Here is a 71,611-nt window from a genome sequence, read left to right as displayed (position 1 = left end):
AGCAAAGAGTACAATATGTGAATGGGGGTGGGGATGGAGGTGATAGGTCGGAGGGGAGGGTGGACCGGATAGGTGGGAAGGGAGATTGGTAGGTAGGACAGTCACGAGGATAGTGCTGAACTAGAAGTTTGCAACTTGGGTAGGGTGGGAGGAGGGGAAATGAGGAAACTGGTGAACTCCACATTCATGCCATGGAGTTGAAGTGTTCCGAGGCCATTATTCAATTTACCAATTCACCATTATTCTAGTAAACCTTCAATGAACCTGTTTTTAATGTATATATATCCTTCCTTGAGATGACTAAGACTGTGCACAGTAATCCAGATATGGTCTCAAGAATGCCAACTGTCACTGAAGAATAACCTCCCAACTTTTGTGTTTAATTTCCCTTGCAATATCTGGTGCTGTTTTATTTGCTTTGATAATTACTTGTTGTACCTGCATAGAAGCCTTTTGCGATTCATACCTGAGAGCACCCACATTTCTACACCTCAGAGCTCTGCAATCTGATACTATAGAAATAACATGCGTCATTTTTATTCTTCCTGCCAATATGAACAATTTCACATTTTGCCACTTTAAATTCAGTTTGCCAGGCCTTATCCATTTATTAATGTAACCCTGTGACTCATCTCTTGTTGCATCTTGCCAATCTGAAAAAGACCCATGTACACCTACTCTGTTTCCTGTTGGCTAGTCATTCTTCTAACCATACCAATATGCTACCCACTACAACATGTGCTTCTATTTTCCACATTAATTTTAGATGTGGCACTTTATCAAATGTCTTCTGGAAATTAAAATACAACACGTGACTGGTTCCCCTTTATCCATGATTCATTGTTCCCTCAAATAACTCCAGTAGAGGATTCACCTTTGACAAATGCTTGATTTTCTTGAACTTATCCAAATATCTTGCCATAACTTTAGTAAGAGCTTGTAACCTTTTTCCAGCGACAGATATTAGGTTGACTTGCCTGTAGTTTCCAAATTTCTATCATCCTCCCTTTTTTAATAAAGGAGTTAAATTTGTTGTCTTTAAATCTTTTAGGACCTTCCTCAAATTTCAGGGGGTTTTGAAAAATTAAAACTGACCCATCAGCTATTTTACTGACCATTTCTTTTATGGCGTTGGGATGGAGTCCATCAGGACCTTTGCACTTGTCAGCCCAGAGATTCAACAATTTACTCAGTACAACTTCTCTGGAGAATATGATTTTCTTGAGGGTGCCCATCCCTTCCATTTCCTCATTTATTGCTGCTTTAGGGTTGTTGTCTTTATCCGAGTCCCCAGGATGTGAACAGGCTCTCTTCTGGAGTCTGTTTGCAAGTAGATTTGTATGCAAGTTGGACCACAATTTTTTAAAAATATATTCACTCACAGATATGGGTGTCTCTGTAATGACCAGCACTTATTGTCCACCCCAAATTGCCCAGAGGGCAGTTAAGAGTCACATGTCGGCTAGACCAGGTAAGGATGACAGATTTTTTTGCAGCAGAGAGCGGCGGGAGCTGGGCGGAAGTGAAGTCGGAGCGCAGAGCCGGTTGGGAAGGTAAGTGATTGTTATTTGAGTGGGTGTGTGCACGTTCAGCTACTGACCGAGCATATCGCAACACTGAAGAAAGAACTCGAGGACCTTCGGCTCATCCGAGAGAACGAGATCTTTCTGGACAGGACCTTCAGCGAGGTTATTACACCGACCATACCAGAAGAGAGCAGAAGAGAGCAGACGGTGAGGAAGGCAGAGAGGAGACAGGTGCAAGAGACCCCGGGGAACGTACCTGTCGGGAACAAGTTGAATCTTTTGGAAACAGTAGAGACAGATGACATTGTCAGTCCGTGAGGCGGTCAGGTCTGTCAATCAAAAGTTGGTGTGGAGGCAGAGCCGAGGAGTCAGACATCGCACAGGACCGTGGTAATAGGGGACTCCATAGTGAGAGGAACTGAACGGGATTTCTGTGGCAACAGACGGTACTTAAGGATGGTGTGTTGCCTTCCTGGTGCCAGGGTGAAAGACATCGTGGACAGAGTGCAGGAAATCCTCAAGGACAAAGGTGAAGACCAGAGGTGGTGGTACATGTCGGCACAAATGATGTCGGGAAGAAGAGGAGGAACATACTACAGCGGGACTTCGGAGAATTAGGAAGAAGGCTGAAAAGCAGGACGTCCAGAGTGGTTATCTCCGGTTTGCTTCCAGTTCCCCTGGGCTGGAGAGGCCAGGAACAGGGAGATAATGGACTTGAATGTGTGGCTGGGGAACTGGTGCAGGAAGCAAGGACTTAAATTCTTGGATCACTGGGGTATGTTTTGTGGTAAGCATAAATTACACAAAAGAGGCGGTTTGTACCTTAATAGGTTGGGGACCAGCATTCTGGCAGGCAGGTTTGCTACTGCAACACAGCTACTTTTAAACTAAATAGCGGCGGGGAGGGGACAAACTGGAAGTTTAGGAAGGAAATTGAAGGGAAAGTTAGAACAAGGGAAGTCAAGAAAGACAACGGTATCAACGAAGCAGAAAACTCAAAAAGGATCATGCCGTAAGGTTGAGTGAAGTAGGGGTTGATAGGAAGGGTGAGGGCAGTAACAAATTAAAAATACTATATATGAATGCACGAAGTATTTGAAATAAGATGGATGAGCTGGAGGCTCTTTTGGAAATTGGCAGCTACGATATTTTGGGGATAACTAGAAGTTGGCTTCAAGTGGACAGGGCCTGGGAAATGAATATTCAAGGCTATACGTGCTATCGTAATGACAGACTGACGGGCAGAGGGGGTGGGGTGGCCTTGTTGGTAAGGGATGATATTCAGTCCCTTGCGCGGGGGGACCTAGAATCAGGGGATGTAGGGTCAGTGTGGATAGAGCTGAGAAATACTAAGGGTAGAAAGACCCTCTTGGGAGTTATCTACAGGCCCCCAAACAGTAGTATAGATGTAGGGTGTAAGTTGAATAAGGAGCTGAAATTGCCCTGTGGCAAAGATGTTACTACAGTTGTTATGGGGGATTTCAACATGCAGGTAGACTGGGAAATCAGGATGGTATTGGACCTCAAGAAAGAGACTTTGTGGAGTGCCTCAGAGATGGATTCTTAGAACAGCTGGTGCTGGAGCTTACCAGGGAGAAGGCAATTCTGGATCTGATATTGCACAATGAACCAGAATTGGTCAGGGACCTCAAAGTGAAGGAGTCATTAGGAGGTACTGACCATAATACAATAAGCTTCAATCTGCAATTTGAGAGGGAGAGGTTACAATCGGTAGTGACAATATTTCAGTTGAATAAAGGGAACAATGGAGCTATGAGGGAGGAGCTGGTCAAAGTTCAATGGTGCAATACCTTAGCAGGGATGACAGTGGAGGAACAATGGCAGATACTTCTGTAGGCTAAGAGAAAGTTTGAGATGTGGAGGAATGATCCAGTTGTCATACGTACCAATGATACATGTAGAAAGAGGAAAGAGATTCTGCTGAGGGAATATGAGTAGCTAGGCTCTAAATTAAAAAGTAGAACCAAAAAGGTAATAACCTCTAGATTACTACAGATTATTCTGGCTATTGAGGGAGTGCAGTGTAGGTTCACGAGGTCAATTCCTGGAATGGCGGGATTACCTTACACTGAAAGACTGGAGCGACTGGGCTTGTGTACCCTTGAGTTTAGAAGACTGAGAGGGGATCTGGTTGAGACATATAAGATGATCAAAGGATTGGACACTCTGGCGGCAGGCAACATGTTTCCGCTGCGGGGTGAGTGCCGAAACAGAGGACACAGCTTAAAAATACGGGGTAGACCATTTAGGACAGAGATGAGGAGAAACTTCTTCACCCAGAGAGTGGTGGCTGTGTGGAATGCTCTGCCCCAGAGGGCAGTGGAGGCCCAGTCTCTGGATTCATTTAAGAAAGAGTTGGGTAGAGCTCTCAAGGATAGTGGAATCAAGGGTTATGGAGATAAGGCACGAACAGGATACTTATTAAGGATGATCAGCCATGATCATATTGAATGGTGGTGCAGGCTGGAAGGGCAGAATGGCCAACTCCTGCACCTATTGTCTATTGTCCGCCTTTCCTGTCTGCCACCCGCAGACAGCGTGCAGCCCCAATCCCTTTCTTTCCGCCTTTCTTGCTGATTTTGGCAGCGCTCCGCTCTCCTCCCCTCCGTGTCTCGTGCCTGCAGGAGACTGATGCCAGGCACAGCAGCAGCAGCAAAAATAACCTGCCGCTCCATTGCCTGGCACAAGACAAGTGCAGAGGGGTGACTTGAGCAGCCACTGCTGGCGGAAAAAGCCTACTGCACCTGGTATTCCCAGGCGGTCTCCCATCCAAGTACTAACCAGGCCTGTGTCTGCTTAGCTTCCGAGATCAGACGTGATCGGGCGTTTTCAGACTAGTATGGCCGTAGGCGCTGGCCCCTGCCTTTTCTCCCTACTTCAAGGCGTGCTGGCCAGCCACATTTTCTTTGTTGCTCTTTCTCTTTATCCCCTTTGGCTTTTTTTTCTCTTTTCTCTTTGCTCTTCCTCCTCCGTGCGTGCTTCCCTCCCTCCGTCCCTCCCGCTGCCTTTCAGCCAGCCCTTGCCCACCAGGCTCCTGTAGTCTCCCACATCCCCACACAGGCCAACTGCAAGCCCTCCCCCTGCTTCATAGGGCCGCAGCCTGCATTCTCTCATCCTTCCACACTCCTCCACCCCTCCATTTCGGAATGCCGGGCACTGACCAGTGGGGTACCGCACGGATCAGTACTGGGACCGCAGCTTTTTACAATCTATCTTCAGGATATACAAGATGGTATTAGCAATAACATTCGCAAATTTCATCAGCTGGGTGGCAGGGTGAAATGTGAGGATGATGTTAGGAGATTACAGGGTGACCTGGACAGGTTAGATGAGTGGTCAGATGCAGTTTAATGTGGATAAATGTGTGGTTATCCACTTTGGTGGCAAGAACAGGACGGCAGATTACTACCTCAATGGAATCGATTTATGTAAAGGGGCAGTACAGAGAGATCTTGGTGTTCTTGTACACCAGTCAATGAAGGTAAGCATGCATGTACAGCAGGTAGTGAAGAAGGCTAATAGCATGCTGGCCTTCATAACAAGAGGGATTGAGTATAGAAGCAAAGAGGTTCTTCTGCAGCTGTACAGGGCCCTGGTGAGACCGCACCTGGAATATTGTGTGCAGTTCTGGTCTCCAAATTTGAGGAAGGACATTCTGGCTATTGAGGGAGTGCAGCATAGGTTCACAAGGTCAATTCCTGGCATGGCGGGACTATCTTATGTTGAAAGATTGGAGTGACTGGGCTTGTATACCCTTGAGTTTAGGGGACTGAGGGGTATCTGATTGAGACGTATAAGATTATTAAAGGATTGGACACTATGGAGTCAGGGAGAAAGTGAGGACTGCCGATGCTGGAGATCAGAGCTGAAAATGTGTTGCTGGAAAAGCGCAGGAGGTCAGGCAGCATCCAAGGAGCAGAAGAATCGATGTTTCGGGCATGAGCCTGATTCCTGAAGAAGGGCTCATGCCCGAAACGTCGATTCTCCTGCTCCTTGGATGCTGTCTGACCTGCTGCGCTTTTCCAGCAACACATTTTCAACACTATGGAGTCAGGAAACATGTTTCCGCTGATGGGTGTGTCCCAAACCAGAGGACACAGCTTAAAAATAAGGGGTAGGCCATTTAGGACAGAGATGAGGAGAAACTTCTTCACCCAGAGAGTGGTGGGTGTGTGGAATGCTCTGCCCCAGAGGGCAGTGGAGGCCCAGTCTCTGGATTCATTTAAGAAAGAGTTGGATCGAGCTCTCAAGGATAGTGGTATCAAGGGTTATGGAGATAAGGCAGGAACAGGATACTGATTGAGGATGATCAGCCATGATCATATTGAATGTCGGTGCAGGCTCGAATGGCAGAATGGCCTACTCCTGCACCTATGTCTATTGTCTATTGTCTATTTCCTTCCCTAAAGGGCATTAGTGAACCAGGCAGTTTTTTCCCAACAATCGATTCATGGTCATCATTAGACTCTTAATTCCAGATTTTTATTGAGTTCAGATCTACCATCTGCCATGGCAAGATTTTGACCCAGGTCCCCAGAGTATTAGCAGAGTTTTTGGATTCATAGTTTAGCGATAATACCACTAGGCCATTGCCTTCCCCTTAAATGCAGGCCAATGTAAAGGAATTGTTCATAAAAACTGGAAATTTTCATATGTCGGGGCTTTAAAATTACACCCCTGTACGGGATTGCACTTGTAAGTACAAGCTTTTGTATATTAGACATTCGTCAATCAGGGACCTTGTGTTTCGTGAAAACTGATGTAAAATACCTGTTCGATTAAATTTGTCAGCTCTTCATATTCCGCTATGAACTCTCCAAGCTCTCCTTTCCATAGGACCATTGATCACTTTGTTCACTCTTGTCACGACACGGGGTAAACTCTCCTGATTAATTTAAAACCAGCAACACAGGAAAGATTTATCCCGTGCAGCAATCTTTAAAAATTTGAGTGGCCAAGAACTATTTAAAGTAAAAATTAACAACCTTATTTCTTAAAGTATAACAGAGGATAATTAACTTACAACTATGCACAAGTCCTTACTCTAACCTATCTTTTACCTTCCCTTCTATAATACTAGTCTGATAAAACTCCCAATTAAGATTACCTAAACAAGATTTATTATCTCAAAACCAGGCAGCTTTCAGTTCTTCTATTTGGATCGTCCTGTGTCTTCTTTTCTTCTTCTTAGGGATTTCTGCTTCGCAGGTTATTGGTCGAAAATGGTACCTTTTAAGAGAGCTATTTTTCAGGCAGTCTGTTTACATACTAGGCTTGACAATTCTCCTCCAACCACAAGGGATGAATGCAGATTTCTCCAGCTTCCTCATTTCCCCTCCCACCTTATCTCAGTCCCAACCCTCGGACTCAGCACCACCTTCTTGACCTGCAATCTTCTTCCCGACCTCTCCGCCCCCACTCTCTCTCCGGCCTATCACCCTCACCTTAACCTCCTTCCACCTATCACATTCTCAATGCCCCTCCCCCAAGTCCCTCCTCCCTACCTTTTATCTTAGCCTGCTTGGCACACCCTCCTCATTCCTGAAGAAGAGCTTATGCCCGAAACGTCGATTCTCCTGTTCCTTTGATGCTGCCTGACCTGCTGCGCTTTTCCAGCAACACATTTTTCAGCTTGGCAATTCTCCTCTCAACTGTTCAATTTTTCTCAGTTTTATGCCCCAGAGCATCGGATTATGTCATTGGCTTTTAAGATTATCAATATACTCAATTCAAACTGGATTGGAAATTGGTATTTTGGGGGGAATAATTTAAACTGATTGGCCTAATTCGAATTTTTTTTGTCGTTTCCAGTCAACTAACTACCCCAGTAGTTGAAACACATGTTACATTGTGTCTTATTGAGAACACTTGGTGCTGTCACTGCTAGCTTTTAACTCTCTTCAAAGATATAGATCACCTACATCTTCACAACACTCTTGTAAGAACATTTACAGAATGTTTAAAAAAACACTTACAATCTTTTTATATTTCTCTAGCTTTCTCTCATGCTCAGCTTTTCAGTTCTTATTAGGCTATGTCATATTTTGTGCTTTTTTTTTAAGTTCTTTCCAATCTTATAAGCTGCTAAATGAAAATGTAAAGAACTGAAGATGCTGGAAATCAGAAACAAAAATAGAGATTGCTTTAAAAGCTTAACAGGTCCGGCAGCATTTGTGGAGAGAAATCAGAGTTAACATTTCAGATCAAGTGACCTTTCCTCAGAACCTCTGTTTTTGTTTCTAACCTACTGCCTGTCTTCATATATTAATGTATTTTTTGTTCGTTTGATATAATTTTTAACATTTCTAATTACATCATGGATGATGGGCATGCCCCTGAAATTTTTCTTACTTGTTGGAATCAATCTATTCAGTGTATTCAAAAATATCCTCTTAAATGTCTGTCACTGTAACTCTGTTAGCCTATCCTTTCACCTGATGTGCCTATTTATTTTCAGTTGAATAAATTTTCTTAAATGTTTTATGAACTTGTCCTGCATCTTCAAGGAATGATGAATCTACATGTCTACATTATTCTGTTTCTGCTTGAATATAACCATGTTTTTCCTTCCACAAAGTATCACTTCAGATTTAATTTTGCTAAAATGCATTTGGCATGCATCTGCCCTTTCACTGGTCTGTGTCAAACTGTCTTGTTCAATATTAACTATTTCACCGAGATTTTATCAGACCACAAATATTCAACTTCAGGCCACATAAATGCAATCAGAAAAACAATAAACTTAATACTCATCGCTGGGAAACTCAACTACATCCTTTCTTGACAATTGGAATGCCATCCAGTCAATGCCACTCTTTGGCACTCAGCACTTCACTCATTCTGTGCCAATATATTTCTATTTTATGAATCGATCTGTTATAGGTTTAATTTATCCAATGCCTTTTGTAAGTTTGTTTATGTACATCGCCTGAATTCACTTCATTAACTCTCTCAGTTCTTTCATTGATTAACTTATTTAGCAAGATCAGACAAGATTGACCTTCTGTAAATCTCCTCTGCCTGTTCTTTACAGATATTGTACTAAGGTGAGAGACTCAGTAAATTGTGTATATACTCTCTCAGGTTTAGAGAATGGAAGCCAATCTCATTGGAATGTACAGGTCCCTTTATAACGTGTGTTTCATCAATGCAAATTTGCTGTAATGCAACTGACAAATTGGGGACACTGTTTTTACAGTGCGAATTGCTAAAATGTGTGTTGGTTTCTCAAGCACAGTTTTTCTATCACGTGGAGTTGCACAAGAACACAACCATTGCATTCTTGAAGAACTGACTGTACGAGAGTTCGTGGTGATGCTGCTCCTTTAACAAGGTTATGTTTTCCTTGTTTTTTTATTCAGGTGATCATAAAGTCAGAGGTTCTAATATGTCTGGGTTTACTCTATGACCTGCTTGTGAATGTTTTTCAGTCCTTCTTTTAAAACACTGGTGCAATGAAAGGGGAGTGGCCAGTTCTCCCAGTTCAGGGTTTGGTTTGGTTTGGTTTTAGCAAGCAGTCAGTTTTTGAGGCTGCTGGTCAAAGAAACAGCTCTGTGCTGATCCTTTCTCTCTCTGGCATCTCTCCGGTAATAACCTGTACTTGGTTTTACCTTTATTTGCCACGGGGGTGTTTAGGGGGATGTTGCAAGTATTTGGAACAGCATCATTGGGTTGCAATAGAGTCAACTGGATTTTCAAATAGTTATTCTAAATTCAGTTTTCTTTTGTTTATTTGTGAAATACATTCTGTTTTGTTTGAAACTGAGTGTTTGCGTCAGCTGCATCACACCTGCTTCAAACAACTTGCAAAGTTCGGGTCTGGATAACTTTCTTGAAATGTTTTGAGGGGGTCTGGTCTGGTCCATAACACAATGAAACACTTTTGTTTGCGAGTGGTACAGGCAGATCATAATAAGCAAGGACCATACAGATCATAGCGTGTTTAGACTGTCTGAGGCATGCAGGTTCCACTACACAGGAGATATGTAAAGCAAGATCAACAGTGTGAGAGACGATTTCGGTACAAACAATTGAGATGTGCATGACCCCAAAGTGTAAGGGGAATAGAGCCATAGGGGTAGGGTAAAACATGCTTCTCTATAATAAAGGACGAGACATCTGCTGCTACGGATTGATAAGACCACTCACATAGACAGAGTAGAAAAACAAGTCCTTGATTGATAAGACCACTAACTCTGACAGAGAAGAATAAGTCCTTGACTGATAAGACTACAGGGTAGAAAAACAACTCGGGAAACTGTTGCAGACTTTGTGAGAATGTGAACCTCGTGACTCTTTAGAGCTATAGAGGGGAGGGACTTGTACTGTATTTAATCAGAAACATTGTTAGCCTGGGGCGCCTTTTTCTCAGAAGGGTGCCCAACTCTGCAGACTTGCTAATAAAACTTTGTTTTCCTGAATTTGTCTAGAGCGATTATTGAGAAGCGATTTTCGTTTCTAACAAACAGTAATGAGATGAACATTACTTGAAGTTAGGATGTCCATTCATTAGTCTAATAATGGCAGGGAAGAAGCTGTTCTTGAACCTTTTAGTTCGTGTGTTCAAGCTTCTGTATCTTCTGCCTAATGGATGCTGTGTGTAGGATGCTGCAGACGGCAAGACCTGAAGAAATGTCATAGGTCTTCAAAAAAATTGTATCTTGTTTTATTTGCTTTGAAATGCATGTATTTATTCGCTCTAAAAATATTGAGGCAAGTGAAAAATTACCATTTGATTGACAGTCAGCAATCATCCAGTCCAGTATCGAGAAGTTTGTTGATCTTCCAGTCAATGATTTGATGTGATTTATTGTAGTCACGTGTACCTAAGTACAATGACAAGCTTTGTTTGCTAGCATTACAGGCAGATTTTAGTATTATGATGTGGAGGTCGAACCCCTCTGTTAATTAAACCAGACACCCAGAAAAGCTCGCCTTACCTCATAATTTGTTAAAATACAGGTGACAGAGAACTCCTAAATTCCACTGTTTAAAGAAAAATTTATTTTCTTAACTCTAATAGTGAACACTAAACAACAACTATTTACAAATTCAAGCCCCACTTTTCTTAACTACTTACTATCTGATTCCAACTCTATAAAGATAATATACTGTTCCAATAACACACTTACTAAACATTACATTTAACAAACCTCAAAACCACACAGTCTCTGGCTTCCTCGCTGTCTTCCGTCTTCCGGCTGCTGATCTCCCTGGGTCATCTTCTTTCTTTTTACTGTGAGTACATTGCACATCAAAAGGTATCTTTGATAGGAGTGTTTTCTCATTTCTTTGAGAGCGAGATGTTCAATGGACAGTTAGCTCACCGACTCTCCAGCAGTTGTTCACTGTTCGATAGCAGTTGCTCTCCCTCTAATGTTCAAAATACCGGGTTTATAATTTGATTGGTTTCTAGGTGTTGAAACAATAAAATTCAAATTCCATTGACTTCTGGTATGCTGGGCATAATATAAACGAATTGGTTAAATTCAAATTGTTGTCAATACAACAACTAAACCTCAGGTATCCATTGAACAGCCAAATGTTATATTTGGAACATCCCAACCTTTAGCTGGCAGCTGTGGCTGTATTTTAAATTCAGAAAAGCACTTTCTATCTTAAAGTGACCAGACATGCACTCAACCTGGCAACAATAGGAAGCAAGGACATAGAGATCAGAGGGTGCTCAGACAGAGTGAGGCATACAGGTTACACTGCACAGGGAGGTCACAATGCAAGATCAACATTAACGAGGTGAACATTATTTAAAATGAAAGAGTCCATTCAGCAGTCTAATAACGGCAGAGAAGAAGCTGTTCCTGAACCTATTGGTGTGGGTTCAAGCTTCTATACCTTTTGCCTGATGGAAGAGGTTGTAGGAGAAATTACTCGGGTGTAATGAGTCTTTGCTGATGTTGGCAGCCTTTCTGCAGCAGTGAGCCGTGTAAATGGAGGCCATGGGTGGAAGGTGGGCTTCCGTGATGGTCTGGGCTGTGCACACCGCCTTCTGTAGTTTCTTACGGTCCTGGGCAGATCAGTTGCTGTAGCAGGCCGTTATGTACATGGACAGTATGCTTTCCACGGTGTGTCTCTGAATGTTGACAGGGGTCCTGATGGACATGCCAAGTTTCCTGAGCCACCTGAGGAAGAAGAGGAAGAAGTTGTGCCTTCTTGACCGTCGTATCGACGTGGAAAGGCCTGGTCAGATTGTTGGTTATCATCACTCCTCGGAACCTGATGCTCTCCACCCCCTGAACCTCCGCTCTGTTGATGTAGATGGGAGCGTGTTCTCATCTTTTCTTTCTGAAGTCAATGATCAGTTCCTTTGTTTTGCCAACATTGAGAGAGAGAGGTTTCCATCATTGCATCACACCAAGCCCTCTATCTGTTTCCTATATTCTGACTCATCATTGTTTGATATCCAATCTACCATGTGGTGTCATCAGCAAACTTGAAGGTGAAGTTTGTTTGGAATTTAGCTGTACAGTTTTGGGAGGACAGTAGGGGGCTGGGAGCACATCCTTGGGGCGGGGGGGCTCCATTGTTGAGGATTATGGATGATAACAATGGATGGAGACAAGGAAGTGTGTGGATTGAGTGTGCACTGTGGGGAATGTGGGATGGTTGCGTGACAGAAAATTATGTACTACAATCTATGGGAATTGGGAATCTGTCAGAGAGGCTGCAAGCAGTCACTAAGGAGATGGTCAAAGAAAGATATGGGTATTGCTTTAAGCTGGATGGGGGCAGGCGATCAACAAGCAAATCATGTGACGAATCTTCTTTCACCATAACAATTTATGATTAACTCGCCAGGTGAAAGTCCACTTCTGTTCCAAGCCTCTATTTAGTTCCAGTGATTCTGAAAGAAACTGAGATTTTGAAGTCTAGGAAAATCAGGCTGATCTTTCATTGGTGAGGTTTGTGCTGGACAATCTGAGTGTTTTATGGCATACATTCTGTCAGCAGGTTCATTTGCAATCTGGTTGTGGTCTCAGCTTCACACTTCTGTCTAACTATAACAAACCTTAACTCTCTTGTCAATGAAAAATCTGCACAACTCAAAATTGGCTTCATGGCAGGAGGCTGAGAGTGCTGGTCAAAGGGTGTTTTACGACTGGAGTTCAATTTAGATAAATGTGAGATGGTGCATTTTCGTAAGGCAAACCAGGGCAGGACTTATTCAGTTAATGAAAGAGCACTGGGGAATGTTGCCGGACAGAGAACCTAGGGATGCAGGTGCATAGTTCCTTAAAAATAGAGTTGCAGGTAGACAGGGTGGTGAAGAAGGCATTTGGCACGCTTACCTTCTTTGGTCAGAACATTGAGTACAGGAGTTGGGATGTCATGTTGTGGCTGTACAGGACATTGATGAAGCCACTTTAGAATACTACATACAATTCTGGTTGCCCTTCTGCAGGAAAAATATTGTCAAACTTGAGAGGGTGCAGAAAAGATTTACAAAGATGTTGCCAGAGTTGGAGAATTTGAGCTATAGGGAGAGGCTGAATGGGCTGGCGCTATTTTCCCTGAAGTATTGGAGGCTGAGGGGTGACCTTATAGAGGTTTATAAAATCATGAGGGGCATGGGTGGAGTGAATAGGCCAGAGTCTTTTTCCCAGGGTAGGGGAGGCCAAAACTAGGAAGCATAGGTTGAAAGTAAGGGCAGGACTTTTGGACGGAATTCAAGGTAAAGAATTTTCACCCAGAGGACAGTGGGTAACTGGATCTCATTGCCTGAAAGACTGGTGAAGGCAGAAACGTTAGAAATGTTTAGATGAATACTTAAAAAGCGAAAACATACAAGGCTATGGACTAAATGCGAGGAAATGGGATTAGAGTAGATTGGTGTTTGATGAACATTGTGGTCATGATGGGCCAAAGGGATCACCTTTTGTGCTGTAAGACTCAGTGACTGTGTCTCAACCTTGACATTATAACACTAAAAGGTAATTATCAACATTCCCTCAAAGGTTCAATGCATATGGCATGCCAACTTATCTGGCATCTTAATTTTGTTGTGTGTGGCCCTGAATGTGCACAGCTTAGCAGAAACATTGGACTTGCGGTGGTAATGTAAGAGCCGAAGCAGTCAACTTATATACTGCAAGGTTGAACACACAACAATTGGGTGAAACCTTGTGAAGTGGTCTCCTGGCAGGTCTTGACCATATGGATCTGATAGCTACAGCAATCACTGGCCAGAGTGAACATGGCCTCCTCTGGCCTCTGTCTGCCACTGTTAACATAATGATCCCCTGTATCTGTTCAGATAACAGCCTGAACTGTCATTTTAGTTCAACACCATTGAATGGGACTCCCTCAACCAAGCTAACAGGACATTCTGGGACTTCAAAACAACAAATGTGAGACAGAATAGAGCTGCGTTTGCCTGGAAAGTGTGGCTGGACTTGGGGTAGATACAAAGTCCTTCCCATCATCCTGTGTCTGTGTCTTTCAGGAAAGTTGGTGAGCAGGAACTTCAGGAGTGGGATCAGACACTGCAATGGCCCACAAGAGGAAATCTCACAGAATTGGAATCATTGGTTTCGGTCACTTAGGTAGGTCGAAAGAAAGAACAGTTTGCATTTTTAGACCATCTTTCACATTCTGAGAACTTCCCAAGGAATTTCACTGTCAATGAAGCTCTCATAGAATCATGTCAGTTAGTTTGAGCACAGCATGCTCCCAAAAACACAGAAGTAATAATGTTCACAAAAGCCTTTTTCTCGTAATGTTAATGAAGGGATAAATATGAGTCAGGCAGGATACCAGGCAAGTTGCTCTTCAAAAGAGTACTGTGGCACCTTTTCTATTTATCCAAGCAGCAGATAGAGTCTCAGTGAAACAACTCATCCAAAATACAGTACTTGTGACAGAGTCTGTGTTTTTTGGTTAGAGGAGGAAGATGCTGCATGTGCAGTGTTTCAGGTTTAGCCACTGCCTGAATATATTAGTTCACTTACTCAGTAGTACCCGTGTCCGCTTCCACTCACATTCAGCCTTCGCTCTGTCGATTCATGAGGTAAGTATTTTATATTGAAACGTCCCTTCCTGGCTGATCCCTGGCTCACACTCTCAATTCCCGCTGCTGAAACAGCAATGTGATAATTCATATCTGCGTATGTAATGATGGTTCAAGGATCAATAAGTCCCCTGATAAATAGAACTACTCAATAGTGACTTTACCGTGAAATCTCTGTTCAGCTGCTATTCAGGTGAAATCCAAAGGAAAAGACAGCAATGTGTCCTGATATTGAAGAGGAGTAGAAAAGGTCGAAATCTTCACTTTTCTTCATTTGCAGGTCAGTACCTGACAGAAATGATTGAGGAAAAGGGGCATCTGTATGGTCTTGAACTAGCTTTTGTGTGGAACAGAAATCAGGAGAAGATGGAAGGGAAAGTTCAAAAGGAAATGCAGCTGGAGGATCTCAGCATGTTTATTGAGCGGTGAGTGAGCTCATTTTCATGTGAAACGAATAATATAGCCCCGGTTGGAGTATTGTGGCCAGTTCTCTGCACATGCTTCCAGTAGGACATCTTAGACATTTACAAAATTTGCAAGAGATTCATGCAAATGAATGGGGGAGAGAGAGAGAAACAGAGGAGTTAAAAACATTGGATTAGCCAGATGGAAATTGATAGAACACTGGGTGAGGGAGAGAAGGAGTTTTCTGTGAGTGGTGCTGGAAAAGCTAAGCATAGGAGCAGTACCTTCGAGCCATAGAGTCATGCAGCATGGCCTACACTTGTATGCACCAATCATGCATCCCAGTTTGATCTAGTTCCCTTTTTCAGAACCATATCCTCTTCATAAACCCTGCATATTCATGACTCCAGCCAGAGGCCTTTCAAATGCTGTAATTCACACCACACTCTGCATGAAAATGTTACCTCTCAGGTCCTTTTTAAATCTTTCCCCTCTCACTTTAAACTGATACCCTCTAGTTTTGGGCTCCCCCACCCTGGGGAAAAGACCTTTGCTATTCACCCTATTCATGCCCCTCATGATTTTATGAACTTCTGTGAGGTTTCTATAAGGTAACTTTCAGGAACTATGAATCTGCACTCCAAGGTCTCTTTGTTCACCAGCACTCTCCAGGGCCTGACCATGAAGTGTAGAAGTCCTACCCTGGTTTACTTTTCCAAAGTGCAGCACCTCACAATTATCAAAATTAAACTCCATCTTCCATTCCTCGGGCCATTTGTCCTTCTGAACAAGGTTCTGCTGTACTCTCAGATAATCTTCTTCACCATACCACCTATATTTGTGTTATCTGCCAATTTACTGACTATACCTCCAATATTCACATCCACTTCAGTTATGTAAATGAAAAAAAGCAATGGATCCAGCACCAATCCTAGTGGCACCCCACTCGTCACAGTCTCCAGTCCAAACATTAACCCTCCACCACCAACCTCTGTCTCATACCTTCAACTCAATTTGTATCTAATTGGCTAGCTCCCCCTGGATCCCATATGATCTGACTTCACTAACGTGTCTATTATGTGGAACCTTGTTAAATGCTTTGTTGAAGTCCATATAGACAATGTCCATCGCTCTGCCTTCATCAATCTTCTTTGTCACCTCTTCAAAAAATTCAGTCAAGTTAGTCAGACACGATTTCCCACAACACAAAGCCATGCTGACTATCCCTAATCAGCCCTTGTGTTTCCAAATGCATATTTCCTGTTCCTCAGAATCTCCTCCAACAACTTACCCACTGCTGACATCAGGCTCACTGGTCTATAGTTCCCTAGCTTTTCCTTACAGGAAGGAGATCAAAATTGTATACAATATTCCAACAGTGGCCTAACCAATGTCCTGTACAGCCGTAACATGACTTTCCAACTCCTGTACTCAACACTCTGGCCAATAAAGGAAAGCATACAAAACGCCTTCTTCACTATCCTATCTACCTGTGACTCCACTTTCAAGGAGCTATGAACCTGCACTCCAAGGTCTCTTTGTTCAGTAACATTCACTCTGACCTTACCATTAAGTGTATAAGTACTTTTCCACATTAAACTCCATTTGCCACCTCTCAGCCCAGCTCTGCAGCTTATCCATGTCCCTCTGTAACCCACATCTTTTGACACTATCCACAACTCTACTGACCTTTGTGTCATCTGCAAATTTACTAACCCATCCTTCTACGCCTTCATCCAGGTCATTTATAAAAATGACAAAACAGCCGTATTACTTGTAACTGAACTCCAAGATGAACATTTCCCATCAACCACCATCTCCTGTCTTGTTTCAGCTTGTCAATTTCTGATCCAAACTGCTAAATCACCCTCAATCCCATGCCTCTGTATTTTGCGCAATAGCCTACCATGGAGAACCTTGTCAAATGCCTTGCTGAAATCCATATGCACCACATCAACTGCTTTACCTTCATCTACCTGTTTTGTCACTTCTTGATGAACTCAATAAGGTTTGTGAGACATGACCTACGCTTCACAAAACTGTGTTGACTATCCCTAACCAACTTATTCATCTCTAGATGATTATAAATCCCATCTCTTATAACCCTTTCCAACACTTTACCCACAACCAAAGTAAAGTCCCCTTCTCTATAATTATCAGGGTTTTCTCTATTCCCCTACTTGAACAACGTTTAAGACTTGATAACGTTTGCTATCCTCCAATCTTCTGGCACTTTTCCTGTTGACGATGACATAAAGATCAAGGTCAAAGACTCTGCAATCTCCTCCTTGACTTCCCAGAGAATCCTAGGATAAATCCCATCTGGCCCAGGGGACTTACCTATTTCCATATTTTCCAGAATTGCCAACACCTCCTCCTTGTGAACCTCAGTCCCATCTAGTCTAGTAGCCTGTATCTCAGTAGTCTCCTCGACAACATTATCTTTTTCCAGTGTGAATACTGACAAAAAAATATTCATTTAGCGCTTCCCCTATCTCCTCTGACTCCCCGCACAACTTCCCACTACTATCCTTGATTGGCCCTAATCTTACCCTCGTCATTCTTTTATTCCTGATACACTGATAGAAAGCTTTAGGGTTTTCCTTGATCCTACCTGCCAAAGACTTCTTCTCATGTCCCCTCATGGCTCTCCTTCACTCTCTCTTTGGGTCTTTCCAGGCTAACTTGTAACTCTCATGTGCCCTAACTGAGCGTTCACGTCTCATCCTAACATAAGCCTTCTTCTTCCTCTTGACAAGAGCTTCAACTTCTTTATTAAACCACGGCTCCCTTGCTCGACAACTTCCTCCCTGCCTGACAGGTACATAATTATCATGGACCCGTAGTAGCTATTCCTTGAAAAAGCTCCATATTTCAATTGTGCCCATCCCCTGCAGTTTCCTTCCCCATCCTGTGCATCCTAAGTCTTACCTAATCGCATCATAATTGCCTTTCTCCCAGCAATAACTCTTGTCCCGCGTTATATACCGATCCCTTTCCCTCACTAAAGTAAACATAACCAAATTGTGGTCACTATCACCAAAGTGCTTATCTACCTCCAAGTCTAACACCTGGCCGGGTTCATTACCCAGTACCAAATCCAATGTGGCTCTGCCCCTTGTTGTCTGTCTACATACTGTGTCAGGAAACCATCCTGCACACATTGGACAAAAACTGACCTATCTAAAGTACTCGAACTATGACAACTACCCCATGTCACTCTTGCTCCTATCAAGAATCATCTTTGCTATCCTTTCCTCTGCATTTCTATTTGGAGGCCTATAGAAAGCTCCCAACAGGGTGACCTCTCCTTTCCTGTTTCTAACCTCAGCTCACACTACCTCAGTGGATGAGTCCTCAAATGTCCTTTCTGCCACCGTAATACTGTCCTTGACTAACAATGCGACACCACCCCCCCCCTCCCTCTTTTGTCTTCTTTCCATTTCTTACTGAAATATCCAAATCCCCGAATCTGCAACAACCATTCCTGTCCCTACTCTCCCCATATCTTTGAAATGGCCCCAACATTGAAATCCCAGGCACCAGCCCATGCTGCACGTTCACCCACCTTTTGCCGGATGCTCCTGGTGTTGAAGTAGAGACACTTTAAACCAACTTCTTGCTTGTCAGTGCCTTCTTTTGACCTTGAAACCTTATTTCTGACCTCACTACTCTAACCTCCTATATACTGGAACTACAAGTTAGGTTCCCATCCCACTGCTGAATTACTTTAAACCCTCCCAAAGAGCATTAGCATATTTCCCACTAAGGATATTGGTATCTTTCTGGTTCAGGTGAAGACCACCTTCCTCAGAAAGAGCCCTAATTATCCAGGAATCTGAAATCCTCCCTCCTGCACTATCCCTGTAGCCCACATATTCAACTCCTCTCTCTCCATATTCCTGGCCTCTCTAGCACATGGCACGGGCAACAAACCAGAGATAACAACTCTGTTTGTTCTCGCTCACAGCTTCCACCCTAGCTCCCTGAATTTAACTTTTTGATCAGTTCTATCTTTTTTCATACTGAATTTAAAACCAGTAGAATTGGACTGAGTGAGGCCCTGAGATGTTGAATGTATCTCCAGGTCAACCAACCAAGAGCATTCTGTTCTCAGTCCCCAGAAAAAGATGGGACATGGGTGTCCCTTGTTCTGATGGGATTTGTGTTGTGACATTATAGACTGTTATTGTTTCCCTCTGCCCTGCTCCAAGGTTCTTCCCTGCACAGTGAATTTTCCCCTGTTAATGGGAAAAGCCAGTGATGAAGCAGTTTGCAGTTTGATGATTTTCCCATTTTTCCCTTGGATGACGGTTATTAGCTGTTTCTTTTCCCCAGACGTGCTGACCTCATTGTGGAAGTAGCTCATCCTCAGATAATAAAGGACTACGGTGAAGAGTTTCTGAAACATGCGGATTGTATGGTATGTTTGCCTTTCCAATTCACCCATATCTGTCACTTGTGCCAATTGGACACAAACCAAAACTAGATCATTCTGTGAGTGAAGGCCAGGCTGGGAAGGGAGATAGAATCATAGAATTTTACAGCACAGAAGGAGACCATTCAATCCATTGTGTCTGTACCAGGGCCCAAAAGAGTAACCCAGCTCATCTAACTCACCAGCCCTGTCTCCATAGCCCTCTAACTTCATCACTTTCAAATATATATTCTTCTCTCTTTTGAAACCTCTGGTAGAGTCCACCTCCACCACTCTCCCCAGCAGTGCATTCCAAATCCTGAGTAAAGAGGTTTCTCCTTATTTCACTCCTAGCTCTCTTGCTGACAGTCTTGAATCTGTGACCCTTAGTTACTGACACAAGATCATAAGACATAGGCGTGGAAGTTAGGCCACTCAGGCCATCAAGTCTGCTCCACCACTCAATCATGGCTGATAATTTTCTCATCCTCGTTCCCCCACCTTCTTCCTGTAACTCTTGATCCCCTTAAAAATCAAGAACCTATCTATCTCTCTCTTAAATACATTCAATGACCTGGCCTCCACAACCTTATGTGGAAGTGAATTCCATAGATTCACCACTCTCTGGCTGAATACGTTTCTCCTTATTTCTGTTTGAAAAGAACTTCCCTTTACTCTAAGGTCATGCCTTTAGGTCCTAGTCTGTCCTACTAATGGAAACATCTTTCCAACATCCACTCTGGCCAGGCCATTCTGTAAGTTTCAATTACATCCCCCCCATCCTTCTAAACTCCATCGGGTGCAGGTCCAGAGCTCTCAAACGTTCCTCATACATTAAGCCTTTCATTCCTGGAACCAATCTCATGAACCTCCTCTCAACATGCTCCAGTGACAGTCCATCTTTGCTGAGATATGGGGCCCAAATCTGTGCACAATACTCCAAATGTGGTCTGACCAGAGCCTTATAGAGCCTCAGAAGTACATCCCTGCTTTAATATTCAGGATATCCTTCTTCACTCTGTCAAAATTGTTCATAATTTTGAACACCTCAATAAATATTTCTTAATTTGTTTACTAAATGCAGTTTACTAGAAAAAAATGTAATTCTTTTTCTGTTTGTATCTCATTGAAAACCTTAGATCCCATTCCATAAAGAACAACTCATGGATAACAACAACAACTTAAAGATCTTTAACAAAGAAACATTGCAAATCACTTAACAAGGGCAGGATCAAGAAAAGACACTGAATTAAAAATGGAGAAGTTCAGCAGGGCAACCCAACATGGTGGGAGTTTCCAAGGAGAAAAATGAGGTGAAGAGAAGAAGAAGCTTTCAGGGAAACAACTCCAGACAGTGCATTCAAAGGTGACATGGCTGTCCATTATACGGGGAGGGGGGAGTAGGCCTCCTGAAGGCAAGAGCCTTTGTTTGAATCCCAGTGACACTGTTAACACCCAGGGATTGGACTGAGGCTCCCTGTTGGATACTTTCAGCCATTACATGGCAATGACCACCCCATCCAAATCAGACCAGTTCAACTTGAGGCCAAAAGGGTGACAGATTTGGCAAGTGATATCTTACTGCAGAGGGTAAATAGCGAATGATCGTTGTCCCAGTTCAGAATCTGTACTGACAGGGTATTTCCTGATTCTACTGGAGCAATGGGAATGCAACTTCGAAAGAACGTTTCCACCCAGGCAGTTATGAGAACTGGGAATGTCACACAACAATTTTATCAGTGAGAAAATAACAACACACAGGAATTAGACAGATAGTGAACTGTGGTACAGGCTCACCAAGCTGAGTGGTCTCATTCTGTACTCTAAATTCTATCTTTCAAGAATAAGACTTCAAAGAAAACAGCTTGCACCTTCCAATCTCACAAACTAAACAGTTAAAAAGACTCTCTTCTCGCCCAGGCACTGAGAAATTTCAACACATGAGAGACTGTAGTTGGGATATTCCCACTTGGTGGGGTGTCCCAGGTGCCGATTGATTGCATTTCCCAATGCTTTCCACACTGGAATAATGCATTATACCCCACAGGTTGGTTCTCCAACTGCATTTGCTGAACTGGGAGTCGAAACTAAATGTCGAGAGGCAGCAAGCAGATATGGACACACCTTATACATACCCAGTGGGGCCCTCTGGGGGGCAGAGGATATCCAGAAAATGGCTTACAGAGGAACCCTGAAGGTGAGAGCACTAGTGGTCTACAGGAACTAGATATTGTTTCTCAGTGGGGTCAAAGAACAGTTGACATTTGCTGATCTTTCTAAAGTGTAACTGACTTAAGTTCCTGAGTCACTCAGAACTCCAGCAGCAGTTCTGATCACAGCAAGTTACAAGGTGTGAAGCATATCAGAGGGAACTGAAGGAACTAATTGGAAGATGGTGACAATCTGAACATAGAGATTCAGAGTAACGTGTGTTACATGTGGAGTGTGTGTGTAGAGGTGGACGTTCAAAGGGACCTCTATGCCTGTTACATCAAGTTGGAAAAGGGTCTGTTTGTACTGCACTGAAGTAAAAGGATGGTTTGGCAGGACGGAATGGGCAAGTCTAACTGGTAGTTGACCTTTGCCCATCCCTACAGGGTCTGAAGGTGACAATGAGCAAACATCCAGACAGCTTCAAACTGCGAGGTCACCTCCAGGAGCTGAAGGAAAGCACGAAGGGCCAGCGGGTTGTGCTGTACGATGGGCCAGTGAGGAACCTGTGTGACCTTGCACCGAACAATGTCAACACCATGGCTGCTGCAGCCATGGCCGGACACACTCTGGGCTTTGACCATGTGCAAGGCAGCCTGGTGGCTGATCCTGAGTAGGTACCTTTTGCATTATCAAACATTCATTCCAAGACATGGGAGCCAAGCTGACCTTTCAGAAAGACTCAGGGTTGTTGCTAATGAAGTAGGTTACACAGAAACAGCCAGAAGTTAGTCCTCAAAATAATAGGATTTGCACCATTACGAGCAGATAGTCAAATCTGAATGAATCTGTGGGATTCTTGACCATGGAAGAGATAATGAAGGTGGGTTGGTAAGTGTGTGCAATGCTGAGGGAGACACATTTTTAATCAATAAGGGTATCGAGGATTATCAGAAAAAGGTGGGAAAGGTGGAGTGGAGGATTATCAGATCAGCTGTGACCTCACTGAATGCAGAGCAGACTTGATGGGCTGATGGCCTAATTCTGCTCCTATGTCTGATGGTATAAGTCTAACCTGGAACCAATACTTTAGGTCCGGAACAGGATACAGTTTTGAATATGATGCCTGACCTGAACTGGTCACTGTATTCAAAAGATTTTCAAATGTCTTTTGAATGAGTTTCTATTATAAGTTGAAATTTGCTGTCTGACTCTGCAGCCTATTGAATTTTCACATTGTGGATATTGAAGTAACTGGTCCAGTAGACAAGTCCTCAGGCCATGAATTTACAGTCAAGACAAGCCGGAGGAACCCAGCCCCTGTGGGGGAAGTGACAGGCATGGCTACTTACACTTCATTCTGGAGCAGTGTGCTTAGTAAGTGCAAGATTGCAAATTACTCTCCGACCTTTGCTCAAACACAGGTCAAGCAGCTTAATGTCTCCTTAATTCTTTTACTAGCTTGTGGAAGACCTGATGTTCTGAGAAAGTGTAAAGTGAGTCACATTTATGCAGTACATGCTCATACATCAAAATATATCAAACTATATAACAGGCAATAAAGAACTTTTTGATTTGTAATGATTGTTTCATATAAGTAAACATCTGATAAATGAACCTTCAGGATGTTAGATTGGAACAAATTCCTTGAAGGACTCAAAGAATCAGATTCTATCTGAACTCTTAAAAATTGGACACTTGGTTTAAGAGAACAAAACTTGCAGAGATCCAAGAAAAGAGCTAGTCAGCGCAGGCGTAGTGGGTCAAAGTGCCTGTTCTTTGTTTTTTCATTGAGCTGGCATGAGAATGACTGACCAAATTGTGTGTTGCAAGGACATAAGAACTAGGAGCAGGAGGAAGCCATCTGGCCCGTCGAGCCTAATCTGCCATTCAATAAGATCATGGCTGATCTTTTTGTGGATTCAACTCCACTTATCCGCACTCTCACTGTAACCCTTAATTCCTTTACTGTTCAAATATCAAGCTTTGTCTTAAAAACATTCAAGAAGGTAGTCTCAACTGCTCCACCGGGCAGGGAATTCCACAGATTCACAACCCTTTGGGTGAAGAAGTTCCTCGACTTTCTGCCAAAGTAATTATGAGTCCAGTCAGGCCTCCTTTCTGAGAATTATTTGTCTGTAAATGACTTGTGTCTCCATGGGATGGTGCACTGTTCTGAGCAGATGCTGCCCTCTCCTGGATTTCTGTTGAGCTTACAACACTCAGGTTTTTAAAAGCCGATTTTGGGAAATATGAAATCAGAAGACATTTCAAAAGAATTGTAGGAGACAGGATTCCGAGGAGATTTACCAGAATGCTTGCTGTGCTGGAGAGGCTGTGCTATGAGGAAAGATTGGAGTGTCTCGGATTGTTTCCCTTGGAGCAGCGGAGGTTGAGAGGGAACCTGATAGATGTAGAAGATTATGAGGGGCAAAGATAGAGTGAATGGGATGGCGCTTTTTCCATCAGGACAGGAGTCAGTAACCAAGGGCATGGATTTAAGGAAAGAGATGGAAGGCTAAGAGGAAAGTTGAGGAGAAATATTTTCACTCAGAGGACAGCAAGAGTCTGGAATTTGCTGCCTGAAAGAGTAGTCATTCAGAAACTCTGTGAAAATGAAGCAGTGTTCAGATTTTCACTTTTTGCTCTGGCAACTATGACAATAGAGGCCAAAACCTGGAAACTAGGATGAACATCATTAGGTCTTTGTTAGACACGATGGGCTAAATGGGAGAAAGTGAGGACTGCAGATGCTGGAGATCAGAGTCAAAAGGTGTGGGTGCTGGAAAAGCACAGCAGATCAGGCAGCATCCCAGGAGCAGGAGAGTCAATATTTCAAGCAGGAAGAATTCACTATTTCATCATTTCTGATGAAGAGGTTATGTTCGAAACATGGACTGTCCTGCTCTTCAGATTCTGCCTGATATGATGGGCTGAATGGCTTCCCTTTTGCTGTAAATGCTCTTTGAGTATTATAACTGGCATGATTTATCGGTTGATGGAGAAAATGAATAGTTCAGAGTCTAAACATAGGCCGAGTGAGAGCTGGCCAGAATTCAGCATCTTAGTTTGTTCCATGTCCATAAACCAAATTGAGGAAAGACTGGGAAGCCTACAGGAATATACTGGTCCAAACATGAATTATTAAAAAGCATTCTTCCTCTTAGCCATTGTCATCTCTGAGCATGAACAGAAACATAGCTTACTTGAAAATTGCACTTGAGTGATTATTTACTTTGATCTGTTGTTGAATCACTAACATTTTCCACCTCCCCCCTCCCCCCCCCCCAATCACCCTTTCCTTAGACTGTAAAGGTCATGGAGGCAAACTCTTTCTTTGTTGAGGAGTCATCCAGTTTGGCTGTGCTGAGGAACAGAGCCATCCATTCAGGTCCTCAGAGGTATAACTGTCTTGCAAAATTATAATAAACTGCATCTGCAAACTATTTTTCACTTTGTGTTTACTTAGATTTGTTGTACAGCAGCATATGTTTCAGAGCCTAAATATGGGCAGGTGGTATCCCTGAGTTTGGTGAAACAATAGGGATTGGTCCTCAACTAGCTGGGAGATACTAGTCACTGTTGCAGGGGCACAGGGATTTGAATTAAAAGCAATTCTCAGTGAGTTAAGCCATGAAACTACCATTGACTGTCATAATTTTGATAATGTCCTTGAGGGATAGAAATCTGCTGTCCTTAAACAATCTAGTTTACATGTCACTCCATACCCACAGTAATGTGTTGCCTTAATCTGTCCTCGGAAGGGATGTGATAGTGAGACTCTCAGGTAACTCGTCGGTGGGCTGGGGTAATGGAGCAACTTACAGGAGGGACAGAAACAGGTTCTAAAGGCTCAGAGGTAATCATTATAACTTTTGAAAACTGGGGCACGCTAGGAACATTATTGTTGATCTGTCATTGGTGACCACAGCTACTTTTCACTTGCATATTTGAGGAGAATCGCACATGTTCCAGCTTCCAGCCTCCTAATAACCAAATAATAATATTTCTTGAGGAATGCATTTTACTTAAGAAGCCAGGGATACCTGTCCAAGAACAGAAAATGGTGCAAAGTCTCTCAGATGTAATAATGCCCTGTCTCGATTAAGTTCTTGTGAGTCAAAGCTGAGATTCACGTCCATTCTGATTCATTAGTTTGGGGAACGGACAGACGGGCAGTTCTGTAGCTGCAGACGTGTCTGTTGAATGCCGTGTTGGCTCCCTGGTACCTGAGTCAGGGATGTCACTGAGCAGCTGCAGGACATTTTGAAGGGGTGGGTGACAAAACAGAAGCCTGGTACACATCAGTGCCAACGATATAGGCAGAATAAATGATGAGATCTTGCATGAAGAGTTTAGGGAGCTAGGCAGTGTATTAAAAATAGTATCTCAAACGGTGGAATCTTTCGATGACTCTGGGTGCCACATATTAGTGAGGACAGAAATGGGGCAATATGGCAAATAAATGCATTGCTCAAGGGTTTGTGCAGGAGAGGGGGTTGCAGATTCTGGGTCACTGGGACTGTTTCTGGGGAAGATGGAACCCAAGCAGGTAGGATGGTCTACACCTGAACCAGAATGTGACCAACATCCTTACGGATGGGTTTCCTACTGCGAGTGGTTTTCAATAGTTTGACGGAGGAAGGGGACACAGAGTGTACATCCAATAGGGACACAGCTTAATTTAGTGAAGGAATCAAGGCAAGGGGAGTTCAGCTCTGTTGAGTTTCAAGGGAGTAAGGTGAGATAGATGGCCTCTACTTTAATGCTATGAGCATTATAGGTAACCATGAGGTGGAGGTGGGTGGACAAAGTCAGAAGACACACGACGCCAGGTTATAGTCCAACAGATTTATTTGCAATCACAAGTTTTCAGAGCACTACTCCTTTGTCAGGTGAAGTGGAGGGAAGTGCAAGGCACAGAATTTATAGGCAGAAAGATCATTGCAAGATAATTCCAGGTAATTCAGAGTGTCAAAAGACAGTACAAGTGGTGTGAGTGGAGTGTTGACAGGCTGAATTAGATTAGATGGGATTGCAGGAAAAAGTGAGGACTGCAGATGCTGGAGATCAGAGCTGAAAATGTGTTGATGGAAAAGCCCATGAAGAAGGGCTTATGCCCGAAACATCGATTCTCCTGTTCCTTGGACGCTGCCTGACCTGCTGCGCTTTTCCAGCAACACATTTTCAGCTAGATGGGATTGCAGTTGACAAAGAGGAGGTTTTAACAATTTTTGAAGATCTGAAAATAGGTAAGACCCCCTCGTCTGGATGGGATTTATCCTTGGATTCTCTGGAAAGCCAGGGAGGAGATTGCAGAGACTTTGGTGTCGATCTTTATGTCATCATTGTCAACAGGAATAGTGCCAGAAGACTGGAGTGTTGTTCCCTTGTTTAAGAAGGGGAGTCAAGACAATCCTGGTAATTGCAGGTCAGTGAGCCTTACTTGGGTTATCAGTAAGGTGTTGGAAAAGGTTATAAGAGATAGGATTTATAATCATCTGGAAATGAATAATTTGATGAGGAATTGTCAACACAGTTTTGTGAAGGGTAGGTCTTGCCTCACAAACCTTGCTGAGTTCAGCAAGAAGGTGACAAAACTGGTGGATGAAGGTAAAGTAGTTGATGTGGTGTATAGGGACTTCAGTAAGGCATTTGACAAGGTTCCACACAGTAGGCTATTGCACAAAATACGGAGTTTCGGGATTGAAGGTGATTTAGCGGTTTGGATCAGAAATTGGCTAGCTGAAAGAAGACAGAGGGTGGTGGTTGTTGGGAAATATTCATCCTGGAGTTCAGTTACTAGTGGTGTGCTGCAAGGATCTGTTTTGGGGCGACTGCTGTTTGCCATTTTTATAAATGATCACGATGAGGGCATAGAAGTACAGGTTAGTAAATTTGCAGACGACACTAAGATAGGCAGAGTTGTGGATAGTGCCGAAAGATGTTGCAGGTTAAAGAGGGACATAGATAAGTTGCAGAGTTGGGCTGAGAAGTGGCAAATGGAGTTTAATGCAGAAAAGTGTGAGGTGGTTCATTTTGGAAGAAGTAACAGGAACGCAGAGTACTGGGCTAATGGTAAGATTCTTGACAGTGTAGATGAACAGAGAGATCTCGGTGTCCAGGTGCATAAATCCCTCAAAGTTGCCACCCAGGTTGATAGGGTTGTTAAGAAGGCATATGGTGTTTTAGCGTTTATTGGTAGGGGGATTGAGTTTCGGAGGCACAAAGTTATGCTCCAGCTGTACAAGACACTGGTAAGGCCACACCTGGAGTGTTGTGTACAATTCTGGTCACCATATTACAAAAAGAGTGTGGAAACTTTGGAAAGGGTGCAGGGAAGATTTATTAGGTATGGAAGGAAGGTCTTAAGGAGAAAGGCTGAGGGAACTGAGGCTGTTTTCATTGAATAGAAGAAGGTTGAGAGGTGACTTAATTGAGAAGAATAGGATAATCAGAGGGTTAGATCGGGTGGACATCGAGAGCCTTTTTCCTCGGATGGTGATGGCTAATACAAGGGGATATAGCTTTAAATTGACAGGTGATAGGTTTAGGACAAACATTAGGGGTAGTTCCTTTACTCAGAGAGAGTAGGGGCGTGGAATGGCCTGCCTGCAACAGTAGTCGACTTGCAGACATTAAGGGCATTTAAATTGGCATTGGGCATACATATGGATAATAATGAAATGGTGTAGGTTAAATGGACATCAGATTAATTTTACGGGTCGGTGCAACATCAAGGGCCGAAGGGCCTGTACTGTGCTGTAACATTCTATGTTCTATGAATAGCAAGTAAAGGGCTGATCTATGATCTGATTAATTGAGGCAGAGAGATAATTACATAAAATCAATAATAAGATGGTGATAGAGACAGACCAAATGGCTGGAATAACATGATATGTATAAGAGTCACATGATGAGGGTCTAACCAAAGTAACAAGTAACCCAAAACTGTACAAATTAATAAAGGTAGAGAGACCATAACAAGTTATCAAGGTGATGGTGTCAAGGAAGATTTTATAATCAAAGGATAGTACGGTGGGGTTAAATGAAGTGCACCATGAACCCAAGATCATAGTTAAAGCCTGAGATTTCAAATAAACCTGGTGGACTATGACCTTGTGACTTCTGACTTTGTTATAGGCAAGACAGTTGAGTTAAGGGTGTGGATTGACACATGGAATAGTGATGTTGCCAACACAGAGACGAGGTTGAGGGTGGGGCAGGACTGGCAACTCAACATTCTAGGATGTAGGATCTTCAGGCAGGACAAGGGAGGATGTGAAAGAGAAGGTAATGTAGAGTCAGTTAGTGTAGAAATGGGGGATAGTATCTTGGAAGGGTCTTCAAATAAGAATTTGTGGGTCAACTTAGGAAGAAAAAGGAAGCAGTCACATTATTGGGAGTGTGTTACAGTCAGGAGCCAATAGAGAAGCAGCTACATCAACATTTCATTGAGGTGTACAGTAGGGGATTTCAACTTCCCTAACATTAATGGGATAAAAGTAATGTAAAGGGTTTAGAAGGTGTTTGTAGTGGTAGTGGGGGAGCTTTTTGTTATAACAACTACAACACAATAAATTGTAAATTTGTTAAGGAAAAATAAAAAATGGTCTGCTTTTCGGGTTAGAGGGAGACAAATTGTATTGAAATAAGGCAAGATCTAGCCAAAGTAGCTACCTGTGGGTAAATCTATACCAGTGGTGAAAATACAGGTCTAACATGTTCCCTTTCGTGTGAAAATGCAACAGTAACACACTCAGAGAACCCTGAATGTCGAGGTTTATTCAGGACTCAATAAGAAGGAAAAGAAAGGCTTTTGATAGGCTCAAAGGAGCAATTCAATGGAGGCCCTAGTGGAGTATAGAAATTGCAGTGGCATTCTTAAGAAAGCAATTAGGAGCATAAAGACAGGGCATAAAAAAAACACTGGTGGGCAAGATTAGGGAGAATCCCAGGAGTTTCTACAAGTATCTCATGGGGACAAAGGATACCAGGGAAAGAATAGGGCCCATGTGGGACCATGGGAACGAGGTGTGCATGGACCTAGAAGACTTAAGCGGGATATTAAATGAGCATTTCACATTTGTCTTCACTTGAGAGAAGGAGCATGTCGGTCCACAATTCAAGAAGATGATTGACTGTGAGGTTCTTGAGCAGTTTGATAGAGGGAGTGAGGAGACATTGCAGATTTTGGCAGGTTTAAAAATGGGCAAAAGCCCAGGTCTGGATGAGTTGTGTCGCAGACTGCTATGGGAGATGAAAGAAGAAATTACAGAACCTTCACTGAAAATTTTAATTTCTCTCTGGCCACAGGATAAGAAGGATGGTTAATGTGGTTCCACTTTTTAAGAAGGGTAGTCGAAATAATACACAAGTGAGTCACACATCAATGCTAGGGAAACATGGAGAAAATTCTGGAGGAAACATCTCTTCTCCATTTAGAGAGGCAAGATTTGATCAGGGATACTCCGCATGGATTTATCAGAGGAAGTCATGCTGAATAATATTGATTGAATGTTTTTGATAAGGTGACCAGGTGTGTCGATGAGGTTAGTGCAATTGGTGTACTTTATGTAGATTTCATTGAGGCCTTTGACAAGGCCCCACATGGAAGACTGATTAAAACAAAAATAAAAGCATATGCGATCCAGGGTATCTTGGCATTGAATCAAAACTTGGCTTCGTGGCAGGAGGCAGAAGGTGGTAGTAGAAGGCTGTTTGTGTGACTGGAACCAGTATCTAGATGATGTACCACAGGGATTAGTGCAAAGTCCATTACTGTTTGTGGGATTTCTAAATAATATAGATGAGAATGTGGAGGGGATGATACGCAAGTTTATGAATGACACAAAGTTTGGCTGGGTGGTTGACAGAGGAAGAAGGTCTCAGGTTACAGGAGGGTATCAATGTGTTTGGTCAGATGGGCAGATGGAATGAACTCTGGGAAATGTGAGAGTACTCCCATGCACTTTGGAAGACTTAACAAAACAAGAGTACTCAATGAATGGCAGTACACTAGAAAGCTCAGAGGAACAGGAATCTTGAGTTACCTGCCCACAGAAGGACTGGCTAACAATTTAGTTAAGAAAGGATGCACGACACTTGACAACCTTTTCAACCGGGGGGGGAGCAACTTTCAGGGATTCAATGGATACTGAGATCTCTCTGCTCATCTACACCACCAAGAATCTTACCATTAGCCCAGTACTCTGTATTCCTGTTGCTCCTTCCAAAGTGAATCACCTCACACTTTTCCTCTAATTAAAGTCCATTTGCTACCTCTGAGCTCAGCTCTGCAGCTTATCTATGTCCCCCAAAACTTACAACATCCTTCGGCACTATCCACAACTCTAATGACCTTAGTGTCATTTGAAATTTACTCCGAGAAGTGAGACATTGCTCTCACCCAATGCACTGACCCTTCTTGGCTTCTACACTTTCCTACTCATTCACTGGGAACACTTCGTCACGTCTCCTGCTCATGTGTCACTCTTCATCATTGTTGTCATACTGAGTCCCTCCCTCATTTCAGGAAAAATTGGCTCATCCCCTAAAATGATGCCTGTACCACAATCTGACCGATGTAGCTGTAATCCTTGGACTGGTTGCACTTGACCTGCAAGACTGACCAAAACCGCATCTCTGACTTTTGACTAGGATGGATGATTTCAAGTCAAGGAGGCATACCTTTAAGGTGAGAGGAAGGAGATTTTTTTAAAAAATGAGAGGTAATTTTTTTTTATACAGTGGTTGGTGTGTGGAATGAACTGCCAGAGGAAGTGGTGGATGCAGGTACAGTCATAACATTTAAGAAACATTTAGAAAAGTCCATGAATAAGAAATGTTGGAGGGATATGGACGAAACACAGGCAGATGTGATTAGTTTAGTTTGTGATTATGGTCAGAATGGAATGGTTAGACCAAAAAGTCTGTTTCCATGCTGAATGACTTTATGATTCAATGACTGTAGATCCTTTTCATTCCACTGAGGACCATTCCCCTTTGAATTTCACTCATGGTCATTCGATTGAAGCACATGCTGCATAAATTGCTGGCACAATCGGTCAGTGTGATATTGACATGGCACAGTGACATACAGCAACCTTTCCAACCTCTTGACTGCTCCAACCCATGAAAAGCTGTGTGCTTCTATCTCTCGCTGCACTGAAAAGCAAAGACAACCACAAAGCATAACAACCTCCCAAGGGCAAAGTAAGCACTAAGACATGAAATGAAGAGTGAGAATTTGCTTCCTGTACAAATCATGCAATGCATACATCTGTCTGTGTGTATGCAGTGACCTGGCAGAATATGCAAGCCACAAGTACCACTGAACCCCACAATGATGTTCTGACAGAGTGAAGAGGTGTGAGAGCTGGTCTGCTGGCAGCCATGGTGAGGCTGCTGGTTTGCTGGTGCCTACTTGCATAGCCAAAGTGTCAAGGAGGACAGTGTCCACAGAGCAGCAGGGTGCTGTGGTGTAGTTATCTAAACCAAGAGGAGTTGCAAGCAGCAAGCTGCTGCCACTGCCACCCTGACGTTCATGTTGGGAATGAGACGGTCTCACTTCTCAGGAAAAGACAGGACAGTTGGGAATGGAGTTGAAACAAGGCGGGAATGATTGGGTTAAGAATTACCTGCCAATACATAGAAGTAAAGTCGACTCTGCTTATCAGGGGACTTGTGAACTTGGCATTTAAACCGAAAGGGGACATTTGGAAATGTTTTTTTGATGTCAAGGTTGTGAATTTTACAATGTTGTCATGTTTTCCCACGTTTCATATTATTGCCAAATGCACATGAGGGAATGGAGAATTCATCTCAGTGTTTTAGTCGCTTGAGCATCTCAGTGGATGGCTCACATAAGTCAGGGGAAGGAATGAGGGAGCACTCAGTTGTATAAATCACAGTGAATACGCAAGAGGTATTCTCAACAGTCCTGCACACTTGGACTGGACATTAATGAGCAGACAGCAGCTCCACTTCTGAGAACACACAAAAACAATACCCTTGTTCCAAATAATTTTATTGTCAAGAGACAGTCTGAGAATAAGATGGACTTGAAGACCCTGCTCCAATTCAGAAACTATAATACAATGAACTTTTACCTCTGAATTTCAAAATCATGAGACAGAGGCAGAGATCAATTTCCGACTAAATGATGTTACAGTCAGAAGGATTTGTGATGAACAAAAATTTTCCACAAATGTGCTCATGAGAGAGAATTTAAGTTGCTTGCGATCATACAGGCCAAACAGCAGGTGGTGCCCACACTGTGAAGATTTGAAAAGCAGGCAACCTTCAGGGCAGTGAAGCACATAGCCACATTCTGGCACATACACACAGGTATATCCCTCTTCCCATGCCGGCAATTTATTCCATCCTCTTCTTATCTATTGCCTGCGCTAGTGCAATTGGTTGGGAGCAAACCGATCGAGAAAGGAAGGGAGAAATCAATAACTTTGGAGAAAGTCTGACATCACTTAACAGCAAATAAGAAGCAATCATTTTTGTGAAATAGGAAACCAATTACAGCCAATTTGTATAAAGGAGGCACCATAAATGGCCAAAGAATAGAAGGGGAGAAGGGAAAAGTAGTGATGACTTCACTGGCCAAGTCAACCAGAGACAAGGCCTGGGGATTTAAGTTCTCATCTCACCATACCAGCTGGTGGATTTTACATTCAGTGAATACATTTGGAAATATAAAGCTGGTCTCAGTCAACTGATGACCATGAACTATCATTGATTGTTCTGAAAATCTATCTAATTCATTAATGTCCTTTAAGGAAGGAAAGCTGCAGTTCTTGGTCTGAACTGTATGTGACTTCAGACCCAGAGCAATCAGTTTGACTCTCATCTGCCTTTCTCAGTTCAAAGTCAATACCACATCCCTTTGAAGAATAAAGAAAGGATATCTGTTCCAATGATGTTAGATTAGGGAATAAATATTAATAAAGATTAGATATGTCTATCAATCATGCATTTAACCAATTGTGAATTATTTTACTCACATCCAAACAAAATGATGTATCATTTGAAGTTTTCATTTTCATATATATATGTGTGTAAAATCTTCAAAAGTTCATGTGTTGTGAACAGTCTGCCTTGGGATTTGGGAATCGTAAATTGTTTCAGAGTAGGGTTCTTTCACGCAGTGTATCAAAATCTTAAACATCACTTTTGTTTGACTCCAGACATTTTTACTTAATATATGCAAGGATTATTTACAGAGGAATTGTCGAATTTGGTTTGGGAGACCCTTTTCTGATTGTGTCGACCCAATGGTCAAAGATCTCAACCTCTCAAGTTGTTGACCAATTAAAATCACTTCAGTCCTTTTGTGTGAAGAAAGCACAGCTTCTTCCAAATTTCACACAGTTCAAAAGTGAGAGGTTTCTTCAACACTGAAGTGAGCTCTCCTCCAACCAAATGTGGCACAATTGGTCCACTTTAAAATTTTCAAAAACTTCCACAAAGTTCTGATGAGCACCAATATTTTGGGATCCTGCCAGACGAGAAACTGTGCATGGCGCATGGGCTGTCACATTGGGGATTACGAGATGCTTCCAGTGCAGCCCTTCAAAGTCTCCATCTGTATGTGCCTGGCTCTAACCCCATTCATCACAAACTCTGCTCTGGCTTAGCATCACAAGTCCTTGTGTCTCTTCGGCTGAAGGAATGACAACAGTTGGGAAGGTGGTGGAGGACAGTTATCATCACACCACAGCTCAAGTGGCTATAGTTTGTGGCCTGCATGGAAAGAGGACAGGGGTGGAGATGGGTACAGTCTGTGACGGAAAAGATTTTCATAGCTCGTGCCCACAGCCAAGTGTTTGTACAGATCTAGAGGATGGCTAGGGGAACTCAGCACATGCTGCTGAATAGCTGGGATCATGAAGGAATTTATAGTTAGCCTGGGGATAAATGGTGAGTACAGGGTCGGGTTCTTCATACGACTCAAGTGATGTGCATAGTTGGCTGGCAAATATGCCCCTGCTCCATCATACAAGGTAGGATCCTGAGGTGTCACTGTTGGCAGCCAAGTAGAAACTTCAGGTAATGAGGACTTCTGCTCGTTGCTCATTACCTTACTATCATTGATCCTCTGGCCCTCCTTGGTATCTAGATGCTTGGTAACGTGTAAAGGAGAGACAATGCGAAGTTTCTTCCCATAAGCTGCATCCAGCTCCTTCTGGCTTCTCTGTGTCGGCTGGGCAAGTTGACAGTTGGAAGGCCCACTCTTGGCATTGGTCAGTAGAACAGCACTCTTTGCTCGTTTGGCTGGAACTCGCCGAGGGAGCGTGACACTCATGGGTGGGACCCAGCAGGCTTTGGGACGGACTTCAGAAGAGGACGGTGAGGTGTGGCCAGCGAATGGGCTCTTACTCAGTGGAAAGGTGCTGTTTTTGTTCTCTGTGACCCAGGAGAGCTGGGTCTGGGACGTGTTGGCTGTACTGGCACGTGGGAGGCTGAGGTCTGTTGGCTGATCATGTGGAACGAGTGTCCTGTCATAGTGCCTTGCTGTCTTGTATGATGCAGTTGGCAGCGTTGGGACCGCAGTGCTGTTCAACTCTCTGAAGCTTCTCTGATTAGAACAGCAACCAAAAGGAGACCCTTTGCTGGGGTAATGGAGAAAGGGCTTCACTAGGCTGTGCATGTATGGGCTGCAACAAAAATTCCCATAGCACTGAAGGGGATGGGAATGCTCAACTGCCCTGCCTTTTCGATCCCGTTCTTCCTGTGGCCCTTGACCATCAGTAGAAGAGGAGATTTGATCTAAGGAGTAAAGCTGGTATTTGGCCAGTTTATTGTTGAAGGACCACTCGGAGTGGTAATCTAGGTGGGCCTGCCTTGGGGGTTGAATGTGATGAATGACAGACGGTCTGTGAATGCTGGCTTCTGGTGGGGAGCCAGACACCGGAGGCTCACTGCCCTGTACTGGCTTGACTCCAGCCGAGGATGATGCCACGCCCACCGCATTAAAGCTGAGGGATGTTCCTTCACTTCCTTGTGCAAGGAATTTCTTCTTCGCCAAAGGTGACATTATCTCCTGATCTCTCTTGAGGCGCAGGATTGCCAGGTGGCTTTTATCTGCTTCAGGTGGCAATGGCGCTGTAAGGCTGTCCTCACTGGCTGACAGTGCTGGAGCCTGGTATGAGCCAGTCCTCTCATCTTTACTAACGGCAGTGTGACCTCGAACTACCTCCTCTGACACATCAGCAGTGACGCAGTGTCCATTATGATCCACAATCTTATTGCTCATCCCTGCCCTGGAAATCGTTTCTGGTGAAGAGTCCTTGGTAACCCAGAGCTCTTCAGAGATCCTATCCTGTGTGGGTTTTTCATTGGCTCTTTTCGCATCTTGATTTGGAGACTTGTGCCCACAGCTATCATGTGGCGTGAGTCTGTTTAGTGGCTGGTTGTTGGAGTCTTCACTCCCAGTTGTAGTGTTTTTCACTTGTGGCGACTGCTTGTCCACAGATGCATGCTTTTTCTTATCCCTTCCTACATCTTCAGAAACTACTTGAGGAACCATCTGTTTGGGAGATATAATGATCAAATCTTTAGGCACAAGGCTAAAGATGAACAGCTCAAAAAAAGTGTTGGTGCAAGTCAAGCAGAAAAACAACTACCCCATGTAGCCCAAGAAATGGAAGAGGCTAATTTATCTCACATAGTATTTACTGTTCAACTGAACAGGCACAGGCTGCTGTTACTGAGATTCCTCCCATCACACAATCTCTCACCCTATTACTTTCTTCCTTATTTCTTTATTGAACTTCTCCATAAATGTGTTTGTACCATTCTCATTGACTACTCCCTGTGACAGTCAGTTTCACATTCTTTGGTTAGGACATTATAATTTCCCATTGGATTTATTTGTGGCCAGTTTATATTTATGGCCTCAATTCCTGGCCTCTCCTGTCAGTGAAAGTCTCCTATCTGTACTGATAACAATCTCCTGTGGGGCAGGCAGCATTGTATCCTCCTGATACCTAGGCTATATGGATAAAATTGTGTTAGGAAAGATTTCACATTCTCTGGATTTTTGGTTAAGGGAGAATTTGATCCAGGGTGAGAGTGTCTGGACTAAGAGATGACGCAGCTGGAAAGAAACGTTTTTTTGCTGAATGACATATCTCGGACGAGGGGAGAACAGCCCTAAGAATTTGAGCCATTCAGGTATGAAATGAGCAAACACTTGTACCTCCAAACGTGTGGCTGAGGTTGGGAGCACCATCATAAGTTGAAAAGTTTTAATAAAGTTGAGGTATGAAGAGACAGGAACCCATGAGTAGGCCATTCAGTCTCTCCTACCTGTTCCACCGTTCAGTGCGATCATGGCTCTCAGTGGGCTCTAACCAGGGTTTTATAAAACTGCAGCATTACTTCTGCATCCTTGTCCTGCAGGCTCTGGGCCAAAGGTGAGTACAAGAAATTCACAGCAGCCAGGATCTCATTGAAGACAAACAACTGATACCTGATCCTATTAATATTCACAAGTCTTGAGTTATTTGTGGTTTCTCTGTCATCATGTCAGATTCAAATTAAAGGCCTTTCAAACCAATTGCTCAACCTTGCACTCTTTGTAGTGTAGTTGCAGCATCACTCTGGCCTCATTGGGTTTTGTGTCTCCAGTCTAGAACTGTTCTGTTATAAATGGTTTGCATCACCGGAAGTCACTGAACCTGATGAGCTTACCCTATCCGGCTCACTGCTCTGCCGCACGTTGTCCTTTGGTCGTTTCCGTTTGCTTCTTTCCTTCTGTTCAGTATTAAGACCTTTGCCTTCCTTGTTCTTCATGACGTTGTATGGTTTCCGAGGCTTGAAGGTTGGCAGTGGCTTGTCCTCTTCTCCTTTCATGTAACGCTCATACGGTAAAACCAGCCTACCAGAGAGAGAAAAGAGGAGGAGGATGAGAGAAGACTTCACATCACACCATAAGCGCATCCATCGTACACTGGCAGTGTCCCGTATCACACTATCTTTGAACACTTCCAATCAAGGTAAAGCAGGCTAGTTGAAAAACATCATGTAGTGATTATAATGAGGTCAGCCAGATGGACGTCATACAATCTGAGTTGCCCAGTTGGGGCTGTTAATCTGGTCCGATCAGGAGGCCCTGGCGAACAAATGCAAACAGGAGTGTCAGGAGGTTCTATTAACTGTGAGAGCTAGCTCTGAGGAAGTTGAATCAATGTCAAGAATTCTCCACGTGGAAATATAGAGTGACTTGGTGACAGGATACTGGCCTCTGGAAACATTTCACTTCAGGAGAGTTCCTCTAGTGTCCTGGCCTACTCCAGTAAGCACCATGAATAAAAATCAGACTCTACATTTGTTCACTTAGAGTTTGAGATCTCGCTAGGTCACCAGGCCTCCCAACTGGATGGAAATAGCCAATCGAATGGCTGTAAAAGCACTCAAGACAGAATGGGAGGAATGATATGTTTGTAACTTCAGTGGTGGAGCAGTGTGGAGAAGGCTTTACATCAAAACAATTCTGCATAAACATAAAAATCTTTCCACACTGTCCCCATCAAATACTCCCAAAGCCTGGGCAGCCTAGGTTTATGTACAGAGTAAAAGGTCTTTCTACACTGTTCCCATCACAAATACTCCCTCCGCAGGGACAGCACCAGTATGCGTACTGAATAAAGCTCCCGCCACAATAAACACTCCCAGGACTGGGACAGCAGCAAGTTAGACACAGAGTAAAGCTCTCTGTACACTATCCTAACTGGACCAAACATCCAAATAGATCTGACTTTGAAATTTGATTGGTTTCTTGATGTGAGTGTGTTTTGGATGCAACCATTTTCAGTTCTGGCATTGTGTAGTTTGACAGCAGAGGAATACTGTGAATTTTCAGTATTATAAGTGGAAAGGACAGTACAACCACATCAATAAGGAACAGTTGCTCATCTGAATTTCCATTAGTACCATTCAAATGAGATCTGAGGGGCAACCTTTTCACAGAGAGAGGTTTGTATGTGGATTGAACTGCCAGAGGAAGTGGTACAACATTTAACAGACATTTGGACAGGTACATAAATAGAGAAGGCTTAGAGGGTTATGGGCTAAACACAGACAAATGGGACTAGTTTAGTTTGGTAAACTTGGTACAGATGGGTTGGACTGAAGAGCCTGTTTCTGTGTTGTATTACTGTATAAACGCTGAGAACGAACAGCCCCTTCAAGTGCTACCCACAAAAAGGACTAGTGCCACCTACCTCTCGTAGTGCCGGCGGGTACACGTGGCAGCACTAGTGCTCCCAGGGTTTCCACCCAGCTCGTCATAGATGTTCTTCCAGAGGCGGCTAGTTGTAACCTGCAAGGACAAACCATACAGGTAGTTAGCTAGTCATTATGGTACAGGAGTAGCATCTCGCAGCCTGTCAATTCAAACACCAGAACTCCAGGTTGATAATAAACAGTAGCTGATAAAGCTGGTGGATTGCTGGCAGAACCAATGCCCTTCTTGTTATGGAAGGGACCTTCTCCTCCCCAGTCCCTGTGCCTACACATAATTCAAGTTTCAGCTGCAGTCCAATGAGTAAGCCTGGATCCATGGGTTCAGGTCCCACTTCAGAGGCCTGAACCTTCATCGACATAGATTCATCCAGTGAGCTGCAGAGTACCACAATAGTGGACTTTGTTATAATGTTCCATAATATATTTTTCTGATAATGATTTGAGAACACAAGTTATATGTTGAAGGAAAAGTTGGTTTCAGTTTTAATTTCTGTGAAAATCTGACCGTTCTAATAATTTTGAGCATTTACTTCAGACAGTATGTACAATAAGTCATATGCTCACAGCAATATAACCAGTCACCTTGGAGACAATTGCTAAGATGTTTGCTAACTTGACTTTCATAATGTCCACAAAGAGAGCGGTCGAGACAGACAAAGAAAAAGACTCGAGAAGAGAAGACGTCTGTAACAGTAGATGCAGAGTCTCTAAGCAGTCCTGAGTTAATTAGAAATCAGTGGAAAGAAATATCCAGGAGCAGATGACTGTGGAGGTGTCAGGAAGAGGAAAACAACGTAAGAGGCTTTTGAAAGCATCAGATAAGTGAGTTCATGTTAAGGAGTAATATAGTGGTTGTTTTGAAGGTACACAGAAACTAAAAAAAAGTATTGAGTGAATGAGAAATTTACTGTAAGGAAACCAATTACAGACATACCAGCTGAACAAGAAGCTTCAGTGGTTTGAGTGTCTGTGAAGTTATTGCTGACGTAAAAGGGATTCTTTCTGATACTTGCAGGAGATTGTTCCCATAGTTCTTGTATAGCATTATATAATTTGTTTTTGTATCATACATGTTCAAGTTCTTTTGCTAAAAGTAAATTGGTAGACCCTCAAGAATATGTTCAGTGACTGACTTCCACTGTAAACATAAAACAATAAAATTTATGGTCTGACAAGCCACGTTTCACTCTGAGATCTAACTTGTCCAGTGTTACAGTCAGCTGGATCATGATATCTTGTTAGCAAACATTTCAGTCAAAGCACATCCCTCTGTATCTACTAACTAAGCTGCCATAATCGATCATCATCAAGGCAGTTCTCAAACAACATTTTGAATAGTGACTACGTAAGAGGCAAAGGTTAGATGTTTCATACAGAAACTTGGATATCAAGAGTTGTGTATCACTTGCCCTCTTGATAAACAAACCAATTTGCGGAAAGTCAACCAAAAGCGGGAAATTCATGATGGCAATATTGGTGGTGGAAGGTGGACCACATTGATACAGATTCTCTGTCGAATATTTTAGCAAGAAACCTGAACGTATCTATTTTTATCAAGCTTCTATACATGCGCACTTCCTGTTACAATGCCTATCTGCAGTCACTATTTCTCAGTAACACTTTCAATTCAAGATCTGACTGTTTGAATGGGAAGTCCCCCACTTGCATAACAACAATGAGATGTCAACATTCAGAACTTTAGCCTGTAGGCGTCAATGTTGCTTCCCCATGATGACTCCCAGTAGACAAAACTCCACCATCCACACCCATGAAGCCTCCTTTGCTCAGTAGTATCCTATTTGTTTCAGCTTCCCGTCAGTTCAACATTGCTATAACCTTCTTTGACCAGCTCTTCGCATCAGATCCACATTTGTCTCCTTCAGTTCATCTCACTTTCAGTTATCTGGAATGCCAGTCTTCACTTGGAACCCTAATTATGTACCATGAGCACTGTCACAAATGCTCTGCATTTTAGAGACTCCAAGGATGGAATCAGTTGTTAGAATGATTGTCTCTCTGTCTTCAATCCAGAAAGGACATCATTAAATTGTACTAGTCCTGATACTGGGAGCTCTGGGAGCAATGTTGACTGTGCTATTTGATAAAGGAGAGTTCTTTCCCACAAAAAAGGCTTTTGGGACCACCTCTCATTTTTTGGTTTGGAATGGAGAGTTGCAATTGAGAATTGAACTTTGAACTGCAGCATGTTTCCAAAAACAAGAGAACAAATGTTTAGCTATTGAGGACTGGCCTGGAAAATAATGCGGGACTGTGCTGGCTATTCAATCACAGAGAATGTTAGAAAAGAATGAGAAAACAAAGAGTGGACTGGGGTTTTGGGCAGGAGGCAGTTTTGATTTAGAAGTTTCCAGACTGGAATGCTGGTTTTGGTTTCTCTCTCTCTCTTGGTATTGTCCAGTTATGGCCTTGTTGAGTGTTCTGAGAAAAGAGCCCCAGTCTGTAAGAAATAAGTTGAAGTCTCCAAAAGTTTGTGGAAACTATTTGCATTGACCAGTGACTTCAGAATTCAAGCAGATTGTACAATCCTATTACCTGTAACACAACACATCATGCAAGGATTTCCTGACGGTCTGGTATTCATCATTGAAATGGCTATCGAGGAGGAAAATTACTGTGCTTATATTTATTTTAAATTATCTCTTAACTTTGTCAGTGTGTGAGTGGGAATGTTTATAATCAAAGAAGATTGGATTTGGATCATAAATATTAATTAGATTGCCTTGTTCTGCTGAAGTTACATTCTTTAACAATAAACTGTTAATTTTTGTTGAAGCCATAAAATCGGTGCCCAGAATCTGTTACTTGTAAACTCTTGTTGGAAACAGTGAAGTAATTTTGAAAGGTCACTGAATGTTTTAATTTCACAGCGACACAAATGCAGTGATAGTGAGGCTGATTTGGTTTGGCTTGCTATCCTTGTGTCATAACAAGGTGCCAATGGAGGCCACATGATTCAGTTCAGGGAAGGAAAGATGTGAAGAGATTGACCATTAAAAGACAAAACAAAAAATCATTCCTTTCATATCCCATATTATGTCAAAGTCTGAGAAGTTTTATAGAATATAGAACGTAGAACATTACAGCACAGTACAGGCCCTTCGGCCTTCGATGTTGCGCCGACCTGAAGCCCATCTAACCTACACTATTCTATTCTCATCCATATGTCTATCCAATGACCATTTAAATGCCCTTAAAGTTGGCAAGTCTACCACTGTTTCAGGCAGTGCGTTCCAATCCCCTACTACTTTGAGTAAAGAAACTAGCCCTGACATTCGTCCTATCTCTATCACCCCTCAAGTTAAAGCCATATCCCCTTGTGCTAGCCATCGCCATCCGAGGAAAAAGGTTCTCATTGCCCACCCTATCTAACTCTCTGATTATCTTATATGTCTCTATTAAGTCACCTCTCAACCTGTTTTCTCAACTAAAACAGCCTCAAGTCCCTCAGCCTTTCCTCATAAGACCTTCCCTCCATACCAGGCAACATCCTGGTAAATCTCCTCTGAACCCTTTCCAAAGCTTCCACATCCTTCCTATAATGCGGTGACCAGAACTGTACACAATACACCAAGTGCGACTGCACCAAAGTTTTGTACAGCTTCAGCATGACCTCATGGCTCCGAAATTCAATCCCTCTACCAATAAAAGCTAACCCACCGTATGCCTTCTTAACAACCCTGTCAACCTGGGTGACAACTTTCAGGGATCTATGTGCATTGACACCGAGATCTCAGCTCATCTGTGCTACCAAGAATCTTACCATTAGCCCAGTACTCTGCATTCCTGTTTCTCCTTCCAAAGTGAATCATCTCACACTTTTCCCCATTAAACTCCATTTGCCACCTCTCAGCCCAGCTGTGCAGCTTATCATGTTCCTCTGCAACCCACATTCTTCGTCACTATCCACAGCTCTACCGACCTTAGCATAATCCGCAAATTTACTCACCCATCCTTCTATGCCCTCATCCAGGTCATTTATAAAAATGACAAATGACAGTGGCCCCAAAACAGATCCTTGCGGTACCCACTAGCAACTGAACTCCAGGATGAATATTTCCCATTAACCACCACCCTCGGTCTTCTTTCAGCTAGTCAATTTGTTTTTGGAAATGTAGTCACTGATAGAACGCAGGAAAAGGGGACAGCAATTTACACATAGTGATGAGATAATAATCAGAGAGTCTGTCTTGGTGATATTTTTGAGGGCTATGATGGAAAGGTTTGAAATTATGAGAAGTTTAAATCAATTGGATTGAAAAAACTTGCATTGTCATGTACAGGTTTTAGGAATTAAGGGCAAGATGAACAATAGCAAGTGGAGGGGGAAATCCTTTCATTGAAAGACACTGATACTTGGCTGAAACAAAGAACGTTAGCAGGTTTAACAAAGCGCTAAAACAGATTCAAGTCACCAAATACTGGACAGGCTGATTAGCAAAGTACTTCAGGATTACAAAGGTTTGGAAGACTAGATTGACCAAAGCTCTTTTGCATGAACACTAAATTTAATAGCTAGCATACCTTCCCAGGTTGCAAGTCCTCAGTGCCCGGACGCCTGAATGGTGGCAGAGCCTTGTTTATGGTGAAATGGTCATCAGACAAACTTAAGAGCAAATGCTCAGATTTTGAATGGGATTCTCAGTGCCCACTATCTGTCACTGGCAATGGATACTTATGCTACAAACAAACATCACCTGAACAGTCAGGATACTCTGAGTCATCCAGGCTCTTCAATGGTCCACGAGGTATTCTGTGTTCCTGCCGAAAGTTGTCCCCTTCAGATTGCATATATACTGACTGTAAGCCCAATGCCACAGCTCCAAAGATCTCGGAGTCACTTGGACACCTGATGACTTAGTTGGGATATTATTTTCTTGATGTAAGCCGGCTAGGATCAGACCCTCTACAGCATCCAAACTTTGTCTTTCCCAACACAACGCAAAGAAAACAAGAAACCTTGACACCATTTAACAGGAGGCATATCACAATATTTTCTAATAGAGCATTGCTTGAGCAACGATTATCAAGTGGATATCAAGGGCACAGAGTTTCAGCATCGAACCCCCTGCTGTACCTGTCCTAGAAGCATTGCAATTCCAAACAAAAAGTACAAAAATACTACCCTCGCTGTTCATGCCAGCACCACAAAGGTGCATATCTGGAAGGAACACTCACATTGTCAGTGTTATCTCAAATCAGAGAGAAAGAGGTAGAGAGAGAGAGAGTTCAAGAGAGGATGAGCCAGTGAGAAAGAGAGAGAGAGAGCGCAAGTTGCAGCCTGGCACTGAACTCCAACTCTCCAAAACTGCCAGCGACAGCAGTTTCTTATTTTAATTCTTCAGCTCCATGCAGATGGTACAGCTGCCACGAATTATGCTTTTTCTGCAAATCTTACAGTGATCAGCTGCCGAGGGAGGGAAAACCAGGAGACAGTAGCGACATTGTCCCCAGCTGCCTACATATAGCTCAGAAGATGCTGTAGCTGCAAAATGTCACCAATGTGCAGAGATTTACAGACTTACTGAATTTTTCTGGGACCCAGAGTTTTCTTCCAGAAACTGAATGGGAACTGGCTTGATCCATGCTGTGCACAAAAAAGACAATATTGCCAAGGGGTCGACAGCGTTGGATCTGAAGAACACTCTTCAGGTCCTCTGAAAGACACAAACCCTCAATCAAAGAGACTACCTCATGCTATCCTCCTGTCGGTGTTTACATCGGTTCGATTGACAATATCAAGACTGCACTTTGCTCCCCAGCAATAGGTTCTGAGGCAGGGCCTGTAGAATCCTGATGAAGCGAAACTCCACAACTTTTCTATTCCTTGAATCTGAACAGTCCGAATGGAGAGAAGACTCAGTCCTGCCAAATCTGAATCTGATTTACAATGAGTTGGATTCTTGTGAGGGTTGCTCTTTGCCATCAGGAGCTATTGCTGCTAGTTCTAGAGCAGGTGATCCCATTTGCAAGCCTAATGCTTCAAGAAAATAACATTGCTCACAATATGCTTTGGACTTGCTAATTCTTGGAAATTCCAAGATAAAGAATCCTGGGAATCAAAGCATGGATATGTACCCATGACCCAGAGGTCAAAGGCCAGGATTCTTGGAGTCCACTGAGTTCCAGGTTATTGAGAGGAATGTGCCAACCAATCAAGAAAGGAGGCATTTATGGCTCATGTTTTTACTGGATGGGAACTCAATCCCAGGAGAGACAGGGCAGCACTTAAAATCCTCACTTCAATCTTTTATTCAAAGAGCTCAGAACATTCTTTCCAGTATGTTGTCACACAGATTAGAGTTGCCAATTGCAGATGAATATATTCCAGGAGGGTTTTGTCACATGACTAAATGCCTTCAGTGGCCAGCCCCCATGCTGTTTGCCTGAAACATCTGTCTGGAGATTTCCATAGCAACCAGAAATGGAGTGACAGTCCCCTACCCAGTTGGATGATTCTTCCCTTCCCCAGCATTTTTATAATGAAAATTAAAAATCGACTGAATGGCCTCCTTCTGTAACAATTACATAATCCAGTGAAACCAAAAAAGCAAGAGGGTTTTTTTTAGAAGCCCTCCCAATAATGTTGTGGAGGTTTATCTTTCGGGAGGATCGATAACATTAAGACAGAGGGTGAGAAGCAAGGTCAACATGAAAGGGCCTCAAGCAAGTGTCTCTGAAGCGACATGGTCTTCTGCGTTTGAAAATGCCCCAAAGATATAAAGAATTGAAAGAGTCAAGAAAAGACAAGATGGTCTATCAACATTATGGAGCATCAATCTTGGACTCTTCATTTCAACTCTCCCTCTCCTTTACAACGGATTGTCTGAGAGATGGAAAAGATACAACAGAAAGATCTGAAGATATCCTCTCTGACCCCTTGGTGATCATAACTTGCCTTTGTTCCCTGGCATTTTATTTCAAGCAATGAATTAAAAAGATGCATCCCATGTGAATGACACTATCGGATAAACTCGAAATCTACTGTGTCTTAATTATTTTCACGTTGGATAAATTAGGGTATAACACATTGCCTTAATTATTTTTCCACTTCCAACTGAATGAACGAATTTCCAAATCCTCCTCCCACTTGTCTCAGCTATTGATATTTACTGTGAACTCAACAATAACATCTCTAATCAGGAAGTTTGTACTTGACCTGGAAAGTTGCAGCTCATGTTCCCTGACTAAGCCACCATGGCAAGGTCAAAGTTCAATGTGACCAGTCAACAACTAGTTAATACCTCTTCAGCCTCTTCCTAAAGGTAGTCCTGACATCACTGTGACCTTGACCACCAATTGACAGGGCAAAGAGGGAGGCTCCAAATCCACCTCAACCAGAATGGGGATCGAACCCCCATCCTGGACACTGCTCACAGCGTCGCAAGAGCTTTACCAACAACTAGTACTTGCATTCACGTAGAGCCCTTAAGCATCCCAAAACACTTCAGAGGAGCATTATTGGATCACGTATGACACCGAGGTCAGGTGAGGTCAGGTGACCAAAAGCTTGAGCAAAGCGTCTTAAGATTGGAGAGAGATATAGTGATGTGGAGATGTTTAAGCAGAGTATTGGACCAAGATAACTGAATGCATAACTGTTATTACTGGAGTGAAGGAAAGCAGGGATCCACCTCATACCATTTCAGTTTTGGGATCAACTCGACAGAGATTTTCTCAGTAAATCTTTCAGGACAATGAAATTCGAGATTTGATTGACATTGATCACACCAGGAGCTGGTTAAACATTAACTGTCCAACAGGTTAACAGAACTAGTGGCGAATAGCTTAATGGAATTGAATATGCGCAATGTCCTCATCTTTTTCCAGGGAACAGATAACCTTTAGTCAGTGCCGACTAGAAAGATTACTCACCGCTTCATAACCACCCAGCTTCTCAACTGCCTTGTAGAGTGTCAACAGGTTAACTGAGGGAAGAAAAACATTCACAATGTTAGCGAGATTTAAAATAAGATCCTATCCAATCAGGTAAAGTGCAAAGCTAGGAAAAGTCCCAGCCAGTTCATGGTCACCTTTGTCAGACAACCAAGTATAGTCCGTGTAAAACTTGGCAGAGCTGAAAGACTCCAGAACTGATAGTTAGACTGGACCTCTCAAATAATGAGAATTTCATGTCCCTCATATCCTGCTGTTCAGGATATATATGCCTATATCGACTAAACATGGAATATTCCCTGGAAATAGGGGTAAAAAAGGATAAGGTAATAAACACGACCATGAAAACAAATGTCATCTTTAGCTCTGTCATTGCAATCTTTCTCTGAGTCAAACAGATGTGGGTTCTCCGGAGACACGTGCCCATTGTCAAGGCATACTCTCCCTGCACGACGCGGAGGGTGGGTCAGGTGCCTTCTTTTTGAGAAGGCTTTGAACGGAGGTCCTGTTTCCCCTCCCCCCCCCCCCCCCGCCCTCCCTCCCCAGAATAGGAGTAAAAGATCCCAAGAAACCATTCAACAAAGAGCACTGGACTTTTCTTCATCCTTTCACCAACACTTAAAGCTGATTACCTGGTGTTATCAGATTTTTGTAAACAGGATTTTATGGTGCACAAGTAAACTGCTGCTTTTCTTATATTAGAATAGTGATTATGCTCAAAAAGTACTTCCTTGGCTCTGAATGCTTACATGAGGAGGAAAATGGTATGGAATGTACACAAGTCTTTGGTTTCATTGGGTTGGTGATGAAAGCATTGTTTATCAAGTGCAAAGGGATCTGATTCCGTCTGTATGCTGCATCTGAATCATCTCCAAATTTCAGCTTTAATGATGATGGTGAAACTCACCTTGCTTAAAGCCCAGGTGTGGAATTCTCTCGATGGGAGTGCCCCTCTCCTTCATAAACTCGTACAGATTGACGAGGAAGTTCTGCTGCCCATTATCACCTTGCACCAGATCCTTCACCTCCAGGATTTCTCCATCCATTTCACTGTTTTCTGCCTGTCCAGTGGGAAGTTCCGTCAATTCACATTGCATCTGGACAGTGGAAAGAGCAAAAAGGGTGAGATCTCACTGCTGTCCTGGCAGAGCCTGCCTGTAGCAAGGAAAGATCACCAATGAAAGAATATCATCATCTCCAATCAGCTGATTTTATGTCGAGGATCCCGGAGCACTGAGTGAGTTCTCGGCTCCAAAGTAATCATACGGTTTCAGCTATATATCAAATCGAAAATCCACCTCACCACTGAGATGATCAGTTCTGGATCTGTGGGCAGTCTGTACACATTCTGATCAACTGTACTTTCGTCATACTCTTCCAATTGAACTGATGAGGGTGTCCAACTACTAGGGATGCTCAATGGAAGAAGGGAGAGAGAAGTCTAGTGGTTGTCAATGGAAGCCAGGAGCAGGATTTTGGAACAACACCCACTTCTACCTCTGACTGTCAACCCAGCATGCCACCCTGGAGTCAAGATGTTCAACCCTGTCACATAGGGGAAGGGAATGAGATTGATCAGTACAGTGTATCAGGCCTTGCAGTCTGACCCACTTGCCTGCTCAAGGAATAAATAATATGCTTTTTATGAAGTCACAGACAACAGGGAAACAAATCTCAAAAGTTTCCATTCACATCTTGCCTGTTACATGTTTGGTTTCTGAACTTTTAAATTGATGCAGCATCAAATATTACCTCAAAAGTCAGGGAGACCACTGAAACTGCCTAGTCTTTCACATTATGCCTTCTTGAATTCCGAAGTTACATTTTGTGGTGAAAAACAAATATCTCTTTCACGTGTGTGATTACAGGAAATGCGATTGCTCTGCAGTAAATACCTCAGTGTGGTGATTTTTCCAAGTCAGCAGTGATAACGTCTGATGCAGCAAGATCTCGCTGTTAAATGAGACAGGCTAACTCTTCGTTTGCAGAGACTTCCCTTTTTGAGAGACGGGGTGAGGGGGGGGAATTGCATTAGAATCGGAAAGATGGTAAGAAGACCGCTTAGCTTTCAGTTCTTGGGAAAATGTTTCTGATTTGCCTTCTTGGCACAAGCAGAATGCCAATCAATGGGTCAGTCAGTCACAGCAACAATCTGGGGTGCCTTTTCCAATTTCAGCCAAATCAAGCAGATCCCAACATTGTAAAACCTGCAGCCATTGACTTACAACTGCACTTCCACAACCCTGTATCAATGCAACACTATCGCAAAGCTCAGCTTTCTCCTCATGATCCCGCATCAATCCCAATCTAATCCCACTGTCTCATTCTCTTCCCGTAACCTCATACCTTTGTCTGCACAAATTGGCGATTGTGCTTGAAATAATTATTAATTAGCCTTCAATCGTGGAAATGGTCCCTACCTGAACATTATGTGTTTCAACATTTAGGAGGAAAGTAATTTTCAAAACCTTTCCTCACTCTCAGTGACAATTACCAATTCCTGCCCCCTGTTCACTGGCTCTCAAACAGAAGAAACCTTCCATTTACTTGACACTGAAACCCCAAACAACTCTAAACCTTTCAGTTAAATCTCATCTCCCTAAAACACCCAGGGCTCAGTCCAAATTGATCATTCGCCTCCACAATCCCCAACCTCACTCAAGCTTTGCTCCATCTCTTCTCAACTTCATCCCTTGATCCCCTTCCAATCTTAATCTTTCTCTGTAACATTTCCACCTCAACACCGTGTCCCCGACCCTGACCTCTTTCCACTTATTCCTATTTTCCCCACACCGCTGAAGGCAGAAAGAGACCAGTTCCTCCGAACCCTCAAAATGGAGGGGAGGAGCATGGCCTATGTTTGGAAGGGTCTCCTCACAGCTCTGAAACTCTTAACACTCAACAGATCTGATTCGCTCACCTACAGTCTCAGTTCAAGATTTTATCTCATTTGGCACAGAGAGAGAAACGGAGTTTGTTAGGTTACAATAGATGGCAAAACAAAAACCCAGGAAAAGAAGATTCACATTTTGGTGGAACTCTTTGCAAAGACAACCAAAGCATTTCACAGCCAGTTATCACAAAGGCTTGTGTCTCATCACCAAATCATCCTTTATTTACACATGGACAGTCCTTAACACTGATCCAGCTCCCTCAGAGCCAGCTCCCAGAGTGAACAGAATCCCTGCCACCCTGTTCTTATCTGTCAGCCAGGGCTCCCTGAATGTACCACATTAACAGCCACAACAGGGAGTTCAGATTCTACAAGGCCAATCTGGCTGACCTCATTCCAATCAATACAAAGGACTTTTATAGCTTTGTCACTGTTGTCATGTCGAGTAATGAAGCAGTCAGCTGAAAGTTGTCTTGTGCAAAACAAAAGTTGGCTCTTTGCAGATATGAGGATGGAGGCAAGGCTGGAGCCTCACATTTATGCAAGCACTTCATGCCCATGCAGAAAGGTTGTAGACCATTGTCACATCACCTCCTACTCAACAAACAAAAACTTAATTCCACCCACTACTTCATTGAAAAAATACCAAATGCCAATCATCCTTCTTCCACTATCCACCACCAGAGAGAAACATAGACAGACATCCCACACACAGAAAAAAAGTCAGAGAAAAAGGCGTGCACACACACATAACACCATCTGTTTACAGATATGATTATCTCAATGTCTCATTGTTAAATACATACTGTAGAATTTCCCTTTATTACTCATTTCCTCTTTGGAAAAAGAGAGATAAAACAACAGAAATACAACTAGTTCTTAAATATATCCTGTTAAATACTGGACATATTCTTCATCTTTCTAAGTCTGAATACACAAGTATTCAGAATCACAACTGTCATATACTCTGCTCGAAAACATAGCTCATTGATTGGAAATCAGAACTTCAGAGCTCACAGCAGAAAGCACCTGATGGCTCTCTGACACTGTAACCAGTCCTACTCAGCTCGAAAGAACTGTCTTCTCTGCATTTCCCTGGTTTGTGCTGCATTTGACCATGATTAATGATTCAGCCGATCTATCTGCTGAGCACAACTATTGAGAAGGTCATGGACTTCCAGCTGGAGCACGGATGCAATTTCTGTCTCTTATTCAGTAACCCTCTCCATTTTTCATCACAGAGTTTTCAGCACAGAAGCAGGGCATTCATTGAAGCTGGTCCATGCTGGGATTTATGCTGCTCACAAGCCTTCTCCTACTCTGCTTCACATCACCAGAGGTTCAGTTCTGCAACTCTTTCCCCATCACTCTGACATTTTGTCCCTTACAGTTATCCATTTCATTTCCTTTTGAAAGGTGCTGGTGAATCTGCTTCAGCTGTCTGTGCAAACTGTGCATTTGTAAAAACAAGTCACATCTCTCTTTCCATTTCTTTTGGCACTGAGCTTCTTTCTGTTTTCTCTGGCTATTCTTCCCACCAGTGGAAACAATTTCTCTTCACTGAATTACTGTGAAGCTCTGTATGATTCTGAACATCTCTGGTAAATATCCCCATAACCTTCTCAGTTTTAAGTACATTACTAATTTCTCCAGGTATCCTTCATTCGTGGTGCTATTCTCGTCAATCTGCTCACAGCCTGTCCAAAATCTTTCAACTGGTTTGAAAGTTGTCATGTTCTGAATTGGACACAATATTTCATCTGAGTCCTAACCAATGACTTATCAGAATGGCTCTCAACCTTCGATATCCCCTCAGCCTAAAGAATGGTCGTCAGACTCAAGATGTTAACTATGTTGTCTGTCCACAGATGCTGCTGATCGGCAGAGTTTCTCCAGCAGTTTCTGTTTCGTTTGTTTAGATCTCAAGCATCTGCAAATCTTTGTTTTAGTTCAGTACTTGAGGTAAGCTTGGTTGGTTGAAAAGAGTACAGCACAGGAACAGACCATTCAGCCCATTCTAATCTAATCCTGTCTGCCTATGAATGGTCCAAGTCCCTCTATTCCCCGCCTGTTCACGTGTCTGTCTGAACGTCTCAAAAATAGTATTTGAACACAGCTGAGAATCCATTTTATCAAAGTTTGTCACATATCTGAGGTTCTGAGGTAGCTTATCAATAGGTCAGCCTAGTGGACAAACATTGAGAAGTATCCCAGATTTTCATAATCTCTTTCTTCACCAAACAAAGCAGCTCAGAAATGTTTGTGCCCACTTCAAAACAGCTAAACAGGTGTCATGATGCTAGTTAGCATGCAGATGGAAGAGGGGGGTCTGCAAGTCAGGGCAATCTCACCAATTTAAAAGCATGCCAGATGTGTCTTGGTGTGCAGGCCCTTGCCTCAGAATCAAAACTTGTGGATTTAATTAATTCCCAGCCCAGAGGCTTGAGTAAAATCTCTAGGTGAATACTCCCAGACAGTATGACAGTACAAAGTTTTAAACCAAAGACCTCCCAGATAACCAGAAAAGATCTCAAGGTGCAATATAAAGGGAGTTGTCCTGGTCAATATTACACATAAACCAGTATGATTGAGTCAAAGTTACAATGTTATTGCTGGGAGCTTGCTGTGCACTACTTGGCTGTAATATTTCCAAATATTACAATGGTGACCAAACTTAAAAGCATACTTTATTTGCTATGTAGCGCTTTGGAATGACATGAGGCATGACAGGCACTGTAGCAATGCAACTCTGTTCTTTCTTGCTTTTTTGGATCTATTCCTTAGTTGGCGATCACACTGTCAACAACAAGCCTCAGTTCAAATTCGATGTACTCTGTGTAATACACTCACACGCTCCAGAATGACTCCTCAGCATGATCTGAAATATTGTGGAAAATCAGTTCTATTCCTGACACAGCAGATCTAAAAATAAATGAAGAGCAACAAGCTTCCTCTGTCATTGACTTTCTCTTAGCTGCTTATGTTGGCACAATTCTGCAATTATTTGAATTTTGCAATTCAGAAAGATTTTCACTGAGGATGGAATCCTGAAAGTCAAGTTTCTGATCAGAGACAGAATGTGTACTCTCCCCATAGTAGGAAGGTCAAGGTCACAGGGTCACCAGGAAGGGACTGTATCGGCTAATGATTACCTCTCTTGCACTTCAGGGATACTTTACCAGAGGAACACAAGGCAATTCAATCAGAGTTTATCTTCATTGATCAATCTCTGCTTCATATACCACGATACCATCACCCAGCAAAAATATCACAGACTCTTAAAAGCTTCAGTTGTTCCCTTGGCATCCAAAGCCTTTTGAAGTAGAGAGATTCAGATTTATATTAAGTCCTTGGGAGTTTACAGGAACAATGAGACAAGAGGTGCCTCAATGTGTGTGAAACAGCGGTTCCACCTTGAGAGCTGACGACTGTAGCTCCTACCTTTTGGATTGGACGTTAAGCCAAGGCCTTGTCTGCCCCCCTGTCAGGTCAGTAGAAGAAACCTCTCACAAACATTATTTAAAAAGGAGGAAAAAGTTCTCTGTGGCCTTTAGCCTCTTATTTATCTTCATCCAACATTCCAAAATACACTTATATATCGTCTATAGCACTGCTGTCTCTGGGATTGTGCTGTGCAACGATTGCCAACAGAGGCAGCACGGTGGCTCAGTGGTTAGCACTGCTGCCTCACAGCAACAGGCACCTGGATTTGATTCCAGCCTCGGACGACTGTCTGTGGAGTTTGCATATTCTCCGTGTTTGCGTGGGTTTTCTCCGGGTGCTCCAGTTTCCTCACATAATCCAAAGATGTGCAGGTGAGGTGAATTGGCCGTGTTAAATTGCCCACAGTGTTCAGGGATGTGTAGGTTAATGCATTAGTCAGGGGAAATGTAGAATATTAGGGTAGGGGAATGGCTTTGGGTGGCATACTCTTCGGAGGGTCGGTGTGGACTTGTTGAGCCAAATGGTCAGTTTCCATACTGTAGGGTCTCTGTGATTATGGCAGTGACAACACTTCAGCAATAATGTGCTCAAAGATGAAGCATTTGGGAAGGCTGAGAAACTGTGAAAGGGGCTCCAAACATGTAAGCTGATAGCCACAAATCAGTGCTCTTGCATTTTCCTTATATTGGTCACTTAAACAGGAGCACAGACTTTCTTTTAATTTGTTTATGCGATGTGGGCATTGCTGGCTGGGCCAGCACTTGTTACCCAACCCAAATTGCCCTTTGAGAAGCGTGCTGCCTTTTTGAAGCACTGCAGTCCATGGGCTGTAGGGACACCCTGAGTGGTGTTGACCCAGCAATAGAGAAGGAACAGCAAAATAGTTACAAGACAGAATGGAGCGTGGCCTCGAGGGGAAGTGGAAACTTGTGGTGGTGTTCCAATGTATCTGATTCTCTTGACCTTCTGGATGATAGATGTCACGGTGCTGTCAAAGGAGCCTCAGTGAGTTGGTGCAGTACATCTTGTCGTTTGTACACAGTGCATCTACCTATAGTTCTTAATCACTCTGTCCATCTCAGTTAAGTCACCCTTCAGCCTTTTCTGTTCTCAGGAAAACAACCCTGGCGTATTTAGTCTGTCCTCATAGCAGCAATTTTCATTCACTGGCAAAGTTTTCTCAGTACTCCCACAAGAGCAGTACTGTTCAGGGCTATGTACCAAAATCCAGCTGTGCCACAACAACTATTTGATAACTTGCAGCATTCTATCCCTGTTCTTGTAGTCAATATCTCATCCAATAAAGAAAAGCCTTCCAAAAAGAAGAAAACGCAGTAAAACATACTAGTCCCACATATATACATCGACATTTGACCGCCATTATACTCATTTCAAAGTATTACTTTCTTTTAAATTGGCCTTTCCCAATGGGATATGCTTGGTTTACCATGTTATCCACCTGCCCTGCCACCTTCAGGAACTTGTGCATGTATTTCAAGGGCTGATGCTTGAAACTCCTGCTCCTCTGAAGCTGCCTGACCGGCTGTGCTTCACCACAGTCTCGACACTGTATTTCAAGGTCTCACTCCCTTTACCTCTCTTAGTGTCCTCCCATTTACTGTATATTCCCAACTTTTGTTGCTTCCCCAAATACACTCCCTCACACTTCTCTGGATTAAGTTCTATTTGTCACTAAACCACCCACTCAGCTAAACCACTGATACTATTCTGCAGTCGTCAGCTATCCTGTTCACTGTTAATGACACAGCCAAGTTTTGTGTTATCTGCAAATTTCCTCTCACATGCAATCATGCCTTTCACATTGGAGTCTAAATCATTAATATAGCCAATATAAGCCCAGTGGAACACCTCTGGAATCACTTTCCATTCATAAAAACATTCATCAACAAACACCCTCTGTTTCCTGTCACTGAGCCAATTCTGGATCTAACTCATCGCAGACCCCTGTATCCCTTGGAATTTAATTTTTCTGCCCAGCTTAGCATTTGAGACCATGTCAAATGCCTTTCTGAAATTTGGGGAGACAACATCTACTACAATATCCTCTTCAGTCTCATTGTTACCTCCTCGACAGATTTGATTGACACTACTTTCCCTGAACAAATCCATTCTGGCTATCAGTGGTTAATATTTGCCTAACTGGCAGTTTATCCTGTCTTTCAGAATTGATTCCAATAACTTGTCCACCACTGAGATCAGAGTCGAGAGTGTGTTGCTGGGAAAGTACAGCAAGTCAGGCAGCATCCAAGGAGCAGGGGAATCAACATTTCAGGCAGAAGCTCTTCATCAGGCTTATGCCCAAAACATCGATTCTCCTGCTCCTCGGATGCTGCCTGACCTGCTGTGCTTTCCCAGCAACACACTTTCGACTTTGACCTCTAGCATCTGCAGTTCTCACTTTCTCCACCTCTGAGGTCAGATTGACCAACTTGTAATTGTTTGGTCTATATACACAGTGGTACCCATGTTTACAGTGATACCCATGTTTACAGTGGTACCTCACCTGTCTCATGCAAGGAATGGAACATGATCCTCAGAGCAGCTTCTGTTTCCTCTAACAGCCTCAGGTCCAACCATATCCAGTTTGAGGTGGTCAGACTCTCCAGACCCTCCTCTCTCACTGCTTATTTCAGGCCTGAACATCTCACAGTTGTCAGGTTTTGGAATGATGGACTGGTGGATCAAAGTGACCTCCCAGATCTCCATGGTGTACCGTTCCCCCTTGCCCATGTGAGGCATGAAAAGAAAAAGCATTAATTCTGCAATGTCTGTACAACCATGCAGCCTAGACCACTCATTTCAGGATCAATACAGGATCAACATGGAAACAAAAACATACAGTAAAACCACCCACAAGTGGTTTGCACTAAGTAGTTGTTTATCATTCTGTAAAACTTACCCCACTTCACAGTATAGCAGGACTTCCCCTATGAATAGCACAAGAGGGTAATGATAATTCTCAAATACTGAAACTGCCTGGGATTTTTTTTCAAAACCTCTGTTCCTGAGAGTGTCTCATGTAAACATTACCAAATTGCTTTCCACTAGAATTTTATTACAGCGAACTGACCACACTTTCTATAAAAACACATAGATGGTGAAACAAAAATTCCCCTGTGGGTACTGAGTCACACGCTGGACCAGCCTGCTTCCTGTATGTGTGTCTTCAGGAACATTGTTGGTGTGGTATAGTGCATTACTGTCTCTTGTTAGAAGATGCAGGGGAGATGTTGAGCAACTGATAGGGTTGCAGGCAGATGCCTCATATTCCCCACTCTTGGCCTGGATGGGTCTCTGACCCCATGAATCAATCCAAGAGAGTAGAGGAGTTGGCCTGGAACCTATTAACTGAATGTATCGCACAAGGTGAAGTGACACAACCTCCCAGATTACACTGGTGGTGGCATTCCCACATTAGTGACATGCGAGAGCTCTGTTACGGTGGTGCTCTCTTTCAGAATCCCTAGTCATTTCAGATGCAAGCAAGCTGACTGGTGACACCACACAGGGACCAACAAGGCAACACCTAAGTAGCTCCACGCCAACACAAAATGACCTCACACAGCACCAAGACCACTCAACTACATCTGGTGGAGATTGAGAACAGTCCTTCTTGATGCCTTCCATCCCTACCTTTTACACACCCTTGCCCTCTTTTCACAACTACAGGTTTCATCTCCACAGCAATTAGAAAAGACACAACTTCCCACCACCGTTTAATAGGTGATACTGGGAACACTGCTCAGACAAATTCCGCTCACAGTCACACGGATACAGTTACACAGATACAGAACCGTCCATAGACCCTCACTTCACAGTACTCCATGAAAACTTTCAACTCAGACAACTCTTAACATTCATTGAAGTTGCACATTTGCATTGATTCTCAGGAAGGCTTGTGCCATGTGCATTTACTCACTTGTGAAAGTTACCAGGCAGTAACCAGGTCCGAGCCCCGGGACACATCGAGACAACTGCAGAAACAGTGACTCACTGGAACAGAGCCGGGTGCTTGAATAGGGAGCTGCCCTGCCGCAGTTGTTGAGGACAGACTGCTGCCGCTTAGACTCGCGGACACTGACCCATTTGCCAAGTGCAGACCCTGGAGGTGGCTTCACTCTTCTCTCCGTTCACTGTCTGCTTCAGACCGTTCACCTGATCGTTGGGTGATCGGAGAGCTGGTCCCGCCCTCTGCATGGCTCATTGGCTCAGGGACATGATGTTTCCGAGCTCTGATGGTTCCCACCCCTTCCTGAGAGCGGCTTGTCCAAATCCTCAGGGTCCACTGCCGCATGTTTCCAAAAGGTTTTGCTGATTTCTGGGCAACTCTGGCCATGAGTCCGGATCAATATTTACCGATCGCCGGCTGAACAAAATAAAATCTGGTCGTTATCACCTTTTTTTCTTTCAGGGATCTTGCTGTGTAAATTGATACATCAGCAGTGTTTCCTACAAAGCACTTTGGAACGTCCTGAGGCTATGAAAGGCGCTGTGGAAATGCAAAATCATTCTTGGTTTGATCAGAGTCGGATTTTGGCTGAACCCAGAATTCAGAGGCAGTTATTTATTTCTGCTAAGATTGTAATCCCAGCTTCTGCAGTCACCAGCCAAAGGAAACATATATACTAACCCTGTCACACACTTTAAGAGCTTTGTACCTTTCAATCAGGTCACTTGTCATTCTTCAAAACTCCAGGGAGAATAACTAAATGGACCTCAATGTCTTCCTCGGAGACAATTCTGCACCGCACTGTTGGTAGGTCAGTACTGAGGCAAAAACTCTGCAGGCACCCAGCCTCTATTCCTGATCAAGGGCTTTTGCCCGAATCGTCAATTTTCCTGCTCCTTAGATACTGCCTGACCTGCTGTGATTTTCCAACACCACACTCTCGACTCTGATCTCCACTCTCCGCAGTCCTCACTTTCTCCCAGTACTGAGGGAGTGCTGCACTGTCTGAGGGTCAGCACTGAGTGTGCATCACATTGTCAGAGGGTCAGTACTGGCATTGCACTGACATGACAGTTTCTGATGCGCTGCTGTGAACCGAAAACAGGAATTGTTTATTTCCACAGATACTGCCAGGCGTGCTGAATACTTCCAGCACCTTTTTTTTTAATTTCTGTTATCTAATATCTGCAGCATTTTGTTTTGGTACATAAATGTAACACTGAGAGCCAACAATTTGGAGGACAATTGGAACGATTTACTTTATTGAAATGGGAGTGGAATACAAGAATAAGAAGACTTTGCTAAGCTACAAGTCATTAGGGCTTTGGATGAGACCATCCCTGGAGCACTGTGTAGAGTTTTTGCATATTCTAAGAATGCACTGGAAACAGTGTATTGGTTCAAATCAGAGGAAAAACAATGCACAGTGCTGGTTCACTTCTTTCGGCCAAGGGATGTCTTTTATCATGTGGTCTGCATTCATTGTATGCTTGGATTCAGGACAGATTACCTGAAGACAAAGCAGTGTCAAAAACTGTCTTCAGGCTTAAATGTCAAAGTAACACTCTTTATACTACATTATTACTCAATACTGTTGTGCATGGGTATCATAGATACACCAGGCTATGAACTTATAGTTCCATTAGGTAAGGACTAACCTATCCTCCTTGTGTCTTCATGCCTTGTATTCCCAAAATTCAGCTCATTTGCAAGTATTTAACTCCATGCACACTATAGCATTTATACTCAGTGATGTGCAGCTCTGTGATATCATTGCAAAATTGCTCCAGTGTCCTAAGGTCCTTACACAACCAAATGAGAGGGTAGCCCCCTATGATTAGAGGCTGAGTAAATTGGACATATTTGTTTTGAAGAATGAATCTTCCAACTGAATTCTCATTGTGGGAGTGCAGTCTCAGGCAGATTGGTTCCAGTGGAAGACACTGAACTGAGGAACTGCACTTTCGTGGACTTCTGACATAATTCTCTGAGCACTTTCCTGAGCAGCTGAGCTTTCTGTTTACACTCGCATCTTCCAATGTCCTTTGAAACAGTCAGTCTCCAGAGGTCACAGCCTGTCACATGGTTGTCAATATTTGCCATCTTCATATCTCCTTTGTACGTGCTCTTGGAGTGAAGGTTTCAATGCCCTCAGGATATGATTCAGTGGCTTGTTGGACTGCCCTCTCCTTCCTTAGTTAGAGACAAAAAAACTGCAAATACTGGAATCCAAGGTAGACAAGCTGGAGGCTGGGAGAACACAGCAAGCCAGGCAGCATCAGAAGGTGCGGAAGTCAAAGTTTCGGGTGTAACCCTTCTTCAGGACTGGTGGTGGACGTAAGGGGAGATGCTAATAAAGTGAGGGGTGCTGGTGGTGAGGCAAGGATAAGTGAAGACAGGTAGGGGATACGACCTGGTTGGTCAATGGGAGGAATGAATCCAGACCAACCAGGTTGAATTCTCTACTTGTGTTCATATATTCCAACCTCACCACCAAACATCCCCCCCTTCCCTGCGCCCAACCATCTGCAGCCACCCTACACCCACCCTCAGTCCTGAAAAAGGGTTACCCCCGAAATGTTGACTTCTCCACCTGCTGTTGCTGCCTGGCTTGCTGTATTCTGCCAGCCTCCCACTTGTCTGCCCTCTCCTTCCAGCAGTAAAGAAGTTTATGCAGATGCTACAGGTGTGCTGGTTTCCCGTGCGAGAAGAGTTCAGGCAGTGCAGCGTCAGCACTTTGAAATTTATCCCTGGCAGGTGAGTCAATAGCCTTGTGAAGCTTCTGCAGAGTACAACTGAGATGAGAGCACACAGAAGAAATCACATGAAGGTGGACTCAAGAAAGAGAAAGAGCACTAGGCACAGTACAGGAGAGGGCATGGAGGAAACTGCAAGACAAAAGGGACAGAGGGCAGGTTGGGGCGGAATGGGGTATATATATATATGTGGAGGTAGGATCTGTATCGTTCAAGATGCTTGAAATGCTATTGCTGCATCTCTGCAGTAGCACGGCAAGAAATCTCAGCATTAGTCTGCTGACAACGTCCCACTTCAACTTTTCGTGACTAATCTCTAAACTTGAAAATTAACAGAATGGGGAATGAGCGACATCATTTCCACCGCAGCAACTTCCTAATATTGCTGCAAGACAAGAAATTATTTTTAAAAACAGGAACCATTTCAATTTAGCTTCACCCTTCTGGTCATTCTGCTTGCTTTTACCGGAAACCCCTGACGTGAAATGTGTATTTTTCTCTCTTCAAATATTTGACCTGCTTGCTGAGCAGACCCTGGAACAGATGCATAGACCTTTGTGTTATCCCAAGGGATTGTGACCCTCTGAAAATGCAGTAGGCACCACCACAGTTTCAACCACAATGTGTGAGGAGGAGGACAATCAATGCTCAGAAAAAGAACCAAACTGTAATTCAATTCTTTCACAACCAGATTCAATTCTCATTCTGTGTGGATGTTGCTGGATGAGGCTGGGATTCCAGCCACTCAATACAAAGTTTTATCTCTTTCATTAGTTTGAGGTGGCCATGAACTGCACCCCCCTCCAGCCCTTCTCTCTCTCAAATCCTCTTTCTCGCTGTCTCTATCTCTCCCTCTAAATTTCTGTCCTTCTCTGCTCTTCGGTATCTCTCAGTCTTTTTGTTCATGGTTGTATCTCCATTCCTTTCTGAATGATATTTTTGCCTGTTGTTTGTGCTGGACAGGTTGGGGTTGGGGTTGGAGCTTGGGTTGGGGGTTCCCCCACTTCACTCCAGGAGCTCATACATTGCAAGAATGATAGTGAAAGTATTCATCGTGCCATTTCATACTCCACATGTCAGCAACTAAAACCCACACCCAGGCGTCCTGCTTTCACCACATTGCCACACATTACGATCATCCAACTGACATTTCCAGCCCGTCTGAAAACTGCCAACAGTCCCAATATGTTGTGCGCTGGTTTAACCAACATCAACCTCGCTGCTACTTCTTCCAAAGGCCTGTACCGATCTGGGATAGCGGCCTAGCGACAACCTGCTCTGCATGAACTATCGCCAACAGTTCACAGGAAGCACAGTCATTCATCAAGGAGAAGCAGCCTCTCCTGCTAGAGACCAAAACCATTCTGCTGCGTTGTCCCCACACAACCTTTCAGCTCATTGCAGTGGGGGGGATGTCAGTCTCAGCACAGACGATACTTAGGATCTGATATAATTATGAAAAGAAATTGTGTATTCCTATGGTACCTTTCACCATCTCGCAATGACCCAAAATACTTCACAGTCAGTGAAGTGAATTTGAGGTTCTTGTTGTTATAAAGAGAGAGAAAGTGAGGGCTGCAGATGCTGGAGATCAGAGCTGAAAATGTGTTGCTGGAAAAGCGCAGCAGGTCAGGCAGCATCCAAGGAACAGGAGAATCGATGTTTTGGGCATAAGCCCTTCTTCAGGATTCCTGAAAAAGGGCTTATGCCCGAAACGTCGATTCTCCTGTTCCTTGGATGCTGCCTGACCTGCTGCACTTTTCCAGCAACACATTTTCAGCTCTTGTTGTTATAAAGGCAACACAGCAATCAAATTATGTAGAGCAAGATTCTGTAATCACAACATAGTGATAATGACTAATTAATCTGCTTTCCATGATGATGTCTGAAAGGTGTGCAATGGCTCTAGAACACCAGTATGAACTCCCCTGTAGGAGCAAGTTACTGCAGATGCTGCAATCTGTCCTGAAAACAACAAACAATGGAGATCACAGCGGGTCAGACAGCATCCATTCAGTGAGAGAGCAAGCTAACGTTTCATCGTTTCTGTCCAGGTATTCTGTTTCGGTCTTCACGGTGGAAGATACAAGTAATAGAGCAATAATTGATGATACGGAGGCTGTGGCAGGCAAGGACCTAGACACGAACGTTATTACGAAAGAGGTGGTGTTGGGCTAAAGGTAAACCAGTCTCCTGGCCCTGATTAGATTGCATGGCAGAGGAAATAGCAAAAGTCAGTGGACTCAAGTGATTCTATCAGACAGCCAATGTGATGTCGCTGTTCAAAAAAAGGTCAACAAAGGCAGGTAATTATAGACCTGTTAGCTTAACATCTGTAATGGGGAAAAGACTTGAATCTATCATTAAGGAAGAAACAGAAAGGCACCTGGATAGAAATTGTCCCATCGGGCCGATGCAGCATGGATTCATGAAAGACAGGTCATGTTTAACTATTGGAATTCTTTGAGGACATGACAAGTGCGGTGGACAACAGGGAACTGGTGGATGGGGTGTAACTGGATTTCCAGAAGGCATTCAACAAGGTGCCGCAGAAAAGGCTGCTGCGTAACATAAAGGTGCAGACTGCTATGGGTAGTGTATCGACATGGATAGAAGATAGATTAACTGACAGAAAGCAAAGTGTGGGGATAAATGAGCGTTTTTCTGGTTGTTGATCAGTGGTGAGTGATGTGCCTTAGGGTATCAGTGATGGGACTGCAAATGTTTCCAGTTTACATCAATGATTTGGAGTTGGGGGCCAAGGATATTGTGTCAAAGTTCACAGATGACACAAAGATGAGTGGTAGATCAATGTGTGCAAAGGACTCTGAAAGTTTGCAGAGGGTGATAACTAGGTTAAGTGAGTGGGCAAGGGTGTGGCAAATGTAATACATTGTTGGGAGATGCGAGGCCGTCCATTTTGGGAAGAATAACAGAAAAATGAAGTTATATCTAATGGTGAAAGATTGCAGCATGCTGTTAGGCAGAGGGATCTGGGTATCCTTGTTCATGAATCACAAAAAGTTGATTTGCAAGTGGTTGTGTAGAGGATAGCATTCTATTATGGCGATTGTCCCAAGCAAAGATCACTGCTAGATACTGGCTGATAAGCTCCAGGGAGTTGCTAACAGGGAGGAGACTCCCCTCCAGGTTAAATCTGATCTTCCTGGATGGGAGGGGATAAGTGAAATGGTGTCAGGAATGCCAATGCCAGACACAACACTCCTCTAAGTGAGAGAGACAGTTTACTTCAAAGGACAAAGTGTGGTGCCGAAAATACACAAGCGGGTCTGCAATGGGGGGAGTTACTGCAGGACACCCAGGCTGACAGCAGAGAGAAATATGACTGGACGACTACTGAGCTTTGGGACAGCCTGCGCAGTATCAAGTGGGACCTGAAGGATCTGGGTGAGACGATCAGCATAGTGGAATCAAATCCTCGGAAGTTCAAGATTGAGACTGCAGAACTTCAAGAGAGGAAAGTGTCTGTCCTCATATTGAGACAAACTGTGAAGGAAATTAAAGATCACATTACAAGTCCTTCCGCTGTTGCGTTTGGAGAAAGGCGAAACCAACAGAGTCTGCTTGAGGCTATTGAGGATGAGCACTAGCCCATAGACAGACCAGGACCTGGAGAATGTCAACTCTTAGTATGTTGAGGAGCGGACAGCCCAGCATTGGCTGATAATGGAACAGCAAGATGACCAACTGGATCTGGTTCTGGGAAGCAGTGAGGTCCTAAAGAACATGTCAACACCAATAGGTGATGAGTTGGAGGAACAGGCAGTGATACTCGATGAATTTTCCCACAAGTTGGACAGCACTCACTTCTGGCTTGACAACACAATGAGGTAATTGACCAAGCTTTCTCACATAACCAGTGCTCGGTGTCAGTCTTGTGTCATTGTCGTTCTCCTCATCATCCTGATTGTGAGGCTCAGCTTATTATTTATCCTCTGACCATTGATCCTGGGACGTTGAACTGTGAACCACTCGGGTTGCCGGGGGCAAACAGCAACTGGAGCATTCATTAGGAAATAGCAGCAGCCGAAATTTCCCCGGAGCTGGAGTAGAGTTCTTCAAGTGACTAAACCTACTTGCTCTAAGGTTTGTTTTGGATGTCTTGGGCTGTATCCAATATGACTGAACCTGCCGCACATATGTGGAGTCAGAGGAATGTAAAATACCTTTTTTTTACTTTTGGAATGGGTTAGCTTGCACCTATTAGAATGTTTATAGTGGACACTAAGTAGTTACTTTAGAATCAAAACAAAACCTAACCTCCTGCTTCATGGTTTATTCATAAATAATAGTTAACAGCAAACTCCGCTTCCTCCCACTGACAGTCAGAATTGATGGTCAGTTAAGCTGTATGAATGCTAAAGCATTGCAGCGTTCATGGGGAAGGTAATCTTTCAGCTAAGGAATGGAGGTAATGAGGGATTTCCTGGGCTTTGAGCAGGTCTTCAAATAGGTTAGAGTTTCAGTAACTCTCAGTAACCCCTGTGAAAGAATTCCTGCAGTCTGTGTGGCATGATGGCAAATACCCTTGCCAACTTTTATAGGTGCGCCATCGAGAGCATTCTGTATGAATGTATCACTAACTGGTATGGCAACTGTACCATTTAAGATCAGGGATGGTTAGAGAGAGTGGTGAACTCAGCCCGGACAATCACAAAGGCCAACCTTCCATCTACAGAATCCATCTACCAGGCCCGCTGTCAAGGAAAGGCCGCCAGCATTCTCAAAGATCCATCCCACCCTGGCAATGTTTTTCTACAACCTCTACCATCGGGGAGAAGGTACAGAAGCCTGAGCACACACACCAGCCGGTTTCAAAACAGCTTCTACCCTACTGTTGTTAGAATACTGAATGGATTCACAAACTGTTAACATTTGCCTGTTCCTGTGTTTCGGTTTTGCTGCTGTTTCCCTATTATTTACTATCTATGCTACCTAATTCTGTGATCTGCCTGTATTGCTCGCAAGACAAAGCTTTTCACTGTGCCTTGGTACATCTGACAATAAATTCAATTCAATTAAATAGTTGTCTCAACACATGAACAGATTGTGGAAAAATGTTGTTATTTTGTAGAGAGCAATATCTCAACTATACCTCTTGAATTTTACTTCCCCAACCCCACTTGAGTCTGTCTCGCAGTTTGACTTGCACAGACATCTCGCTACTGTCTATTGCAACTCATCAAAACAATACCAGAAGTAGGAACAGGAGTCGGCACTCAGCTCCTAAAGCATATGCTTGCCATTCAGTGCTGATCTTTGACCTCAAATACTGAGTACCTGTATAACTAACATCTCAGTTTCAACATTCAACAATGAGCTTCCTCAGTTCTCTCAGATCGAGAATTCCAAGATTCACAATCTTTGAGTGAAGACACTGAGCTACATCTCAATGGGAAATGGCGAAATCCTTATTCCTGGAATATAGATTATCGTGCACAGAGTTGGAAAGACCTTTAAAAAAGTTGAATAGGATGCAAATAGACAGGTCTCATCTCCATTTCCAACAGTATTATGATAGAAATCCAACAGCGAGGAAGTCACCTCCTGACTCCCATAGCCTGTCCATCATTTAAAAGTCACAAGTCAGGAGTATGGTGGAAAACTCCTCACTTACCTGGATGAGTATAGCTCCAACAACCTTCAAGAAGCTTGACACCATCCTGGACAAAGCAGGCTGCTTGATTGACATAACATCCACAAGCATCCACTCCCTCCACAAACAACGCTCAGTAGCAGCAGTGTGTACTATCTACAGGATGCACTGCCAAAATTCACCAAAGTTTTTTAGCAGCACCTTCCAACCTCATGACAACCATCATCCAGTCAGACAACGGCAGCAGATACATGGGAATATCATCATGGAAATACCAACAGGTTCACTATTTTGATTCCAGAGTTGAGGGGGTTGACTTGTGAGGAGAGACTGAGTAGACTGGGATTGTATTCATTGGAAATTAGAAGAATGAGGTGGAATCTTATAGAAACATGTAAAATTATGAAGGGAATAGATAAGATAGATGTAGAGAGACTGTTTCCACTGGCAGGTGAAGCTAGGACAAGAAGGTATAGCCTCAGAAATAAAGGTAGCAGAATTTGGACTGAGTTGAGAAGGAATTTCTTCAACCAGAGGGTTGTGTATCTATGGAATTCCCTGCCCAGGGAAGTGGTTACCACTACTTCAGTGAATATTTTAAAAACAAGGCTAGATTTTTTTAACAATAAAGGAATAAAAGGTTATAGTGAGAGGGTGGATAAGCGGAGCTGAGGCCACGGAAAGATCAGCCATGATCTCGTAGAGCCAGATGGCTTACTCCTGCTGGCTCTTATGTTCTTATGTTCTATGTATCATCTGCAAGTTCCTCTTAAGCCACTTACCAGTCTGACTTGGAAATATACTGCCACTCCTTCAGCGTTGCTGAGTCAAAATTGTAGAGCTCCCTCCCTTCAGCACATGGATTGGAGCAGTTCAAGAAAACAGCTCTTCACCACCTTCTCAAGGGCAGCTAGGAATGGGCAATAAATGCTGGACCAGCCAGCGATTCCATGTCCTCTAAGTGAAAAAAGATCAAATGTTGCATTTGGAAAAGGGAAGTGGGGTTTCAAGGTGGAATCTTAAACACAAAGGGGCAGCATGAACTCAGTGCTGAGTTCAAACAAGTCAGGAATTGATGGTGTAGATATAAACATGCTTAAAGGGTGGTCAAGATCTGAATAATTATCATACTTTAACAGGAATGCTGTCAATTTTCTTTTGAGAAAGATGGCTTTGATTGATAGGTTTTGATTCACGTTTCAATTGATTTCTTTGTTGATATTTCCCATGGGCCATCACTCTAACATAATGAACATTTGGCTGAATTTCAAAAGATACAATTATCTCAACAAGAGTTTCTGAGTTCATAGTTTAAGTTCAACAGCTCAAAGATGCTCTTAAAGATTTAGCCATCTTTGATGTGAAAATTGAATAAAATTTTGTATGCTTTCATAAGAGATTGCCCATATGAGATTTAGGGTAGAATCCCATATGGGTCTGAGCATTGTGGGCTATTCCAGGATGTGTGGTTAGAGACAATAAAACTACAGATGCTGGAATCCAAAATAGACAGGCATGAGGCTGGAAGAACACAGCAAGCCAGGCAGCATCAGTCCCAAGGTAGGCTTACACCCAAAACATCGACTTCTCCACCTCCTAATGCTCCCTGGCTTGCTGTGTTCTTCCAGCCTCCTGCCAGGATGTGTGGCAGAATTGGGTGAAAATGTGGCAAAGCCCATTTTGTGATGAGAAGCATGTTTCTCCATCTTTTATGCTCTATAGGTAGTGTGATGTGATTCTCACAAGACTGTGGTGAGTTGTCATTTGTTGCTTGTTAAACCCCATTTTGATGATACCAATTGCCTCATTAATATTTATCTTTCTACCTTGCCAAAACCAGGAGACAAGCTGAACTTTGAGAAAATTTGACAAGAAATTGAGACTGTGCTCCCAGCGAATCCAGCTCTCTGATGAATTGGAAAGGCCTTCATATTGAACACTAGGCATCATCATCTCAGGACGTCTTTTATGACCATTGACCACACATACCCCACATCCACACACATTGGCATTCAATATGTCCCAGCCTCAATAAACCCTCATGGTACATCCCCAAACCACTTAGAGTCCTCTTCTGCACCTCAGGCTGCACCAATAACTCTCATTGTAATGTTTCAGCAAAGACACTGTGCTCAGGGACACACACACCAGCTCATGGACTGCACCAGGCTGTATCACCAGGCTCTTTACTCACTGTCATAGCATTCATAGAACATAGAACAATACAGCACAGAACAGGCCCTTCGGCCCACGATGTTGTGCTGAACATTTGTCCTAGCTTAAGCACCTATCCATGTACCTATCCAATTGCCGCTTAAAGGTCACCAATGATTCTGACTCTGCCACTCCCACAGGCAACACATTCCATGCCTAGCACTCTCAACCTATCCTCGTATGATCTATTCTCCATTCCAGGTAACATCCTGGTAAATTTTCTCTGCACCCTCTCCAAAGCTTCCACATCTTTCCTAAAGTGAGGCGACCAGAACTGCACACAGTACTCCAAATATGGCCTAACTAAGGTCCACTCTGACCGTACCCCTATACAGCAAATCTTGGCTTGCCTATTTGTACATCGATCCCTCAGCCAGAAACACCAGATGATTAATTCTGTCATGCCTTGCTATTTAGTATGAACACAACACTAGGAACTGTGTCATAATTATCAGTTGGACCTCAGTCCAGTCAAGAGGGATAGTCTTTGCGAGAAGATTCCAGAACAGTGAGTGAAGGGCAGCCTCTAATATGAGTCTAGGCCCTGCTCAAGGAGGTCAGAGTCAGGATTCTCTGCTGATAAAAGCTGATTATGCCACGTGTCTTCGGTCTTTCTGTCGTAGTGTGGGATGTTTAGCTCCTGGAATGGTATTATGGGAGATGGAAGTGGGTGGTGCGGGTGGGGAGGTGTTCTGAGCGAGTGAGGAGGCAGCACAGTGGGGATAGCAGGGTTTGTGGTTTCAGGGATTGGAGTGAGTGAGAGAAGATGTTCAGGCAATAGTGAGGGTGGTATACCATGGGCCTTGGTAGGTATTCTAATAGAGTTGAATGAGTGAGAGGTATCAGAGAGAAGGTGGTGGGATTTATTCTGGAAGAGTGGTCGTGGAAGGACATTCACGTTTTTCCCACAGTGCTGGGCGTTCCTCCAGGTGGCTGAGACTTCTGTAAAACCTCTGACCAGTCTGGGATAGTCTGGTGTCATAGCCACCCTGCTGATACTGAGGGAAGAGGAAGTCCCATTGTCCAGCAAGTATTCCAGGAACAAAGTCACAAAGTGGGGCGCTGATTTCTCTCTGTCTGCCATGTCAGGAGTAAATGTCAGGAAGTGGACAGGGCAGCTTCAGACTGACATTGTTTGTCTGGACTTAGAAAACAGCACAGCATGTCAGTGAATTCTGGGATATTGGTTAAGTGGCGAATTGTTCTGTGAGTGGTGCATGGTAAGGTGGGGTGGAAATCAAAAATGAGGGACACCATTGGGGGCACGGTAGGTCGTAAATGAGATGAGTTTAGTAAGATGCAGTTGGTTCTAATATAGTGCAATAGTTCATTTCTAGTGTGATCTCGAGTTATAAGTAAATCACACAATAACCACCCTATTTAAACTGGACTGGAATGGGACTGGAATCACATTATAGTCAATACACAAAAGGAAAGTTCGCGTTCTACAAATAACGGTCTAAATTCTTCAATCGTGTTAAAGCCAATTTGCGTGGAAGAAATACACATTTCTTGGCAGAACTGACTGTACAGTGAGTAAACTCACTCAGACTAGCAGCAACAAATCCTTCAAAAAACACAGTATAACTCAGATTTAGCACAAAACAACAACATAAGGTTCAGCCGTTAGTCAGCTGAAGATTTATTTTCACTTATAAGTGTGGAAGGAGTGACAGCTACATGAAATAGTTCAAAGTATACTTTTACTTTGACTCTCGATTTTTACTGGAGGATAATTGCTGGATACTGGGAAGTGGTTTGAAAGAAATGAGGGGCCGTGAGTTGGCAGTGAGAGCTATGAGGAATAAACCTTAGGGAGCCCAACTAATCTTAACACACACAGGACAAGGTCTCAGAGAACCAGGCTAGGCCTCACCAGCAAGGCTTGGCACTGACCTCTCCCCAAATGTTGCCCACATGGTCCTTCTGGGTCATTGAGCCCAGCTCCATCCTGGGCACACTCTACCTGAAGAAGAGTTACACCCAAAACATTGACTTCTCCGCCTCCTGATGCTGCCTGGCTTGCTGTGTTCTTCCAACCTCCTGCTTGTCTACCTTGCATTCCAGCATCTGCAGGTTTTCTTTGGATCTGCACCCCACCTGAAGCAAAAACTCCCCTTTTTGGGAAGCTTTTCAAAGGAGGTGGGTTTGCAAGTCAGATAATCTTCTGATTCTGGAGACCCATTTCACAGCCAAAATGTGGCCCCATGTCCCCACCTTGTTGTAGTTTCTGTTGGGGGGTTATAGCTGTCAAACCCCCGAACAATCTGACATGTCTCAACAGTACAACTCACAGCCAACCTTCAGCAAACTGAGTTCATCAAAACCTCATGTGTCTGTATCTTAACTCACACCAAATCCAATTCACCCTTCACCTTAAATTCATTGATCCACATTGGCTCCCGGACTGCTATTGCTTCATTGAGGAAGGCGTGAATCTGCAATGGAGGTTTACTTAAGACCTCATCTACATCTGGGAGATTGGGCACCAACCTGCGGATCGTTTCACAGAATATCTCTGGGACACCTACACCAACCAACCCCACTGCCCCGTGCCTGAACACTTCAACTCCCCCTTCCACTCCGCCAAGGACATGCAGGCCCTGGGCCTCCTGTATTGCCAAACTCTTACCATCTGACGCCTGGAGGAAGAACACCTCATCTTCTGCCTTGGGGCCCTGCAACCACACGGGATAAATTATGGATTTCAACAATTTCCTCATTTCCCCTCCCCCCACATTATCCCAGTCCCAAGACTCCAACTCGGCACCACCCTCCTGAAAGGTCCATCACATTTCTCATCTATCCGCTCCACCCTCCTCTCCGACCTGTCACCTTCTCTCATCTATCTATCGCATTGTCAGCTACCTTCCCCCCAACCCCCTCCCATTTATCTCTCAGCCGCCCACCCCACAAGCTTCATTCCTAACGAAGAACTTATGCCCGAAATGTCAATTCTCATACTTCTTGGATGCTGCCTGACCTGCTGTGCTTTTCCAGCACCACAGTCTCAACTCTGATCTCACTTTCTCCTTAAGACCTTCAGTAATCCTGGTGAGAGACAGGCAGTGACATACAGAGATGTAAAATTGTTTTTGTCCCTGTGTAACCCCTGAACCATCAGGATCTAACCACCCACTAACCCCTAACACCAAGTTTAGCAGCAGAGCTCAGAATATGCTGGCCTGGTGAATTCAGTGTTTGACTTCAGTCGAGCCATCTCAGCATTCTGCATCATTGATGGATGTTTCAGCATATTGCAGCTGGTTCTCACTGCCTGGAATAGAACAGTAACTGCTGAGAGCAACTTTGATCATTTCAGGACTGCTACCTGTAAACAAGATACTCATTCTGCACTAAGCCTCGCAAAAAATGGCTTCCAACAGCAAAATCCAGCAGTTACTACCATGAGCTAGAAATTCAATCAAAATGAAGGTGTTGTGTGCTTGTGTTGGTGTTTATGTTTGTGTGTGTGTGACTATGTGTGTGCATGTGTGTGTCTGAGTGGGTGTGTGTGTGTGCTCATGGCTGTAAGAGTATGCGTGAGTGTGAGAGAATGTGTGTATGTGTGCGTGTATTTGAGAGCATGTGTATGCATATATGTGATAACGTGCATGTGTGTGTGTGTGCGGCTGTTAAGGGTATGCGTGTATGTGAGAGAATGTGTCTGTGTTTCTGTGTGCATGTCTGTGTATTTGTGTGGGATTCAGAGAGTGTTGGCCTAGATTTTGGTCTCAGATCTCTGGAGTCAAAGCTGAACCATTGGGCCTGTGAGTCAGAGTTGACATATTGCCGTCACACCATGGCCAGCAACCAGCTCCTGCCTGGAAATCCCAGCCCCATTTTCAGAAGTGGGGAGTCTCTCAGCAGAGCAAGTTTCAATCCGAATGACTTGCCTTCTGATTTAATTGATAAATAGTAAAAAGATTTTGTCTGCAAACAATGGTCTGGAACTGCACATATCCCTCTGTTTACCTATCCACCTACTTCCCCTCCA

The 71,611-nt window shown here is 43.5% G+C and overlaps 2 protein-coding genes, 1 non-coding gene and 1 pseudogene across 4 annotated transcripts; 2 read left to right on the top strand and 2 right to left on the bottom strand.

The window, feature by feature from the left end:
• Positions 1 to 4,279: 4,279 nt before the first annotated feature.
• Positions 4,280 to 4,398, bottom strand: LOC122543243. Its single transcript, XR_006309969.1, has one exon. It is a non-coding gene; the product is annotated as a 5S ribosomal RNA (ribosomal RNA).
• A 7,675-nt stretch (positions 4,399 to 12,073) lies between these two features.
• Positions 12,074 to 24,980, top strand: aspdh (aspartate dehydrogenase domain containing). Of its 2 annotated transcripts, none has more exons than XM_043681696.1 (8): positions 12,074 to 12,466; positions 14,008 to 14,107; positions 14,852 to 14,996; positions 19,315 to 19,399; positions 21,441 to 21,590; positions 21,991 to 22,217; positions 22,764 to 22,921; positions 24,851 to 24,980. In XM_043681696.1, exons 2-8 carry the CDS (start codon positions 14,053 to 14,055, stop codon positions 24,886 to 24,888), a joined length of 858 nt encoding a protein of 285 aa, XP_043537631.1. In that variant the 5' UTR covers positions 12,074 to 12,466; positions 14,008 to 14,052; the 3' UTR covers positions 24,889 to 24,980. The 2 variants fall into 2 exon arrangements, with proteins under 2 accessions (XP_043537631.1, XP_043537630.1); XM_043681695.1 differs by having other exon boundaries at positions 12,075 to 12,461.
• Positions 24,981 to 32,935: 7,955 nt separating this feature from the next.
• Positions 32,936 to 57,238, bottom strand: LOC122543009 (AT-rich interactive domain-containing protein 5B-like). The gene is made up of 6 exons (XM_043681177.1): positions 56,998 to 57,238; positions 47,628 to 47,817; positions 46,700 to 46,752; positions 38,785 to 38,882; positions 37,253 to 37,439; positions 32,936 to 36,086 (listed from the first exon to the last, which is right to left on the bottom strand). Exons 2-6 carry the CDS (start codon positions 47,815 to 47,817, stop codon positions 34,287 to 34,289), a joined length of 2,328 nt encoding a protein of 775 aa, XP_043537112.1. The 5' UTR covers positions 56,998 to 57,238; the 3' UTR covers positions 32,936 to 34,286.
• Positions 57,239 to 59,704: 2,466 nt separating this feature from the next.
• On the top strand, positions 59,705 to 63,743 carry LOC122542961 (annotated as a pseudogene).
• Positions 63,744 to 71,611: the final 7,868 nt, after the last annotated feature.

Source organism: Chiloscyllium plagiosum, chromosome 42 (genome assembly GCF_004010195.1).
Source record: "Chiloscyllium plagiosum isolate BGI_BamShark_2017 chromosome 42, ASM401019v2, whole genome shotgun sequence".
Classification (NCBI taxonomy): domain Eukaryota; kingdom Metazoa; phylum Chordata; class Chondrichthyes; order Orectolobiformes; family Hemiscylliidae; genus Chiloscyllium; species Chiloscyllium plagiosum.
This window is presented reverse-complemented; position numbering and strand designations above follow the sequence as displayed.

Excerpts from the sequence above, each read along its gene's own strand:
- aspdh (XM_043681696.1), top strand. The coding sequence starts at position 14,053 with ATGGCCCACAAGAGGAAATCTCACAGAATTGGAATCATTGGTTTCGGT. Across the intron at positions 14,997-19,314 it reads CTCAGCATGTTTATTGAGCG|ACGTGCTGACCTCATTGTGG; the intron begins GTGAGTGAGCTC and ends TCTTTTCCCCAG. Across the intron at positions 22,922-24,850 it reads ATTCTGGAGCAGTGTGCTTA|ACTGTAAAGGTCATGGAGGC; the intron begins GTAAGTGCAAGA and ends CCCTTTCCTTAG.
- LOC122543009 (XM_043681177.1), bottom strand. The coding sequence starts at position 47,817 with ATGCAATGTGAATTGACGGAACTTCCCACTGGACAGGCAGAAAACAGT. Across the intron at positions 46,753-47,627 it reads ACACCTGGGCTTTAAGCAAG|TTAACCTGTTGACACTCTAC; the intron begins GTGAGTTTCACC and ends TTCTTCCCTCAG. Across the intron at positions 36,087-37,252 it reads AGAGCAGTGAGCCGGATAGG|ATGGTTCCTCAAGTAGTTTC; the intron begins GTAAGCTCATCA and ends TCTCCCAAACAG.